Here is a 72,089-nt window from a genome sequence, read left to right as displayed (position 1 = left end):
TTATATCTATATTTTAAAAATAGATAACTAAAGACTACGACCCGTTGGAATATGCCTCAGAAAAAAAAATCTCCATCCCTTGTCCTGCTGTACATATAACTCATTTGATCCTCTCGCCTTATATTTTTTAACTAACAACCTAATATTAAAAAAAACATAGCTAAATGGCTTATAATTTCTAAAATTATATTTGATTTTTAATTTGTTTTAACTATTGTTTTATTTACAGTTAATTAAATAATTCAATATCCATTATAGTTGTATTTTACTATATAGAAATTAAAATACTCCTATGCAGGGCAACTGAAAGAAAATGAAAAATTATAACAGAATGAAAACATGTATTATTTCATATTAAACAATCTACGCAATGAAAACCAATTAAACACCTTTAGAGCACACTTAAGTCACCATATGTCACATTTTAAAATTATAAAATATTTCAATTAAATCGATGGACCCATTATTTTCAACCATTAGATTTAATTTACGAAAAATCTTACGCTGCCACGTGTCATGTCCTGAAAATCATAAATAATCTTAGAAATTTTGAGAAAAGATTAAACGTATCATCATTGGTTTTAAGTTACATTATTTGGAGAAGTTATAAAAATAAATCGCATCTACCTCCTCGCCCCCTTCACATGCACGCAGACCACTGCCAATCCCATCCCTATTTTTGGGTAGGAGTAAACTAAAAGAGAAATAATCAATATGTTAAAACAACCATAGTTTTTAAGCTACATGTCTGATTTCTAATATAATTGTTGCTCTATTTATAATTAAACTAGGAATTTAAGATCCGTATCCTTATATTTTCCTATATACAAAATATGGCATTCGACCACATTGTTGACGACGAACCCAAAAGTAAGATTTAGGACCTGCACTGGAGTTAAGCAGATCTACCAGGCCATTGTGTGTTTTTCACATCAACACACATTCAGCCCGTGTGCTTTGCATACCATCCAAATATGATTCAAATACCTTAAACAAGTTGGGTGCACATATTACATCACTATACATAATTCTGCAAACATGTATAGCTAAATTAAATCAATAGTTATCCAAACAAAAATTACAAAGTGAACTATGAAACATTTTTTTTATTAAGGAAGAACACCCTGCCCTTTTACGTGCCATTTGAATTGCTGTAAAAGAATTACGAAATAATCCAATACAGGTTGCATCATCATACGTTGTTTGTCAAACATGCATATAGCTAAATTAGATGGCAACATATCCTATGCACACATGCCCTCACATGTACACACGTGCACACCAACTAAAAAATGTCACCAAAAAATCTAGAAAAAATCATACACATACTTTCAATTGTATTACACCTAGGGTTAAAATCTTAACGTCAAATTCATTATATTTTAGCCGTAACAAAAAAAACAAAAAATCTGACAGTTTTAAGGTTGCAATTTTGTCAGAATTTTATCTTTTTTGTTATTCTCTATGTAGAATGAATTTGAAGATGCGACTTTGCACGTAGATGTAATACTATTGAAAGTACATGTATGAATTTTCCTAGAATTTTTTGTGATAATTTTTAGTTGGTGTACATGGTGTGTACACGCGAGGGCCTGTGTGCATAGGATACGCTCCCAAATTAGATATACACTGTCTAAGCAAATACAACTAACTAAAATATGAAGTCCAAACCACCAATGCATAGAAAATCCAATGGCTTTAGTTAGAGAAAATCCGATTACTTCATGATTTTTTTTAAAATATGTGCTAAAATAATCCAAGCAAGCTAAATGATCTTCCGTGTATTTGCTTTAAACTATGTTACCATCTAATTGACTTTAGATGGTGCTTAATGCACTTTTAGTATACCATTGATATATGTTCAAGCGTGTTGTTTTGGCCTTCTAAGCATTTCGGGTAACTCCGTTTATTTTCTTTGTGCACAGACCATTCAAAAGGTGAATCATCCCTATATATGAACATTAATCGTCTGCAAATATATTTTGTTGTATATATATATATATACTTAAATGATTAACTTTGGAGTCCATTTAGATTTTACGATATAACAAGACATGGAAATAGGAGTAACTAAGCTTGACCAAAAATGTGATCACAACTGCGATGAATCACAAGGCAACCTCCGTAGGTGCAATGATCACATCTCAACACGGTGACTAGGAGCTGCATAAAACCGTATGGCGGGAGAAAAGGAACAATGAATTTAGCTAGGTCTTACATTTTCATCAACAGGGCCCAAAGCATTCAACAAAAAAAGAAAAAAAACTACCTTGCTTTTAATTTAATAAACATGTTTTCTAAACAAACTAGGCCTAACTCCTTTTTAGATGATGATGAAGATTATATATAATTGCTTATAAATATTAATTAAATACTATATAGTATATAGCATAGAGAAATTATCGAAGTGATGCAACAAAGAATATTTTATGAGGAAATACACTTCCAAAACATGGCGAAGGCTATCTGATAAATATGATCTGTTTTCAAATACAGTGCACGATACATGCCTGCGCGAATGCGCGGGCTACCTTCCTAGTTGTATTAATAAAGGAGCGTCATAAGTGGGTTACATGAACGGTACACACCATTTGTGACAAAATTATCTATTGATTTTTGACGCCATTTTTAATTTCGTCATGGAGTTTCAGTGTCTACCTCTGCCACTAGTGATTCCTGACGAAACAGTAAATTTTGTCATAGATATGCTTTTTTCGAAATTGTACAACATCATGAGGCAAACGTCATAGATGGGCGATTTCCTACTTCCGTCGGTACCACCTTGTCAACATCTCAAAAGTCAAAACAGCACCTAGGATCCACCCATGGCTCGCGCCACCATTGCTGCTACACCTTGAGCCCACAACCTGCTCCGACCTCCGATTGATCGCCAACAATCTGGTCGCTAGCCGAAGCCGACAAATTATCATGCCGCTTTCACAGCCACCGAACGACCTGAGTGCCACATCTAGTCATCTCCCAGTCGAACGCAGCTCACCAAAAGGTGCCTAGGCCACACCACCCGGAGTGCTCGATTCCACCGACCGAGAATGCCGATCGCCACCAGCTTCGATCATCCTGAGCGTGCGGCCGCACATCTCCCTATTGAAAATAGCTCATGGAAAGTTTGAGCTAGCCGCCCGAACTATGCAACTCCACTGATTGGACCACCAATCGCTTCCACCACCATCAACCCGAGCACCACGTCTAGTAGTCTCCCTGTAGAAAGCAACCATCGAACGGTTCTGGCTACCGCCTGAAGTGTTCGATCCCCTAATCAAATTTCGTTGAACGCCGCTGTGCTCCCCCTTGCGCCAATGTCTCTCCCTGCACATTACTAGCAAGCTATGTGGTGTGAGAGCACGTCCATCGCGCCTCTATACATGGACCTCCCTCAGGTTCTGATACCACTTGTTATAAAACTAGCCCGAAAAAACCATCGGAAATCAAACGCGACCATATGAGTTCCAAACAAGACGACGACACTAGGGGCACGATATTTGTTAATGAGATTCAGCAGAAACCTACATCCCTGAGGCATTGATTATGGACACTCTCCCCGATCCAGCATATTGCAACGTATTAGAGTTACCACGACTCACGGCCGATTGCCGCCGGCAGCCGATCCCTCTCGCTATGCTAAGTCGTATGCATGTGGTTATAACAGATCTGCTGCTCTATTTAAGGGAGATTCTAGGATAGAGTCCGACTCTTACACTACTACAAAAACCCTCATAGGGATCGGCTCATAGGTGCCGGTTTATTTAAAACCGGTACCTATAGACGATTCCACACCACTTGTGATGGAAAAATATAAAACCGACACCTTTAAACACTATAGGTGTCGGTTCTAGCAAAAAACGGAACATATACTATAAGTGTCGGTTTTTAAAAGAACCGGGACCTATAATATATTATAGGTGCCGGTTAATTAAAAAATCGACACCTATAATATATTATAGGTGCCGTTTTTTGAAAGAACTGGCACCTATAGCTTAAGCCGAGCCGACGAGCCGAGCCATCAGCAGCTCCGCAGCACCACACGGTCCACACCCACCGAACGTCCTTATCTAGTCGTCCACACCACACGGTCCTTATCTACACATCGATCCCATCCCTTCTTGCGTCGCTCCCCTCCCATGGCCGGGCGCTGGCTGGCAGAGGTGGTGGCGGCGGGCTCCCCTCCCATGGCCGGTGGCTGGCTGGCAGAGGTGGTGGCGACGGCGGCGGCCGCACCCTCTCCTCCGCCAGATCCGACGGGAGGGGAGGCGGCGAGCTCCCCTCCACTAGATCCGGCGCCAGGGGAGCTAGTGGGGGGGGGGGGGGGCGGCGACGGCGCGACTTGGCGGCGGCAACAGCCGCACCCTCCCCATGCGGCGACGACGGCGAGCGTGGAGGACGGCGGTGGCGCGGGCAATGTGGCGGCCGGTGGCATGTGCTCTTTTTTGAAACCCCTGTGGCAAGTGATCTTGAGTTTCTCTTTTTGATTTCTTGTTGAGTTCTAGTCCCAAACATGAGTTCTTAATGATTTGTACTATTCACTAGTTCTTGGTGAGCTAGTTCTTGATGAATATACTAGTTCATTGTTGAGAGGCGATGATGAAGGGGAGTAGGGATGGGCTCGAGGGAGGAACGACGGTGGGGTGTGGATGGTGAGTTCGGCTCGATTCGAGCTGGCTCGCTCTTTTGTTTTTTTTGCCTCGAGCAAAGCTAAAGGTGTCGGTTCTATTTTGGCATGGGTGTCGGTTTTTCTTATTTGTGCTGACCAATAGCTGCCGGTTAGAAAACCGGCACCTATAGCCCATTTCCAACCGGCACCTATGGCGGTTTCTGTACTAGTGTTACTATATTTCTGACACTTAGTACAACTCCATGTCCTAAACTATAACGGACTCTGTGTACATATTTAACCCAAACTACATTGGTTAAATCAGCCTTCATCTATCACCGATAGAATCGTCTTTCACTAAGTGAAGGCCCTATCATTGATATGACAGTGTAAGACATAAAGCTTGATAACCGAGGAGATTTGTTCTCGATCGGTCCCTTTCATTGATACTCCATAAATAATAAGAACAAGCAAGCTGGTAAAAAAAAATTCGCTAGATATTGTGGTACACAAATACTACGGAATAACATTAAAGGAAATTATTCACCGTCACTTTTTTAAAAGGAATTATTCACCGTGCAAACCAGATCACTGCTAGATGATATATATGTCGGATCACTTCTTAAGAGTGTCGATGAACCTTTCCCCTTGGCCAAGTACTTCTGCTGTATGGCCCTTGAAATACTCCGACTTGCCGATGGCACGATATCGTGGTGTCTCGCCGAGCTCTGGTAGTGGCTTAACCAATCCATTGATGCAAGCGTCCTGAAACACCACGACTGTAACCCGGCCTCTCTCGGCGTCGATGGCCACCCTGTGGAACACGCTTTTATAGCGGCCATTGGTGAGAACCTCGAGGATCTCGCCGACGTTGACTATGAAGGCACCCGGCAGCGGCCGCACAGGGTGCCATCGGCCATCCTTGCTGACTTGCAGGCCCAGCGTGTCATTGACTTGGAGCAGCAGAGTTAGCCCGAAGCCGTCGGAGTGCGGCGAGATGCCGATTACCTTCTCCGGGTGGCGGCAGGGAGGGTAGCGGTGCAGGCCAAAGGTCTGCCGCTTCCCATGGAAGGCGGCAAGCAGCGTTTCTTGCTCGACTCCTAGGTCGCTGGCCATGAACCTTAGCAGTCGCGTCGTCAGATTCCACATCTCCATTGCGTACTTGTCAATTGAATCCCTGCATAATCCATGTTCAAATGGGGAACTGATGAACTGATGAAATAGAATTATTCAAGCTGGATGAATTAGGCAAGGATGGAAGAGGGACCTAAATGTGGGTGGTTTACTAGGCCAAAATTCGAGATTTCTCTGCTGGAATGGCTGCGTTTCAACGATCAAGTTCTCCGCCCAGTCCAATTTGCCAGCTGATGATCTGAAGTGATGGCCGAATCCTTCTATGCCGCCAGGACGGACAGCCACCGTGTTCTTGTCCTCCAGGGGTAGCTCGAAGAATTGAACCGTGTTATCTTTCATTTTCTGTATCACTGCTTCATCAACTCCATGGTTTATGAGCTGTAGAAAAGCAGGATTTGTTCCAAGAAGTTTGTTTAAATCGGATTTAAAATTCAGGGAAAAATGTGTTCTATAACTTTAAATTTTGCGAAAGTATAAAGATGTTGTAAACATCAAAACCATATCCACCTTTTAATCTTGACACAAATTTAGGGTGCTTTTGTGCCGGTGTTGACAGGGTGATATGGCTCAACGCTGAAATAAATTATGAATTTTCAAAAACATAAAAGAAAATATTAAATTGACTTAATTAAGGGGACAAACTTTTCGAAAATATTTTCAACTTGTTAAACGAAGTTGTACAATAGGAAATTCTCCACCATATTGAATTTATGCACACATCTTTATTTAAATTTCTTTCCCAAAAATAAATCCAAGACCAAATTTAAGAAAATCTTAAATCAATGGAGAAAAAAAAACCTTTATTACACTCTTTAATTTGGTGCACCCCTTGAAGCCAAAATGAACAAACCAAACGTCGGGAAATTTCCAAAATAGGCAAAATGAAGTACCCTCAATTTCCCTAAATGTGTAGTTGGGTTAGCTAACCTGGAAGAAGCCCCAGCTCCGACACGCAGAGCCAAGCAAAGCGACCTCGGCCTCCCGGTGCTCGGGGTCGAGCAGCCTCGCCATGTCCACCACCGGCAGCTCGAGGCTCTCGCCGTCGCCGACGACGACGACGCCACCGCCGCCGGCGGCGCGGATGTACCTGTCCGGGATCTGCAGGTGGGGATCCGCGAACGCCATGGCCGCGGCCTCCGTGATGATGTCCCGGTTGCTGTCGTCGTTGATGCCTTCCATTGATCTGTCCAAGCGACCAATGGCACTTGACTGGTAACTGGACTCGCACCTAGCTAAGCTTATAGCTTGTTCTGATCAATCCTGTGCTAATATTTGTACATTGGCGAAAGCCTCGTGGTCTCATATTAATTAATTAGCGCGTCTTGCATATAGGGTTAGTGCAACCGAACGCGCCAGGCCAACAACTCAATTCTTTATATACAGGTATGTCATAATAAGTACATATAGACGGGTTCTTTTAATGATTAAATACAAGCTGTATACGACGCCCACACATCGCCGCACATAATGCACGGAAACTTCCGTGAAAATTAACGTTTTTATAACAGTTATTAAATTAGAACTAGATGACCAATGACAAATCTATAAATAGTAGTATCATTTAACTGGCATGACAAGCGTAACTGTGTGAGTAATTATAGGAAATGGATTTAAACCTTGATTAACAGAGTCATCATGTATTTTTGGCTATCCTACGGTCACATCTCTATTGCTTTTCCTTACCATGTCGATCATATTAACAAAGAATAATATAAATATGTTCTATAAGACCTTATTTTCTTTTTTTAATACCAGTAACGCTAGCTGAAATAATTATAAAATCTTTGCTCACAAAATACGATCACAAAGATGCGCAGGGTAAAGGAGGTCTTCTATCTACCACTCCCTCCATCCAAAACTTATTTCATTTTATATTTTTTTTTTCAAATAAGATGGGTATATTTGTAATGTCCATGCGTCTAAGACTTAATCTTTTCATTTTACGGTGCTAAATTAAAATATTTGATCAAAACCCTAGCAGCTATCTTAATACTCATTGATTATATATATGTATATATATTTTTGTTGTTGTTTATTATATATGAGATGAGTTGATTTTTTCTTAGTGTTGGGAAAAAAATGTCTTAGACTTTTGAATGTAGACAGGGGCAGTTCCAAGGGGTGTTCCAGGTGGTCCGTAAATCACCCTTAATTTTAGCCCAGAAGAAACCCTCTTCTAAATTCGGCCCAAATCAATTTCATACAGGCATGGCACATAAAACTATTTATGTTGTATTTTTTAACTTTTAGAGTCACAAATGCTGATTTTAGTAAATTGATAATGTTATAAGATATTATTGCTATATTTCTAACATACTTTGAGCAAATTTTGTATGCACGTATTAAATTTTCGGCGTTATAAAATTTTGAAGCATGGAGTAGGAATGTAGGATCACCCCAAAAAAATTTTTCTGGAACCGTCATTAATTGTAGGTAGTATTACAGTATTAATACCGGTGATTTTGACACAACTTGGAACAGTTGAGGTGTGTAATTAAAGAGCTAGGGACGAGCTCAGGTGGCACTTGACAGACAGGGCGACTAGTGTACTCAATTAAATCAGTGCACACCGACATGTGAACAATGCCTGTGAACGATGCGAGGCTGCTCCCATTGATAGGAATCCAACAACAAGAAGGTGGAGGTTGGAGCCATGAGATTCAATGGATGGCTCTTGCAATCCATGGACTTCTTTTTCTGGGCACGACAAGATCGATGGAGAATGACTAGCGTACGTCGAGGAAATGGCACATCCCAAATTATTGAGCCGCCTGCGCCTGCAACTCGAGGCCTCTCAATTTATTTCTGTGAACTACTTGACTCTACGTTTCTCACTCTCTCTCTCTCTCTTTCTGTTTTTTTTAGGGGCTTCGTTTCTCATTCCCTGCATAACAACCCCCTACCATGGCTGCTGTTACTAAGGCCCTTTATACATCCCCCGGTAAAATTTTACACCCATCACATTTAATATTTGGACACATGTATATAGTATTAAATAGCGATAAAAAAATAACTAATTACACAGTTTACGTGTAAATTACGAGACGAATCTTTTAAGTCTAATCGCGCCATGATTCGATAATGTGGTGCTACAGTAAACATTTGCTAATGACGGATTAATTAGGCTTAATAAATTCATCACGCGGTTTACAGGTGGATTTTATAATTTGTTTTGTTATTAGACTACGTTTAACATTTCAAATGTGTGTCCATATATCCGATGTGACACACCAAAACTTTACACACCTAGATCTAAACACAGAGTTAACAACCTGACAAAAAAGGAACCACAAGAAGTGGAAGACGTAGCAATATCTTACAGGAACTTCCCCAATTCCAATTGATACGATCATATATACGAACAAAATCAGTTCCCAGATTTTTGGAAAAAAATCCGTACATGTTGATCATAACACTACATAAACGTAAAAAAAAACCGACGCAATATAATATATTATAGATACTAGGTTTTCTTATAAATAAAATTGTCACTATAAAAACCGAGTCGAGCCGAGCGGGAACACTTCCACTCGCGAGCAAAGATAAGGAGAGGGAGGGGCGGAGTGGGCATCCTCATCCACTCGATTAAAGCATTTTGTGAAAGGGCGTCTTCTATTCACATCCTATCTTACTATAAAGTTATAACCCACTAACTCCTAAAACTTAACATGCAAAGATGTCACATCATCATCCACTAACAAATTAACACATCGTCATCCACTAACAATCAATATATTTAATATCATGCAAACATGCTATATTATCTATAATTTAAAATTTATTACATTTTAGAGCTCTTAAAATAAAAGCATGTTAAATCATCGTCCTTCATAATTCACATAATACTTCAATATATGTATTCATTATTTTTTAATAATATCTTATGTACTTATCTAGTTCATTCTCACTTGGTTAATGTTATTTATCTCTTCTCTAATTAAGCCATATCAGATCAATTGTTTTTACTTATTATGTAAGTTTATATTGTTTAGCTATCCTATATATTATTTTTTACTTATTATTATCCTACTGAAATCCCACAGCAACGCGCGGGGTTTCACTTAGTTAGTAGTAAGATGGATTCCGGTGTGAAACAATAATACTTACTAGATGGGTACCCCGCACGTTATTGTGGAATTTAATTAATTTATTAGCGTTTTCTCTAATAAGCAGACTAATTTAGCTCATCTAATGCAACGACTTAATTGAAACTAATGTGCAAATCAAGCCGTGCAAGCATGCAGGAAATAGCATAACATAAACATAAAGATGTGGAGATAGAAATATTGATCATTTGTATAAAAATCAAAAGTACGTAGAAAAGCTCGTTTACCTGTACAGATTAGTACGTACGTGATGTGTATGTTTACACATATATGCTGGATTGCCCTCTGGATGGGATGAATCATGATGCGGCCAGCTAGTTACTTGATCGCTGACTGCATGGTTCCCTGCATAATCAAGGATGAAGAGGATACTTTTCTTTACGGACGATTTTCACATGAGAGGGCTCGCGGCCAGGCGGCTATCTAATACTGGATATTGTTGATAAATCTCGATGATGATATTTACGCGTCAACGAAGAGAATTTAGGGATGCTTCTAGTATTTGAAACTAACTCACGCTTTTTTTATACTGAAACTCAGGCTTATCTAGGGACGTACGTACACCATATCTCAAACTAACTCTAGTAATTTACGGTAAATTAAATCAATTAATGTATCTACGGTCATAAAGACACGATTTATTTAATCGACGGTGAGATCTTTCTATTTCACGTGAGACCTCGTAGAAAGTGTCAAATATAATTAGTATAGGGATAGATAGATAGATAGATAGAGCCACGGATGCAGCTGGCGATTTCGCTCGTTAGTTCGTTAAAAGGAAAAAGTACCGAACTATCGCGGTCGTCCGAATTACCCCCTGAACCACAAAACCGGACATTCTTCACCCCCAACTATGCAAACCGGATGAATTACCCCCTCGACCTAATCCGCGGTGGTTTTGGTCTATATAGCGTACGCGTGGTAGCTAAGTCAACATTCTATTTATTAAAAAAATACGGGACCTACATGTCATACTCTTCCTCTCTCTCCCTCTTTCTCTCTCTCTCACAGGTGGGAGGCAGGGGACACAGAGCTGCGGCGGCGGCGGCGGCTGGCGGCTGACGCTGAGGTGGCCGCGGTGGGGGATGAGGGTAACACGGAGGGGGCAGCGGTAGCGCGATCTTGCCGGAGTCGGACATCGCTGCGGCGGAGTGTGGTGTGGGCCTCGGCGAGGAGCTGCTTGAGCGCTAGGAGCGCCTCGCGGAAGCACCCGTGCGCTCGAGAGAGGGAGGGGGGAAGCCACACCGAGCGGCCACCTCCTCATCCCCCGCGCAACGGCTAGGGTAGCGGAGGGGGACCGAGGACGATGACGGTTGGGTGCGGACCAGTTGGGGGCGACAGTGTCGCACGCCGCACGGGGAGGCACATGGCGGCGTCGCTTTCTTCTTGCGCTCCAGGCCTAGCGGCGCCGCTCGCACGAGGGGGAAGGCTGGGCCGGCGAGCTTGTTCGCGTAGGACCAGCGACGGACAGTGGCGGAGGCCACGCGGATCTGGAAGGACGATGCGGGACCCCGACGGCCCCAGCGCACCGCCGTCCGCCGCCCGCCCCCACGTGCTGCCGTCGTCCACGGTGCCGGGCCGCCGAGCGCACTTGTGCCGCCCTTACTCACTGCCGTCCACCGCCCGCCCCCACGCGCTGCCGTCCGCCGCGCGCCCCCACACGCCACCGTCATTCGCGGCTCCGCGCCACCGTGCGCACTTGCACCGCCCCCACTCGCCGCCGTCCGCCACCCGCTCCTAAGCGCCGCCGTCGTCCGCCCGCCGCTCCGCACTTGTGCCCGCGCGCACGAGTGAGAGAGAACGGAGAGAGAAATTAGGAAGAGGTGAAGTGGAGGCATGACAGGCGGACCATACCAATTTTTTTTAAAAAAAAGTGCTGACTGGACTGCCATGCCTACGCCACGTATGATAAAACCGCTCTGAATTGGGTCAAGGGGGGTAATTTGTCCGGTATTAAAAGTTCAGGGTGAAGAATGTTCGGTTTTGTGGTTCAGGGGGTAATTCGGACGACCGCGATAGTTCGGTGGGGTAATTCGTACTTTTTCCTTCGTTAAAATAGCAGCAAAGATTAGTGCTAATGAAAAATAAACCGTGCGTCCTGCTGGCATCCGGCCGGCGAAGCAATACCGTAGCAGTCCTCTCGCTCTCGGGGAATTACTCCCACGGTTTGGCTGCTCGGTCGCGTGAGACACCGCCGTTCTAGCCGCCCCACGAGACCGCGACGCTCTCGCAAAGGAGCAGCGCGAGAGCGGTACAATGCCCAAGCCCACGTACGCGGTCTCGCGTATCTGCCGCCCGAGATAGCAGCACATACTCGCTGAACCAACAAAGAGCGATGGCGCTCTCGTTTTCGCTCCTCCATCAAGTGATATCGCTAGCTTCCTTATTGAAACAGTGACGACGGTATTATTTCCACAGATCTATCCCAAACCAGTATTTTTCTTACGAATTCCATAAAAAACATACTCCCTCCGTTTTTTAATAGATGACGCCATTGACTTTTTCTCACATATTTGAATATTCGTCTTATTCAAAAATTTTATGTAAATGTATAAGATATAAATCACACTTAAAGTAATATGAGTGATAAAACAACTCATAACAAAATAAATTATAATTACGTAAATTTTTTGAATAAGACTAATGGTCAAACATGTGAGAAAAAGTCAACAGCATCATCTATTAAAAAACGGAGGTAGCATATTTTTAATCTTATTATTGTTATATGGTTTAGTTACTGTACAAATTCGCTTGGATATATAATATTTTTGAAAAGAATCAGAGCTGCAGCAGTTAGGAGTCCGACCGTACAAGTTAGCATGCGTTTTTTTAAAAGAGATTTCTTATACGACTGCGTTTTTTTAAAAGAGATTTCTTATACGACTCCTTATGTAGTTCCAAAAGCGAACAAATTAAAAACCTTCTCAAATACGGATATATATTTCTAAAAGAGAACGACATCAAAAACCGACTCATACACGGATGACATACGAAAAAACCGGTAAAAAACATCTTTAATTTTTATAATAGTAGAGATATACGGGATTACGGGTCTCTTGTTTTTTAGGCATCTTAAATTTGGTCATGTCTTATATGATACTTCACCATGGGGTCATCACTCATAAGACCTCATCATGGATCCTTACACTTTTCACAGCCTTCATGTGGTTGAATGACGATAACTGTTAAGTCATTTCTTTTCTTAGCTTTAGGTAGTGAGCTGTAAGTAGGGGTGGACAAAAAGCTCGAAACTCATGGCTCGGATCGGCTCGTAGCAAGCTCAGCTCAGATCGATTCGAACTCGTAGTCTTAATGAGTCGAGTCGAGCTAGCCTTTTAGCTTGTTAGTACAAAATATCACCATATCTTCATGAACTTAGGGCTTAGTCTTTTAATTACATTAAAACTATTCATATTTAGTGAGTATTATATTAGTTAGTGTTTATTATTGTGTTAATACATAATAAAATGTTAGGGCAATTGCGCATTTGACCCTCTTTTAAAAGCTAACTACCAATTTGACCCTCTTTTTCAACTTTGCCTATTTGACCCTTATTTTCAAAATTGAAGATACGGTATGACCCTATTATGTTAAGGGATTCTAACGGTGTTAACTGAAGCACAAAAGATCCCTTTTGCCCTTACTCATTTGACCCTATTACATGTGGGACCCACCCGTCAGTTCTCTCTTCTCCTCTCCTCCTCTCTTCTCTCTTCTTCTTTTGACGCCGCCTCCTTCATTCCTCTGCGTCGCTTCTTCCCTTCGGCGCCGACTGCCGTCGCCAACCTCCCTCCCTTCTTCGCACGCCAACCTCCGCCTCCCTCCCCCCTACGCGTGCAGACGCCGACGCCACCGTCGCCGCCTCCGCAGACGCCGACGCCACCGAGCGCCGCCGCCGCAAGGCCCGACTCCCCTCCCTCCCTTTGCCTGCGCCGGTCTCCGCCTCCCTCCCCGCGTGCCGATGCAGAAGCTGCCGCTGCCGCCAGGCCTGGCTCCCTCCCTCCCTTCGCCGGCGCCGGACTCCGCCTCCCTCCCCGCGTGTCGATGCAGATGCCGCTGCCGGCCGCCAAGCCCGGCTTAATTACCTCCCTCCCTTCACCGGCGCCGGTCTATGCCTCCCTCCCCACGCACCGATGCAGATGCCGCCGCTGCCGTCTCAGTCGCCAGGCCCGGCTCCCCTCCCTCCCTTCGCCGGCACCGGCCTCCGCCTCCCTCCCCGCGCATCGATGCAGATGCTGCCACCAAGCCCGGCTCCCCTTCCTCCCCGCGCTATGCGCCGGCCTCTGCCTCCCTCCCCGCTCCACGCGTCGACGCCGCCACCGAGTGCCGCCGCCGCAACTCGGTGGCAGGAGAGAGGAGAGACATGTGGATAGGGTTAAAGATGGGTATGGTTTCCTCAAGGGTATTTTGGGCATTATTAAATATAATTATATTTCGTTCTTTTTTTTAAATTAAATCTTAACGGTGTAGTGAAAACAGGGTCAGACGGAAAGTTAGTTTTTGAAAAGCAGGGTCAAATCAGCAAACTTAAAAAAGTAGGGTCAAAATTGATAGTTAGACTTTAAAATATGGTCAAATAAGCAATTGTCCCTAAATTGTTAAATTTGAAATTATTAATATGATATTAATGAGATATAGCTCGTTAACGAGCCAGCTCACGAGCCGAGCCGAGCTAGCCTTTTAGCTCGTTAACATTAACGAGCCGAGCCGAGCTGGCTCGTTAAGGTAATGAGCTCAAACAAGCCAAGCTGGCTCGTTATCCACCCCTAACTGTAAGCTAAGATCAGGCTGTGAAAAGCACGGAGGTGGGGTGGGGAAGAATCTTCTTTCGCTGAGCCATAAATATTAAGCCCCGCATGCACCTCTACACTCATCCAAACTTGTGAAATCAAAATTTTCTTCCATGCTTACCCAAGCTGCAAATTTCCTCCATTGATTTGATATATTTTGTTTTCACTAATGAGATCCACTCATGCATGGCAATTGCTTATGCTTATTTTTTTCCTTTATTTGTCTCAAAACAGTTCAAGTTTCTCCATGTGTTACAGCCTTATAGGTTCCGATAAAACTGACTTGGTTCCCAAGTACTTTGCTAAGAGCTGGGATAGTGTGAAGTGCAGGGAACTAGGGAGGTTGTCGCTTACTAATGCCCTACAATGGAGATTTCTGTTGATTGTCAAGAATGCTGATATGTACGTTCAACTCGGCGCTTAAATTGTACATTGGCATGGCTTTGAACCAGAGATTATATAGTAATCAAGACTCGACTGTGAATAGATATGTTTGGATATGATAAGAGAGTAATTTTTGTCCCGTTTTCACATGGTTTTATCCGCTCTTGAGTTTTTTTTTCCAAATCTTTAGAATGAGGAAACCGTGTACTATTACATGCTCATAACATTGTTTATTATTCGCGTGACATTTGGCTCACAACTATGTTGATTATATAGTTTTTTATTTGGTGCGACATCAATTTAACGTGTTACACTTACGATGTAGTAAAAATGTTTTTTAATTGAATATCTTGTCCATCTATTATGAACTATGGAATAATAATTTCAATCATGAAACATGTCATGGTTGTCCTGATGTGCCTTGCAAGTGCATTCTTTTGTCGTTTGATTTGCATTTCTGAATGTCACAGTAGCATAGCACGAGAAAATTATGAGTATATAATTCACAGTCCAACTACTGATTCAATCAGTCTCATTAGTGATGTTGTACGGAGTATATGTTTAACATTGAGCATATATTGCATTGGTTCAATCAGTCTATATCGATCTATCACTGATAGGATGGACTTTCACTATGTCAGCTCATCGATATGCTAAGACGACTAGTGTCAGTGCAACACACAAAGCTTGATAATCGAGGAGATTTATCAATCGGTCCATTTCATTGTTACCATTCGTAATAACAAGCAAACTGGCACAAATTTTTTTTTATCGCTGGAAGTTATTCACCATTACTTTTAAGAAATACTACCGAATAACATTAAAAGAAATTATTGAATAATCACTTCCTAAAATAAATTATTCACCATGCAGACAAGATTAGTTATGTCGGATCACTTCTTAAGGGTGTCGACGAACCGTTCCCCTCGGCTAAATATTTCTGTTGCGTGGCCCTTGGAATACTCCAACCTGTCGATCGCATGATATCGTGCCTCGCCGAGCTCCGGTAGTGGCTTGACCACTCCATTGATACATGCGTCCTGGAACACCACAATGGTATCCCGACCCCTCTCGGTGTCGACGACCACTCTGTGGAACACGCTCTTATAGTGACCATTGGTGAGAACCTCTAGGATCTCACCGATATTGATCACGAAGGCACCTGTCTGTGGCCGCACGGGGTGCCACCGGCCATCCTTGCTAATCTGCAGGCCAGGCGTATCATTGACTTGCAACAACAGCGTCAGTCCGAAGCCGTCAGAGTGCGGCGCGATGCCGATCACCTTCTCCGGGTGGTGGCAGGGAGGGTAGTGGTGTAGGGTCATGCTCTGCCGCTTCCCGCGGAAGGCGGCAAGCAGAGTTTCTTGCTCAACTCCCAGGTCACTGGCCATGAACCCTAGCAGTCGCGTTGCTAGATTCCACATCTCCATGGCGTATTTGTCAATCGAATCCCTGAATAATTGATGGTAACAAAGAACTAATGAATTTATGAAACTAAATTAATCAAGCTGAAAGATACTTCCTACATACTTCCTCCGTTTCACAATGTAAGTCATTCTAGCATTTTCATATGAATCTAGATAGATATATATGTCTAGATTCATTAATATCAATATGAATGTGGAAAATCCTAGAATGACTTACATTGTGAAACGGAGGAAGTATCATATTATAAGATGTTTCGGATTTCAATAAATTGATACATGGTGTATACTTCATATATATGAGTGTCCAAATTCATATGAATTTAAGTGAATTTAGACGAGAGATGAAGAGGACGAAATGTAGAATGGCGAGAGTATTAAACAAGAGTGGAGGAGGGACCTAAATGTGGGTGGGTTACTTGGCCAAAATTCGAGTTTCCTTCTCTCAATTGGCTGCGTTTCAACGATCAAGTTCTCTGCCCAGTCCAATTTATCAGCTGATGTTCTGAAGTGGTGGCCAAATCCTTCAATGCCGCCATCTGGACAGACAGCCACAGCGTTCTTGTCCTCCAGCGGTAGCTCGAAGAAATGTACAGTGTTATCTTTCATTTTCTGTATCACTGCTTCATCAACTCCATGGTTTATGAGCTGAAGAAAAGTTGCAGGATTTGATGTAATAAGTACGTTTAGATCGTGTTTAGAATTCAGGAATATCTGTTTTTCTTTACAACTTAAAATTTTGCTGAAGTCTAAAAGCGTGTAAACATCAAAACCACAATTAACATTATTCAACCCACAACTATTAAAACCATCCATATTTTAATTGACCCAAAATGACACTTAAGACGATGAACATTTCAAAAATATTTTTAACTTAGTTAAAAATATCATATGATGAGGACGGGTCTATTAAGTAATTAAATGAACAGAGAAATATTGAAGAAATATATATACACCTAAACAAAATTGTGTAAGTACTATATATCAAATGATTTATTTCAACAAATAAGAGAGAAATGGAGTGAAAAACTGTATAAACTAACCCTGTAGCAACCAAAATTAAAGATCTCCAATAAAACCAAAATAAAATAAAGGAAAACCTCTCCCCCTCTAACTGATCGAAGAAGAATAATAGGCGTCGTTATATTCTTTCCAGGTCAGCTCGAAATGGAAGATTTTATGTACGTGGCGAGTTCAAATTAAGGTACTGGTTCTAGCCACCAACCTCTTTGTTTGACATCAAAGTTGCTATTTTTGGTGGTATTCGCTAATGGTTACTTGATCGTGAGTATTGGTGGCACCTATAGAAAGGTGTCGGTTTATTACTATAATGTCCCAGCATCATAGGTGCTGATTTGTACTAATAATAACTGACACCTATGTATCGACGTAGGTGCCGGTTGTCTTCTTCGGTACCCAGCGGATGCGCGCTCAAACGGGAAAAGCTCTATAGATACTATATATACTGGTTTTAGAGTTTCTGGTATTTATAACGCCGTCCCTTATTTGATGGTCCGTAGTAGTACTTGTTGGATGAACTTATACATTAGGAAATGCATCACCATATATATTAATGGAACTTTTAGTTGTATTTATATATCTCCACTTATTATAAAAGTTGAAGATGTTTTTGTTTGTACTTTGGTACATCATCCGCGTATGAGTCGATTTTTAAGTTCACTTTTGGAAATACATATCTGTATTTGAGTTGGTTGGTTTTTAAGTTCGTTCGCTTTTGGAAATACAGAATTCGTCATATAAGAAATCTCATTATAAAAAACTCACATGCTCCTAACTACAGCTCATGATTTTCTAAAAAAATTATATATCTAAGTGAATTTCCACAGTAAATTTCACCTTAACTAAAATGTATAAAAATAATAAGATTAAAATAACCTTCACCAGTTGCAACGCACGGGCATCTTTTCTAGTCTTTATTTAAAAACTAAAATTTCAGACAAAATTTAGGAAAATCTCAAAATCAAAGGGAGACAACCTTTACACTCTTTTGGTGCACACCTTATTAAGTCAAAACGAGGAAACTAATTAAACGCTGGGAAAATTTCCAAAATAGGCAAAATTGATGTTCCCTTCAACACTTTTGACATGAAATTTTCCTTAATTAATTAATCGGTGTGGTAAGGGTTATTAGCTAACCTGGAAGAAACCCCAGCTCCGACAAGCAGAGCCGAGCCAAGCGACCTCGGCCTCCCAGTGCTCAGGGTCGAGTAGCCTCGCCATGTCCACCACCGGCAGCTCGTAGCTCTCGTCGTCACCGCCGCCGACGACTACGCCGGCCGGGACCTCGCCGGAGCGGTCGTACCTGTCCGGGATCTCCAGGTTGGGATCCGCGAACGCCATGGCTGCCGCCTCGGTGATGATGTCCCTGTTGATGATCACCTTGGAGCCTTCCATTATTGATCCGTCTAGCGAACCAATCGCTTGACTTTTCGATCGTCTCCGGCCGCTACTAGCTAATTAAAGGTCCTCCAAGCACCAAGCTAGTCAGCTAGTTGTGATTTGTGAATCACAACTTGTGTTCAATGATGTGCAAATATTTATATAAATTGCGAGACCCTCGTGGTATCTCATTTTAATTCATTAATATGCCTGCCGGCAAACTAGCTAGTGCCAGCGATCGAAAGCGTCCGGAGGAACGCAACTCGATCAACTCTTTGTTTACTCTGACTCCATATTCGTTTTTATTTTAAATATCAAAATATCCATGATTTGATTTGGGTAAAAGATAATATATGATTTTGTGCCATGGACAAAATATTTTTTTTATCAAGTATTAATTACCTGTTTGCTTATTTGAATATATCGTATTTACTTAATTTAAACTATTAGACTAATATCAGAAATTATCTTCTGGAACTAATTCATATGATTACATGGAAAATTTGTATATCCTCAGACATCGCTGCAAATAAATATATTAAACATAAAAGTACATGTGTGAGTTAGAACGTTAGATGGTGACAACTTTTGTTGGTAGTAGTCACATCAATGAATGAGTTAGGCGTTGAATTTTGGTGGTACTATATAAGGCTTTATTTAGTTTGCAAAAAGAAAATTTTTTGGCCTCACAACGGAAGTTTAACCGGATGTCAGAAAGAGTTTTCGGACACGAATAAAAAAACTAATTTCATAACTCGCCTGGAAACCGTGAGATGAATTTATTAAGCCTAATTAATCTGTCATTTGCATATGTGGGTTACTGTAGCACCTATGGCTAATCATAGACTAATTAGGCTCAAAAGATTCATCTCGCGATTTTCATGCAAACTGTGCAATTAGTTTTTTTATTTTATTTATATTTAATGTTCCATGCATATGTCAAAGATTCAACGTGACGTTTTTGGGAAAAAAAAATTGAAAACTAAACGAGGCCGCATTTCTTCATGAAGATGCGTGTTGCTTAGGCTTGCTGCAGGTAACACAAATATAAGGGTAACAACTAAAACACACAAGTGGCCCTTTTACAATACCTCTCACTAAGACTATGGCCCATTTCTTTTCCCCGAGTTTTCCTACTCATCTCTCTCGTTTTCTGCGCGTATGTTTTTCAAACTACTAAACGGTGTGTGTTTTGCAAAGAGTTTCTATAGGAAAGTTGCTTTAAAAAATACACTAATCTATTTTTCAAGTTTTTTATAGCTAATACTTAATTAATCATGCGTTAATCTATTGCTACGTTTTGTGTGTGGAGGGGAGGGATTCCCAACCCCTCCAAAAGAACAGCCTATATATGTTCGGCAGTTGCACTTTAGAACTAATCTCCGGTGCACGTAAAATGGATTAGCTCATTACCATATGATTAATTAAGTAGTTGCTATTTTTTTAAAAAATAAATGATCTTGATGGCTATTTTACCATTTACCTAAGTGAGGTGGAAGGGCATTTCCCATGCTAGACTAAACGTGCTGAGTTTGTAGGATTAAACGTCTACTCTAATCGTGTGTGTGGCTGGATTGCTGACAAATGTGAATTGTTGATAACTGTGCTTACTGCCACATATACTATGTGATTCAGCTATCGTTACAAATAGGAATCACAATCCAATAATATTTGTCTCTTCCATATCCCTGTCTGTCAAAGATGGCTCTTACCACAACTGCAATATCATCCGGAAATAACATATCCTACAAATTTTACCAATATAACTTAAGCTAATCATATCATTTTAGTTCTATAAGACGTAATTGGGCACTTGACTAACCTGCTGGATGAGGAACGGGTCTCTACCTTCAAAGGTAAGCCTGCCAATGGGTTGGCATCCACCCTGAATCCAACCCAACCCAAAATGACTGTAGAAAAAGTTTCACTGCAACCTAGACCGAGAATTCTATGAGCTAAACCCACCAAACCAAACCACAAAGATCCTCGGTCCAAATTTAGCACAATCCAAGGGTTGAATCCATTGTCTAATCCATACCCAATCCATGGATTATGAAGTGGAGCAGGTCGGCAGGAAGTGGCCTGCCAATGGGCCGGGCTGGATTGAAATGGGTCCAGTGGATTGGTTTCACCTATGGATGTGCTTTGGATGGATGCAATTACCTAGGCTAAGGAGTTTAATGGGCTGGACTGGTTTGGGTGGAGGTGGAAACGGTTTGGACTGGTTTGGTTTTTTGGTTTCTGATTTTTGGATCCAAATTGGATCCAGTCAATGGATTTCTTTGGATGCGCTAGCTAGTCCAGTACTCTCAAAACCTAGTGTCGCCTCCATCTTGTCCACGGCTCCACTCCATGTGCTGCCACCGCTCCCTCCCCTTTGCTTCGGCCAAGAGTCGCGTCTTCCTCCATCTCATCTCAACACTGGCGGTTGGTTCCAGGCGGTGCCGCGGCAGCGTGGGCTGCAGCGCACAGGCCACAGGTACCTTCAGCCTATTATCGTGTCTAGATTCTTGCAGTTTGGGTGTCCCTATAGCCTGCCCCCTTCTCAATATCTATGTCCTCTCTCCCTGAGCCACATCTAGGGGTGAATCTTGGTAGATGCAGGTTTCTTTTGGTGAGGCTGCTTATGTTGATTTATACTAGGTAAAACCCCGCGCATTGCTACGGGAATTTAGTATGATAAGAATAAAAAAATAACGTGTATGATAGCTATGATAGCTAGATAACACCAGATTAAGTAAATTAATGTGGTTTATGATAAATTAAATTTAAATAGTATGTAGAAGGGTGATTCAAACGTAAAAAGTAAGGTAGTATGACTTTATAGAAGAAGAAAAATAGGGAGATATTTTGGGTGTGTGGATCGTAGATTAATCATCTAAAGGCTAAAAACAATTGATGGGATATGACTTAATTAGAGGAAAAAGGAGAAAGATAATCTGGACCATAGATTAATCATTTAAATGCTAAATAAGTAAAGATGAACTATATAAGTATATAGGATATCATAAAACATAATAAAGATGTATATTGAAACATTATGTGAATTATGTTGGATGATAATTTAACATGTTTGTATTTGAAAAGCTCTTAAATTATAAAAAACTATAAAGACATAGCATGTTTGCATGATGTTTAAATGTGATGATTGTTAATGGATGATGATGTGACATCTTCTTAATTAGTGGATTAGTGGATGATGATGTAGCATCTAGTTAGTGGATGATGATGTGGCATATTTGCATGTTAAGCTTAAGAAGTTAGTGGGGGATAACTTTATAGTAAGATAGGATTTACTATTCTTATTGGTTGGTTGGTTGATTGGTTGGCCTTCCTAGTCGGTTCCAGTGTTCCACCTTCTGTCTATTGATTAGTACATATTTAATTTGTGTGTAATTCATTTCCTTAAATAGCACTGACTATATTTAAGATTTTGTGAACCAAGTAATCTCTTATAATCAGTTGCTATCACGATCCTCTTCACCTATATTTGCAGTAACTTTTACATCCAGAAATTTTAGGAAAAGATATTTTTTTCTTTGATGTCCACCTAAGTCTTCTAATGTTGCTGAGTGTAATTTGTAGCATGCCCAACAGTCCAATTTCTGCCTAATTCAGGCCAGACGCGGCTCAGGGATCAATGAGAGCATAGAGATTGAGAAGGGGCCAGGCTGCAGGCACACCCAAATCTCAAGAATCTGGGCACCATGGCACACTGAAGGTTTGGACAGTACTCGACAAGCTGGCGCATCCAAAAAAAATCCATGGGCTGGATCCAATTTGGATCAAAAATCAGAAACCAAAAACCAAACTAGTCCAAACCGTTTCCACCTCCACCCAAACCAGTCCAGCCCATTAAACTCAAATCCTCAGTCCAATTCCATCCATCCAAAGCACATCGAGAGGTGAAACCAATCCATTGGACCTATTTCAATTCAGCCCATTGGCATGTCTACTTGGAAGGATTCTTGTCCATGAGATGGAGAAACTTGTATGTATCCATTCTCATATCCTTCATGATTCGCAGATCTTCATGCATTGTATTTTGCAAGTCCCTCTAGTAGTTAATGGTTAAAAAAAAAGTCCTTTTGGATATGTCTTAACAACCTAACACGAATAGTCATAGCTAGTGTAATTTTAGTTACAACCCTTGCGAAAAATCAAATAGAAAGCCATGTAGAACTTGATGAGAATGTATAATATATCAGCCAAATCCCCGTATATCGATTAATAATGACAAACTCTATATCCCTTGTAGAGATGGTATCATGGGGAATCAGAATCTACATCCCCGTTGCTTCTGTCACCGATCTTATCTGCCAAATCAGAGAATTGTCAATCTAAAAATAATGTCTCATTTATTACATTAATCACGTGCTCAAGTTACCCGTGATTTCTACCCTGTCCTATAGACTATTCACTATACGTACATCCTAGGTAAGACAAGAATTAATATCAACGGACTTCTTCGTAAACAGCGTACAGGAAATAACATCTGGACAAAGAGCAATTCGAGACAAGATGGTGATTGGCTGATTGCTACATGATTGGATTAACTTGGTCAAGATACTCGCTGAGCTATCATAGGAAGAGTAAATCTTTCTAACAACAAAGCTACTCCCTCCATTCCAAAATATAAGGCACAACCACCCTTAACCCAAAACCAAGAAAAAATTATTATCATCTTGTAGTTTGGATCATCCTAATAAATATAATGCATGCATCCAATAGAGTTAGAAAATATGAGAGTGAAGGATTTAAAAAAATACTCCCTCCGTATTTTAATGTATGTCGCCTTTGACTTTTCGAACAATGTTTGACCATTCGCTTTATTTAAAATTTGTGTGCAAATATAAAAATATTTATGTCATGCTTAAACAACATTTGATGACGAATCAAGTCATAATAAAATAAATGATAATTATATAAATTTTTTGAATAAGACGAATGATCAAACGTTGAACAAAAAATCAACGACGTCATACATTAAAATATAGAGGTAGTAGTAATTTAATGGAGAATATGTCATAGTTAATGGCATACATGCATCCATGCCTTATACTATTATGGAATATTAGAAAAAGTGGTTGTGCCTTATATTATGGAATTAAGGGAGTATAATCATTATTGGCAAAACATAGGATGGTCTAGCTGGATAAAAAAACTCACCAACATGGAGAACCATATGTTAGACTCATTGGTCATATTTCAGACAATACGTACACATGAAAGAAGCCCCCGGTTGGATGGGTGAAATGCTAACGCAAATGGGGCATTTATTGCTTTGAACAGGTAAGGTGTAGTTGGTGTGGTACTGTGAGATTTAGAAGGGCTTCTTAATCAGTGGAGCACGACAATTTCTACCGTCAACTGGGGATGCTTGTACCTTTTGCCGAGCTAATAGCGTGCAAGATGGCGATTGAACTAGCCAAGGAAGATGTGTCTCGGCTGATCCTAGAGACAGATAATGCTGATGTTATTGACGTGCAATCCCCTTTTGTGCGTTTGTGATAAAAATAATGCTAGCGAGAATGCTGCAGGAGATCGAAGACACTTGGCAGATCAATATACGGAGTTGTAGTACAAGCAGGGTTTGTACTTTCGATTTCACTAACACCGAAATTTACGAAATTCCGTGATTTCCAGCACTTAATAGACCTTTTTTTTTGTAATTTTAAGAAATTTTAACTTAGTTTGAATAAACTTTGACTAAATTCAACAAAAAATTTAAAAAACCCAAAAATTTCGATTGAGATGATGACTTGTTGGGGGGGGGGGGGGGTGTGTCTGAAATTTCAGAAATTTCCAAATTTTGAAATAAAATTGCAATCACCAAGAACAAGTTCTCAAAGAAACTTCCCTCTCTAGGAAGCGAAGGTTGGATGGGTCGGACGAACGGTGAAACATGTCACTTCCTATCTTTCGTTTAAAATTTGATTTGAGACGCGTCTTACTAAGACAAATTGAATCGCTCCTTAATCGGCACATATTTGACTCCTCCAAGAACGTGTTCACTTCCTATTTTCTGATTTAAATTTCATATGATCTAATCCATGACCATATATATCATCACCAAATAGATAAATCGAACTCACCGGACTTTATGAATAAGAACGATTTCTTCTTTTTCGTCTTATAAACTGAATTAACAAAGACAACATGCACGATTTTCACGTCGTCCTTAGACTGAGCTTGTAGTATTTCTAGAAATTCACCGTTATTTTGAATCACTCAAAGAAATTACCATCGTAGCACTTGTTTCTTCATTTCAGTGACGAAAGTTTACATATATCTCCATCATATGGCCCCACCTAGACAATAGCACAATGTGAATCCATGGATAATCATGCGTGTCCTCCTGTGCATGGATGTGGATCCACATATATTGATTGACAAGCACTAATCACCTACTAATAACCATCCAACACCATCATCAGAACAATTTGCACGCAGCCTAGGCACCTTGGTCAACAACCACATTGACTCGATCAGCCTCCAAGAGCCCGAAGTTCGTCGCCCGCAAATAAACGCCACCCACGAAAACCACGAGAAAACCGAACATTTTCTCGCTCAATTTGGTCGTGGTTTGCAATATTGCAAGCTTTTGATTCATGCAATCCCGTGGATAACCTTAATTTCGTGCTGATTCCATTGGGGACGGTTGCGTCCGATCTCGAGCCAAAATTAATCGGAGTCGCATCGCTGTCCTTGTTGCTTGACTCGGCCTCGTACACGTGACCGGCTTAGTCCCGACCTTGCCGGAGCATCACGTGCAGTCAATAACCTCCTATGTCACCGTGGTTCAACACAAAGTTTCCGTGATCCATCCGACTCAATTTAATTTATGGATTTGACGATGACACGGAGACATGATATTTGATAATAGTGTTTAGTCATAGCCCACTTCTCGAGAAAACTAATTACGGGTGCTACTCCTGGTGCGCAACACAGTTATAACGTATAAGGGTATCTTTGACACTCATCTAGCTAGGGCGTCAACTAGTCCTCCTTACCTATACTACAGGTGCCATGCATTAACAATAGGGAAATTACTTCCCGTCGGACGCTCGAACGATCGGGCTCCCTCGCACTGCATCCCACTACATGTGGCCATACAGTTCATGAGCTTCTTCCTTTATTTCTATTCCTCTCCCATGCTTGGACTACTTTATTATTATTTTTACTATTTTTTTCTCATAAACTAATTGTCCGATCTACGCTATGATCACACTGTTGTATTCGTTCTAATTAAATCTTTCAAACAAGAAATCAAATGATTATATTCAGATGAAAGAAAAAGATATGTTTCAAACCGTTATCAGTATTTCATATACTATAGTGACATGTTTCAGCGTGTGTTTTCACTGTATTTCACAAACTTTAAGCAACTAACTGTCCATACTCTCTCTCTCTCTCTCCTGACATACTACTTGCTCTCTCTCCCCACTTCATCCATCCATGCATGCATATCGTGAATTTCAAAATAACTCATAAACTACTTATCGGATCTACGATCACACCATTGTATTTGTAGCAATATCACATGATTATATTGTAATGAAAAGAAATATATATGTTTCAAACTGTTAAAACTCATTATTTCATACGTGAAAGTGGCATGTTTCAACATGTATTTTTACTGTGTTCTATAAATTCTTTTATGTTTCAATTGCTAATTGTTTTTATTTCACTATGTATAACTTAATGTTTCACCTGATGGTCAACTGAAATATTTGACCGCCTGATTTTTCGGAGGGAATTGAGTATCCGATTTGTAGTTCCCTGCTAACAATGGACGTGCCTCCATTTAAGAGAGTGTCTAGAATAAGAGTAATTATACTTCCTAACACCCAGTACAACTTTAAGTTCTAAATTGTAACCAACTTTATAGACATATTCGACACATAGGTGTGGTTGTTGGATCCAACCTCTAGAGAGCCTCAGCCTTTAGCCCTTTACCATGCCTCCTCACCAATGATGCGCCGAGGAGCCCGCACAGCCGCACCGAGTTGAGGTGGAGGGGATTGGGGGGGTGGCGGTGCGGCGAGGAGGAGATCAAGGCGGGACAGGTGGAGGTTCGTGGCAGCAATATGGCTGGGAAGAAGAGAAACCAGGCGGTGCCAAGGGAAGGGAAGAAGAGATTGAGCACTTCTGTAGAAAAACCCTTCAAACTTCGTATGTTACAAAAAGATCCACACACTAGTGATCACTCACCATCGATGTGTGATACAACAGCTGCATGCAAGGGACCAAACACTGGAATCGGGCCGTGCCACGTGGTGGACCTCTCCGTGTGCCCAAGAACGAGCCCTAAATTCATTTATAGAGATATGTTTCATCTATCTATAGTCTACTGAACTCTCGTGCCATACAAGTTGTCGTCACTATGTCGGTCATCATCCCAGTGAAAACATTTACCATATCATGTACTCCCTCCATCCACATTATAAGATGTTTTGATCTCTTCATTACTCGTCTAGATTTACTAACATACATATGAATTTGGACATATATATAATAAAGCACGTGCAAGGATCTATTCAAAACTCAAAATATTTTATAATGCGTAACGTACATAGAACGTAGCTATCATTACACATTTGCAAGTTTGCTATATAGGTAGACAGACACCCGGAGAGCTAGCTAGCTAGCTTAGCTAGCCATTCCACCACCGGTTGCAATGGCACGCTTGATCCTCTTCGCTGCACTCATGTTAGCCTCACTATCCGGAGCAGCGGCTGACGATGGGATCGGCGGCCAGTCAGGTTTCGCTTTCTTTTTCTCTCTTCTTTGTCGGTTTCAGCCTATGTACCGATCAGTAGCATCGATCCATACTTTCATGACTTGTAACATCTGATCCTGTGAAATTGTGCTTAAACATTGCTCACTCTTCAGTTTCTTCATGTGTAGGTTTTGTGAGCATCGACTGCGGCAGGGAGGCCAACTACAGCGACTACAAGGACCCCAAGACCGGCATCGTCTACGTCTCCGACGAGCCGTACATCGACGCCGGCGCAGGGGAGAATCACCGGATCTCCGCCACTGCCACGGCCACCGCCGCCGACAGCTACCTCCTCCAGACGCTCCGGAGCTTCCCCTCCGGCCCGCGCAACTGCTACGCGCTCCCCACCGTCGCCGGGACCAAGTACCTGGTCCGGCTGGGGTTCCTATACGGCAACTACGACGGCGAGAACAGCTCCTCGTCGTCGGCGTCGTCGCTGCGGTTCGATCTGCATCTCGGTGCGCAACGCTGGGCCACCGTGGACGACGTGGTTGTGCAGACCGGCGGGATTAGCCGGATGTACGAGGTGGTGTTCATGGGGTGGGCGAGGTGGGCGCCGGCATGCCTGGTGAACGTCGGCGGCGGCACGCCGTTCGTGTCGTCGGTGGAGCTGAGGCCGATCGACGACGAGCTTTACCCGTCCGTCAAGACCAGCGAGTCGCTGTCTTTGTTTAAACGGTCGGATATGGGGGCGGACACTTCTACTCTTACCCGGTATGTGTTAATTTCTCTCCTCTCGATCTCATCCTCTGTTTTTTGTTTAAATAATGGATAGAAATTCAGAATTAGTGGATATACAAAGCCAATATCCAATCCTTTCCTTTGGGCAAATTGCCATTAGAGTTTGCATTATATTTATTGGCCTATGATTGTGTTTTTTTTTTTCGAACCGGATATCCATGACCTCCCAACATTTCAAACAGTCTAATGTGCCCCTAGTGGAATTTAGGGTGGCTTTTTTGCAATTAGGCAAAATCCAGTAGCATTTTGATGATTGAAATATGCACGAATTTCAAGCATACAATTGTTTTACATTTTAAGCTAAACTCGAAGATTTTCACATACAATTTTGCAAGCCGCAGGATTCAAAATTAGATTTAACATATAACTCTTTATTTTCTTTAACTAAATACAATTGTATTTTGTATATTATAAAAATGTATAGATCAATTTATTAAAACCATTATAATTGTAACCATGCTTGGTAATGGGCCAATGCCCATGAATTTTTTTTAACCTTTTAATTTTATATTTTAAAAATAAAACCTTCCAAAACTTATTCTCAAGATCACAGCTAGTCTTACTAACATGATAACGTTATTTGGCCACGCCGCTTTCGTTGGCGTGACAACATAAAACTGTCACGTTCACCATAGGTGACATGTCAGTGTTATTTTGCCACACCAAGCAAGCTAGCATGGCCACAAGAATCAGATTTTGGAAATAAGTTTTGAAAGAGTTTATTGAAAAATTAGAAATTAAAAAGGTTAACAAATAAAAAAATTCAATGTCCAGCCCAACCCCATAAGTATGGAGGTGGGCCTTACCACCGTATGAAAGAGGTAGGAACAATTTAGGCAATAACTGCAATTTCGGTTCGAAATTCGGTAATTTTGGAACCACCCCCACCCCCACCCAATCAGCCATGAAGTGATTATCTCTGCCGTAAATTTTGATTTTTCTGTAATTTTTTACAAATTTGGTCAAAATTTAGTCAAATTATGTTAAAATTAAAAAAAATTGGTCCAAAAAGTGCCAAAAATACTGAAATTTCGGGAAATTCGGTAGAACCTAAATGGCCAAAATTTTGGCCGAAATAGAAATTGAAAACGCTGATTTTAGGTAAGTTAAGTTATATTTCCCTCATTACATGCAGTTCATATAGTTAAGTATATATGATCATGGTCCAATATTTGTCCTGTAATGAAAGGATTATATATTTCTCCATGCCATGTAGGTACCCTGCTGATGAGCACGACCGCATCTGGAAAGGGAGTGGAAACCCAGGTTCGACAGACATTTCCACCCAAGAAAAAATCCAGTCGGAGAACAGCTTCGAGGTGCCCCTCCCTGTTCTTCAGACAGCGATCACGACGCCCGGTGGCAACGACACGACGCTCACCGTGCCATGGCAAGACACCACGTCGTCGAGCGAATACATGGTGTTCCTGCACTTCGCCGATTTTCAGAAGAGCCAGCCCAGGCAGTTCAATGTCACACTGAACGACCTCCCGATCGGATCCAATGGCCGGTCGCTCATGTTCAGCCCTCCGCCCCTGGACTCCTCTTCAGTATACAGCTCCGATGGGTACAGAGCTGATGATGGCAATTACAGCCTCGTCCTCAGGAGAACAGCTGCCTCGGCGCTGCCTCCGATGCTCAATGCGATGGAGATCTATACTGTTATCACACATGATAGTCCAAGGACATTCCACAAAGACTGTAAGAGCACTCTCTTCATTTCTCTTTGGGTGATAATACATTATTTATTTTAGAAAATATATATTATTCATTTTTAAGACAGCTAGTAAGAAAGCCCGTGCATTCGCGCAGGTGTCTTTAATATTTTTTATGACGATCTGCACCGTAAAATAGTTCATAAATTTTCATTACTAATTATCTCGTTATAGTAGAAAAAAAGAAAGAGCTATATATGCTATCAAATAGGTCATGAACTTGATCTATCATATATCAAATAATAAGAACAATGATGTTCACTTATAAACCCAGTAGGGATTGTCTGCAGTACTGCAGCTACAGTAGTAGCCGCTGACATGTAGGACCGGGTCCACCTGTCAGCCACTGCTACTGCAAATATAGTGTTGCAGAGGATCCATTTTCTTATAAACCACGTTTGTTGCTCTAGCTATATGTAAACCCCACACCACCACTCCACTTGTCTCTCAAAAGAAATATAAGGTGTTTTCAAAGCACCATTAATTTTTTCTGTAATACATTATCAGCAATAAGAATTTAACTTTTACGTTGGGGAGAAAAATCAGATTAAGCCTATATAAATCCGAGGTTAAGACAAGCGATCTGCTTTACGCGTTTTCCGACCCAGTCAAAAGCACTTATTTTAGCGTTTCTTCTCTTCTCCTCCCTCCTGTCGGTAGCAACAGCACAGGCAGCTGCAAGAGGACAACTTGATCAGCGGCAGCAAGGGTAGCAGGGATTGCCGGCAGCAGACCAGCAGTAGCAAGAATCGGTTGGCAGCTGTTATAAAACCGGTCCAAAATTATCATCGAAAACTAAACACCAAAAACACCATAGAGGATCCAAAACTGATGAGGTTACCAGTATGATATTTGATAACCAGAGTTCAGCCGAAGCCTACATCTTCGGAGCACTGATTACGAACACTCCTCCCCGATCCAGCATATTACGGCATATCAAAGTTACAACGACCCTTGGTTGAACGCCATCGGTAGCGACTCCTCGCTATGCTAAGTCACCATATGCCATTACAATACGTATGCTCCTCTATTTAAGAGTGAACCTATGATAAAGTTTGACTCTTACAATATTTCTATAGAAAAATTTCTTGTATACCCTGAAATTTTAGCAAATCTCATCTATAAATGGCCATAAGGCTCGAGGCCCAACGGCCTGGCCCACGGCACGGCATTTTAGCCCGGCCCAAGCATGTCACGGCCTGACTTGGGGTCGGGCCCGTGCCGGCCCGGCCCGACCGCCGGGCCGTGCCGGGGCTTCCCCACCAGCACGTTGGGCCAGCACGACACGATGGCCCAGCAGGCCAGGCCCATCACACAAAGAATAGGGACTAAAAATAGAGATATTACATGTCACGGTCCAAAGAATAGGGACGTAAAATAGACTTATTTTAGCTATATATATGTCCCAACCCAAAGAGGAGGGAGGAAAATTAGACTTATTTTATAAAAGGCACGATGGGCCATAGTACCTTTGGGCTAGCACGGCACGGCCCGACTGCTGGTGGGTCGTGCCTGGGCCAGAGGTGCAGCCCATGGGCCAGCACGGCCTGGCACGAAGTGCCGACCAGGCACGACCTGGCACGAAGTGCCGACCAGGCCGTGCCTGCCCACTCACTGGTGGGCCTTGCCGGGCGGGTCTTATGGCCATCTATAATTACTTCTATGCCTCTAAATTTTGTTTACTTCCTTGTATGTAAAATTTGATTTTGATCCCATCCATGCCTCTCCCGTCAGTTGATTATCTAATTTCTATAAAAATGACAAATTTATCCTGTGGATGAACATAGAAATTTCTTATTAAATTATTGAAAATATAAAAGTTTATCGCACGAGACTATTATAGTTATGAGTTTGTTGTGCGATACATTATTTAAGACAAAATTTATTTTTAGATAATAAATAAAAATATGTATTTATTTTATTTTTTAAGTCATAAAAATAAGGAGCATTCATATAAAGATAGTACTACCAATGCTCACGATATTCTTTTATCAATGCTCCCGATAAAAAAAATTCATTGTCCTATTAAAATTTCAAATAAAAATTTTAATTTACTACATTTGTTTTATTTTCAAATTTTATGTCAAATTTTTCTGCACTAATTATTTAGCCCCATTAGTTTCATAAAATGCACATACTACGCACTCAAACAAAATTTTCAATGACATAAAAGACATTTGCAACCAAACTTAACATTGGAATATTAACAGTGGAATGGAGAAAAATATAACGGCAGGGGTATGTAAGGGATCAAGTTGAAATTTTAGGGGTATAGAAGAGATTGGGTAAATTTCAGGGGTATGAAAGGGATTGAGTGAATTTTGAAGGGTATATAGAGAATTTACTCATTCCTATACCTAATAAAACTCTAAGGGGACTGTCTAGGCATCTGTCGTGTGATTTTTGAGAAAAAATCACCCAAATTTTTTCTCCCCTCAGATCTGCATCCAACGGTAAAAAAAAAAAAACAGTACAGAGAAACCATTCAAATAGCCTGTGATTGTGCTTGTTAGTAGAGTAGTATTCAGTAAAGATTAACACAAATGTTGCATTTATAACTAAAATTACAGTGCTTTATAACTAAAGTTACATTTGTAAAAATAGTAGATATGGCATATATGTGCACTGTGTAATTTTAGTACAAGTGCACTGCAAATTTTGGTAACTAGAATATTTGTCGTTTTAGAACAAATACATTGCTTGAGAAACCGTGCAGATATCTGAAGTGTTAAATGTTGCATTTATAACTAAAATTATATTTGTAAAAACAGTAGATATGGCATGTAAGTGCACTGTAAATTTTGGTAACTAGAATATTTGTCGTTTTAGTACAAATATATTGCTTAAGAAACCGTGTAGATATCTGAAGGGTTAAATGTTGCATTTATAAGTTGTAACTAAAATTACAGTGCTTTATAACTAAAATTACATTTGTAAAAACAGTAGATATGGTATGTAAGTGTAATGTAATTTTAGTACAAGTGCACTGTAAATTTTGGTAACTAGAAAAAGAAAGAAAGAAATAGATAGAAGAAATAAATAGCTACTGACATGCGTGATGTACAGGAATCCATTGATATATACAAAGTCAGTTGACTCGGTCATGTACTCAACTAACCCGCTGTTGCACAAATCTTGGAAAACATCATGCGGCTAGAAAAACGTCAAATACTATGGAAAAAATCACCCGACAAATATTTAGCAAAATCGAAGACTTTGTACACGTATTTAATACAAACTCTAATAGCAACAATAGCTCAAACCATAAGCTATTGTTGCTTAGCTTCCAATTGTACTATCAACATAACTTAACTTGTTTGTTCTATTCCTCTGTTAGTTGACGTGATCATGGACATTAAATATGAGTATGGGATCAAGAAAAACTGGATGGGTGATCCGTGTTTCCCGTCCGAATTTATTTGGGATGGCATCAAATGCAGCACTGCAGGTGATGATAACACTTCAAGAATAATATCACTGTGAGTGTTACTAATTCTGGAGATATATTGCGTATAGCACTGTTAATATATCTATACCTTACATTAAGTCATAAGCCACTAGACACTTAAAACTCAACATACAAGCATATAAATTATTAGTTGACATTCGAGCAGACCACATTAACCCACTAAACATTAAAGGTCACCATGCATTGTACGTACAAAAACATGAATATAACTACATACATCATCTACAAATTATTATATTTTATAGTTCAACATATAATATGCTAAATCATCATTCCTCATATTATTTTCACAATATTTCTACCAAATACATCTATCATTTATACATCATTTAACATATATTCATTCATATATCCAGTAGTAAAGCTAGAAGGTTGTCTAATTAGTTGTTATACAATTTTAGTCTTGTCCTTATAACATTAATTGAAAATTTTGGTTGCCATGCAGTGATCTCTCCCAGAGCAACTTGCAAGGGGTGATATCTATTAACTTCACTTTTCTCACCGCGCTCAACTATTTGTGAGTAAACAATTTTCTTTTACTTTTGTTTGAAGGGTACGGACAGTTTTCATTCTCACCCTTCCTCTTTTAGATTAGAATCGTGGATTGGACATTCAAATGACTTCAAATAAGTTGTCAGCTACAAAATGTAGATCTCAATGTGTGCTATAATTGTCATACAAAATTTGTCTCATGTTTTTTTTTTTGCCGGAACGACCGAAGAAGGTCATTCAATATAATTAAGATAGGAAGAAAAGATTACAAGAAAAGTTTTACATCGACAGCTGGCTATCAAGGAAGGATGTGCACCAGAGCACACACCCCGATCGAACCATGTGCCAACCGCCCAAACACACGCTACAGAGAGGGAAGCCAAGCACCGAACCAGCCATCGCTATGCGAGACCGATCGCCACCGGGCCAACAACACCACCATGAAACGAAGACTCAAAAATGACGCCCCCACGAGGGTCACGACGCCGAAAGACGCCGCCGTCATCCATCCAAAGAACTGTGATTTCACCCAGAACTCCTTGCCGAGGGAGGAGGGGTACCTCAACAATGCCCTTAGGAGGGTTACCACGCCCGAAGGCATAGTCACTATTGGCCCAAAGAAATTGGGCTAAGCTTTCACTCGGAACCCTTACTGCCATGGTTCGTCGCCCAATCCTAATCCACCATCTAAATATCGGCGGCACATGGCTTCCGCCACACTCGACCAATGCCCCTTCTCTTGCCAGCTTCCAATCCAACCAACGACAAGATTGCCACCACATCGCACCGACGCCCCGCTGTCGGCCGACTTCATCGAACCACCATCCTTGAGAGCTGGCCCAAGACCCCTCCGTTCCACCACCCGCTGGCCTCCTCGCTAGATTTGGCCGAAGGAGAACCAGGAACTGGGTGGCATTGCTTCGGCATCCTGAGCTTCCCCCGCTGACAAGCTGCCATCTCAATCTGGCCTAGAAACTCCCCGCAAAGAAGGGGGGGAGCTCTAGGAAGGGTGAGGATGCCGACCGGCAACGAGGAAGACGACCCACTGCCGCCAGCTCCCTTTGCACTACCATCTGGGCCTACGTCGACACTGGAAACGCGGCCACACCGGCTCCGGCGCCATCCGCCGGCGCCCCCTTTATCCGGCCTCTTTGCCCCACCTAGTGCGCCACGCCGCCCACCTGGCCACTAGGGCACTGCGACGGCTTCCCTACTGCCGAGCGGCCAGGCAGTGTAGCAGTGCACCACCCCCAGAAGCACCACACCCACACCATGGGGTGGGCCACACCACCGGGCAGGCCATGCCCCCGAGCCGCCGCCACCGTCACAGCTCCCAACCGCCGAACCGCCACGCGGCTCAGCCGCACGCCGCCGCCACGCACCTCCAAGCCGGTCGCAAGCCTTGCCGCCGCACAAACGCTGCCGAGCCGCCACCACTGACGCGCCAGATCCAAGCGAGGATGGCCGGATCCGGCCTAGGGGACACCGTATCCGCCGCCTCCCACACCGCCCCGGCGTCACCCGTTGTCGGCCACGGAGACCAGCCGCTACCGTGCCAAAGAGGTCCGGATCTACGCCGGCAGCCCTCTAGCTCAACGTCGGCACCAGCCCACCACCACGGGCGTCGTGGTCTTCCCTCCTCACCAGACTGCATCCCTCCTCGCTGCAGGCGTCCCGACCTCGATGAGGCGCGCCAGCTCTAGCTCACCCCCTCACGGCCGTCGCCGTCCCCGGACTGGTCGTGGGTGCCGACCTCCGTGGCCTCCATGGAGAAGGGGGGGGGGGTTGGAGCCCCGCCACCGCCATCCTTGCAGACACACGGTTTCCGGCGGCTGCTCGAGCGGCGGCGAGGCGGGGGAGTAGGAGGTGGAGTGGGGTGGCGGCGAGGGAGGAATATTAATCGTCTCCCGTGTCGCCCCTTGCCCTGGAGCGACGCGGGGGCAGGAGGAAGCGCAATCCAGGAGCACTTCAAAATTTGTCTCATGTGTAAGTTTGTATAATAAAGTTACGTTCCTTTCCAAAACTAGCATTAATATGGTCGGTCGTACTGGTTTGTTGCTAGAACCGGCATAGATGAGACACTTATTAGTGTTGTTTCATAGCTAGAACCGACATTCATTATAAAAACCCTGATTCGTATTTGAAAAATATATCGCTGAAAATTGTTACTGTTGCCCGTTCTAGCCATGAACCACACACTGATAAGTATCACATCAATGACGGTTCGTACTTAATTAGAAGTAGCCTTTATAAGATCCATCGCATATGTGACACTTTGGTGTCTAAAATCGGCATTGATATTCATCATCAGTGACAGTTTTTGGCTGTCTGGAGTGCGCACGGCCGGGGCCAGACGACCGTCCGAAGTTTGACGTGAACCTTACATCAGAGGGACAAGGGCCACTCCCGATTCTAGCTATTTTGTCACCAGACCTTGCCACATTATGGCCATTATGGGATTGAATATTTGAATTAGCCAGTGTTGTTGAACGGATGGGTCGACTTGGCTCATTGGATATGTGTTGCCCCTTCTTCTGTTTAATTTTCAGGATCATATTTCTTATCAAACATAGGATAACTGAACCCAGTATAGTTGCCACAAAACCTACGTGTTGCAAAACCAACGTTTCCTTGATCTGCCAGCAGGATATGACGAACAGTTTTGATAGTTGGCTCTTTATATCTTATTCCAAGTAAAAATTGAAGCAAGTATCTTCACATTATTTAGCCTCACTTAAAATTGTGCAAATGTTTCAACAGTTCGTCTTACAGGTTGCAGCCCTCCCTTCCAAATATTTAAGTCCATGCATATATTGTTTAATGTATAATAAATTGTATTCTACTTTTGACAGAAATTTGTCAGGTAACCAACTGAATGGGCCAGTTCCAGACTCGCTCTGTAAAAATATTGCAGGATTATACATTTTCAGGTTTGATTATATTCCTGTTCAGTTTCCACAATTGATATTATCCAAATTGTGGGAATGTTATTTGTGTGATCTCTAGGCAAGTGAACACGTTGAAGGTTCTTTTTTTGCACTAACACAAATTCTGAACTAATGGTTTTGGACAATTTTAGTTACACGTCTGACGGAGATATCTGCAACAGCAGAACCTCTTCGTCTCGGTCAACAAACAGATCAACAACTATCTTAGCAATTTCAATAGTTACTCCAGTATTGGCAGTGGCTATACTTCTTGCATTTTTTCTCTGGAGAGCAAAAGGAAAGCACAACGGTGTGTAGGATCTACATATGCTCCTATAAGCTGTACATGTTCTGAAAAAAAAAATAAATCCACAGGGTTAACCTCATTCGGTATTTATTTAATTTCATATAACTGGTTTTATGCAAAAACCAGTTTCTACATTTGATCCTCCCAGAGTACCGGATCCCAAGAAAGCTCCAGGAAGTACAACAGATCACTGGAGCCATTTGCCAATAAATGGAAGTCGCCAATTCACATATGAGGAACTGAAGAATTTTACTCTTAACTTTCAACGGTTTATTGGACAAGGAGGTTTTGGACATGTGTATTATGGTTGTTTAGAAGATGGCTCTGAGGTTGCTGTCAAGATGCGATCCGAATCATCATTGCATGGGCTTGATGAGTTTTTAGCTGAGGTACCAAATTTCAGTCTCCAAAAAATTAAGGATATCATTGAATCCAAATTACGGATGACACGTGTGACTGGAATCTTATCGAGTCACATTCACACTGAGATATCTATGTATTGTACCTCTCATTACATAGGTCCAGAGCTTGACAAAGGTGCATCACAGAAATCTAGTTTCTTTGGTTGGATACTGCTGGGAAGAGCACTATTTAGCACTGGTCTATGAGTACATGCCTAGTGGCAGTCTATGTGATCATCTGAGAGGTTTGTCCATTACAAACTTAGAGAACTTATTTCGCAGTTTTGAATTTCATGAGTATAATTATGCAATATATGAATCTTATTGTTGAAACAAACTTTCAAAGTTTATGGTACTGACCTGAAAATGTCTGTATCTGAAATAGTAATTAACAACGCGTTATCGATGAATGCGTATTTCTATGAACTCATCGCATTGATACATAGCATTATATATTTTTATAAGGACAGTCATATTACTCCAATATTGACTAGTTTTGCACCCATGCAATAATTTGTGAAACTTTCTCAAAATTTACATGTGAATGAAGGGCTTGGTATATATAGTACAGTTATTCTAACTGTCAATGTGCACATTATATATATTTAGGTAAACGTGATGTTGGTGAAACCTTGAACTGGGCAAAACGTGTGCGAATCATGCTTGAAGCTGCACAAGGTATGCTGCTACAGAAGACAAATATAATCTGGAATTTGATAGTTCATGCACATCTCTTTTATTTATAGTTTTCTTGGATTGGATATTAATATTGATATACATATGCGTGTGTAGGCCTGGAATACCTACACAAGGGTTGCAATTTGCCAATAATTCACGGGGATGTGAAAACCAATAATGTTCTCTTGGGTGAAAATCTGAAAGCTAAACTAGCTGATTTTGGGCTCTCTAAAATGTATATTAGTGACTCGCAGACTCACATATCAGTCACCGCAGCTGGAACAGTGGGTTACATTGACCCAGAGTACGTCCTCTTGTTTATATACTACTATATATTTGTACATTTTTTATCTATTCTGATGAGTAACTTATTAATAGTTTAATTTAGATTTTATAACTCGTTTAGTTTCCTACGTTTGAAAAAGTAATATGGTAAATTGGTGACCAAGCTCAACTGCAAACACCTTTCATGTTAATCACTCCAAGCAAATTTTGTAGTTTCGTTAACGTGAGGCACATATTTTTAGGTACTATCAGACCGGCCGACTAACTGAGAGCAGTGATGTTTATAGCTTTGGTGTTGTTCTACTGGAGGTAGTCACTGGTGAGCTTCCGATACTAGCTGGCCATGGTCACATCGTCCAGCGTGTGGAACGTAAGGTTACCTCCGGTAGTATCGGCTTAGTTGCCGACGCACGGCTTAATGATTCCTATGACATTAGCTCTATGTGGAAGGTGGTGGATACCGCAATGCTGTGCACAACAGATGTTGCTATTCAAAGGCCAACTATGTCCACCGTTGTTTTACAGTTGAAGGAATGCCTTGCATTGGAAGAAGCTCGTGAGGATAGGAATAGGGCAGGCCCAACAAATGATGCCGTGGATGTGGTATCCACATTTGGTCCATCGGCAAGATGAACTAAGAAGCTGGATATATATGTACATAGATGTGGTATTTATTTTTTGGTTCAACATGTGTTTTGGTGAAGTGTTTGTCATATTAAGGCATGATATTTAGAGATGATATTTAGAGAAAATATACATGCAAACATAAATCCTATTATAGGATTCAGAAAAGGGCGTCTGATATTTGTCTGTGTTACCATCGGTAAAAATTTACTCCGAGAAAAATTAGACGTGGACATCCTTTTTAGATCCTATAGTAGTTTCAGGTTTGCAGTACATATTTTTCTTGATATTTATATGTTCAAGCATCCATTGCTATACACTTCTTTTTCTATGTTGAAAAACAACAATAATGTGTACGAGCTTGCATGGTCTTATGGAACAATGCAGAATTTGTAGCAAATATTAGAATGTTCCTGCCGTTTCTCCAAAGTTTTTTTCATATCTTATTTTTATGATTAGTGGTACTGTGCATATCATTTGCTTGCACAGCAAAGTTAGCGTTCAACTATTATTCTTGTTTGTTGGGAATAGTCACATATTGCTTATTCAGGGAGAGTTGAACCCAACTTAAAAGTGGGGGGACTCCCTCACCTCTTGAGCTAGCTTTTAGAGTGTAGCAAGGATTTCTCCCGGTTGGACCAACGTCTCCCGGTTTTGGTCCAACAAGTGGTATCAGAGCCAAACACACAATCTCTACTACTTGTAAACACTCAGAGTGGTGTAAGCCCAAAGCCCAGTGAACCGTGGGTGTGAGCCCCGTATGTGCCCATATGTGGGGCCGGTCAGTGGACCGCGGGTGTGAGTCCCGTATGTGTGGTCGGTCAGTGCTGAGGGGTACCAATGTGAACCAACTTAAAAGTGGGGGGGGGGTGTGAGGCCCGTATGTGCCCATGTGTGGGGCCGGTCAGTGGACCGCGGGTGTGAGTCCCGTATGTGGGGTCGGTCAGTGCTGAGGGGTACCAATGTGAACCAATTTAAAAGTGGGGAGGGGGGTGTGAGGCCCGTATGTGCCCATGTGTGGGGCCGGTTAGTGGACCGCAGGTGTGAGTCCCGTATGTGGGGTCGGTCAGTGCTGACGGGTACCAATGTGAACCAACTTAAAAGTGGGGGGAGTCCCGCACCTCTTGAGTTAGCTTTTGTGGTGTGGCAAAGATTTCGCCCTGTTGGGCCAACGTCTCCCGGTTTTGCGCCAACATTCTTGGCCATAAAAGAATTGTTTATCTTTTTGGAAAAACTCTTGAGTTAGCTTTTGTGGTGTGGCAAGGATTTCACCCTGTTGGGCCAATGTCTCCCAGTTTTGGGCCAACATTCTTGGCCATAAAAGAACCGTTTATCTTTTTGGAAAAAGTACGAATTACCCCTCTCAACTATTGCGATGGTATGAATTACCCCCCCAAACCACAAAACTAGACATATTAAAAATCGAACTATTGATACCGGACGAATTACCCTCCTGACTCAGTCCAAAGTGGTTTTTATCCTACATGGCGTACACGTGGCGCCGACGTGGAAATCCAATCAGCAAAAAGAAAAAAAAAGAAAATATAGGGCCCACATGTCATATTAAGCCACCCCTTTCTCTCTCTATGCTTGGAGGCGAACGGACGTGAGAGCGACAGTGTGACTCCGGCCGACAGCGAGCGGACGTGGACGCGGCAGTGTGACTCCGGGTGACAGCGAGCGGACGCGGGGAGAGGGGACCAGTCAGTGGCGAGCGCAGCGGGAGTGGGAAGCGCGTGACAACACCGGCTGACCCGTGCACACGCTCGCCATGAAGTCCTCTTTCTCTTTGTGCTTGGAGGCGTGCAGACGTGGATGCAGCTATGTGACTGTGGACCCCCGTTTTTATAACAGGAATCAATCGTGTAAACAGTACCATTTCCCTGTATCAAGTAGTCTGGTACACATGAATTCATAGCTGAAATACCAAGTGCACATACACGAGAGTCTAGTACGAATTATTACATCATAAGCCAGCAGGCGCAGTCTTAAATCATCGGACCGAGCGGTCCGGAATACATTCCAAAAACAGAAGTAGGTAAGGCAGCGGAGTTAAGGCAGCGGCACGCCATTGCCACAGGCAACGACCGTAACTAAGGCCTACAGAGCGCCATCGTCTTCATCACCCTCCTGGTAATAGGCATAGGGATCCTCCGAAGCTTCATCTCCAGCCTCTGATTAAGTTTATATTTGCAAGGTGAGTACCAACCGTACTCAACAAGCCACCACAGCAACAATGCACATGACAGGGGTATTCAAAGGATGGCTATGGTTCTTTTGCGCAAAGCAAGTTTTATAATTCTTTTCACAACCCTAAGACCTAGCACAGACTGATCAAATTTTAGTACCAGTGTTCATATTAAACAATGACGGTTCTGTCCACCATCCATTGTGATCCAAGGATAGCTTCCCGTTGTTGTGTCGTCATGGTTTTCTGAGGACGTCCACCTTCCCGCCTCTCAGGAAGTGGCTCCATCAGCATAGAAATCATTATGCAATATCCCATCCGACACAAGTTAAGAATTTAGAGTCTAGCCAAGTGTAATACATGTCCCGGTGCTCAATAACCGCGAGCATGGCTATTCGAATAGATTTGGTTTACTCACACCGTAGTGGATGTACACTTTACCCGCACTCCGCGACTGCCCAACACATGAGCCTCGTCCCAACACATGAGACGCGTCACGGCAAAGCCTTTTGATAACCTCGCATTGGCAGTACCTGCTCCATGAACTTTAGTCCTCATGCACTCTAGGCGTCATACGTTTCTAGCAGTGAGAGGAGTTCTGGCGCTCCTAGGAAGGGAAAAACACACACTCCTACGTTGCTTCTTGTCGTTGAACCCAGTCCATCATGATTGTTCTCTTATGGGTATCCTCATGTAGTATTGCCAAGCCAGCCTCTGACCATCCGGAACGGGCATCCACCATCCACCTGGCCATCCGAACCGGGCATCCACCAGCAGACTGCTTGCCACATCACACACCTAAAAGAAGACCACTACGCATGGATACTGCCTCCGCTCAGCTATCTACTCCGCTAGGTCTATACCCATACGAGAAGTGCGGTTGTACGGGGGTCGTTTCATGCTTAACTTCATGGCTCGGTCCTTAATTGACCGGGGACGGCACTAGCCTTTTCCGGACACCACCCAAATCCTCCAGCCGCCCCAGTCGAAAACAGTTGTTTAGTTTTTATTTCTCCTTTCACAAATCATGTCATCAACATCATGGCAATGTGGCGCTCATGTCTCCACATGCCGCATCTCAATTACCTTCCCAAAGGTAATTGCCCAAGCATATAACATTTGATAAATATGAGTATGCATGATTCTAAAATAGCATTTCTAAGCAATTGTCATAATTGACTAGGGACTCATACGTAAACATGGTTACAAGGATTTTACGGGTAAACAATAATCAAGGCATGGCATAATCACAAGTAGGATGTTTATCATTGCATGCAATTTTATTTGTAAACAAAATAATTTCGCAATTGGGATCAACATGTTCGAGGAATAGTGATGACTTGCCTTGCTCAAAGTCTTGCGGGTCTTGGCCTTCACTTGGATCCGCAACTCCCTCGGGCTCTATAGTTACGTGCGAAAATTGATTTGAATTCGGTTAGAATTCAAATAAAAATCCAAATAAATCCAAATGGAAGTCGAATGCGAAAGTCGATTCCTTTTTATTAACATTACTATTCGCGAACTAGGGCAAACGCAATTTCGATTTATACATCCTAAACTATTTTTGCGGGTATAAATATTTTGTTACCATAAGTTTTTAATTTAATCTACCCGAGCATTATATCCATATAATAGGTTAGAAATTTCTATCGCGAGCTAAATATCGGACAAAATCCTAAAATTATCTTATAATATTGTACGATTTAATTTAGTCTATGACTAAACGATTAAATATAATACACGGCTAAAATTCCTAGTAATTAAATCCGAATTCCTACCGTGAATCGATGACTTGTAGAGATTACCGAAAATAATCTATAAGAATTCATCTAATTGTTTAGTTATTAATTACATCTAAATTACTACCAATTTTAATCTAATCCGATCAAGAAATATATTCCTATAATTAACCCGGAATTTCGATCGAAATACTATTACACTCTAGGAATTTCCAAAAATAATCTATGACTAACCCCGACTATTTTTATTTCCTAAATCCTCCTAATCTCTCCCCCAATTTCCCTTCTATTTTCTCCTTTTCTTCTTTTCTATTTTCCTCTCTTTCTCTTTCTCTCTTTTCTTTTCTCTTTCTTTCTCTTTCTCTCTTTTCTTTTCTTTTTCCTTCTCTTTCTCTCCCTCCCGGCTTCTTCTCCTTCTTTCTTTCTTCTTTCCCTCCCTCGGCTTCTCCCTTCCTCTCTCTCTCTCCGTACCCAAGGCGGCGGCGGCGACAGCGCGCACGGAGGGGGGGGGGGGGGCGGCGGCTTACCGACGGCGGCTAGGCATTCCTTCACCTCTCGGATTTCCTTGTTGTCCTTCTGGGCTTCTTCTATTTGGGTTCTCAAAAGAGGTTGAATGTCCAAGGTGTTTATCTGTCCATGAGGTACTATATGTAGGTTTAGTTGGGCCATTTCCTCCTTAAGCTCAGGAGCCATTCCTTCCGTCCTAAGATGATTGCAATGGCTCTTCCGACTCAAAGCGTTGGCCAAAACGTTTGCCTTGCCGGGGTGATAGTGAACCTCTAAGTCATAATCCTTGATTAATTCCAGCCATCGCCTTTCCCTCAAGTTGAGATCTGACTGGGTGAAAATATACTTCAGACTCTTGTGGTCAGTGTAGATATCGCAATGGTTTCCAATCAAATAGTGTCTCCAAATCTTTAGCGCATGAACCACAGCTGCGAGTTCTAGGTCATGGGTAGGGTAGTTTTCCTCATGTGGTCGCAATTGTCGCGACGCATAGGCCACAACCTTTCCGTCCTGCATCAGTACTCCTCCTAGTCCTTGCCTTGATGCATCACAATATATAACAAAGTCTTTCCTGATGTCAGGAAGAACTAAAATAGGCGCCGAGGTCAGCTTTTCTTTGGGCTGCTCAAAGCTTTCCTGACACTGTTCTGACCACACAAACTTCTTTTCCTTCTTGAGTAGTTGTGTCATTGGTCGGGCTATCTTAGAGAACCCCTCAATGAACCTTCGGTAGTATCCGGCCAAGCCTAGAAAACTCCAAATTTCATTCACAGATTTGGGTGCTTTCCATTCCGTAACAGCCTTACTCCACCGACTGAGATTACGTGGCCTAGAAAAGCGACTTCTTTTAACCAGAACTCGCACTTGCTGAATTTTGCATATAACTTATGCTTCCGAAGTTTCTCGAGTACCAATCGCAAATGTTCCGCATGTTCTTCCTCGTCTTTGGAGTAAATTAAAATATCATCGATGAATACTACCACAAATTTGTCCAAGTAATCCATGAACACTTTGTTCATGAGATTCATAAAGTATGCCAGGGCGTTGGTTCAACCAAACGACATTACGGTGAACTCATACAATCCATAGCGTGTTGAGAACGCGGTTTTGGGTATATCCCCGGTCCTAATTTTCAATTGGTGGTATCCTGATCGAAGGTCAATCTTAGAGAACACCTTAGCTCCTTTGAGTTAATCAAAAAGATCATCAATCTGTGGTAGTGGATACTTGTTTTTGATAGTTACTTCGTTCAGTGAGCGGTAGTCCACACACATTCTCATGCTACCATCTTTCTTCTTGACGAATAGCACTGGGGCTCCCTAAGGTGACGAACTGGGGCGTACAAATCCCTTTTCTTGCAACTCTCTGATTTGCTTTTTAAGTTCCTCCAACTCATTAACTGGCATCCGATAAGGTCTCTTGGATATGGGAGCAGTTCCGGGTATCAGATCAATAATGAACTCTATGTCACGATCTGGTGGCATCCCAGCTAAATCTTCTGGAAACACATCGGGAAATCGTTGCACTACAGGCATTCCTTTCAGGGGTAGCATGGTAAATATGCCTCCGGCACGTTCGGTTACTCTAGGATCTTGATCCATAGTTGCTCTCATATCCGATCCCCAGGGTGTGGTCATGGTAACTTCCCTACGTCTACAGTCGATCACCCCTCTGTTCTTTGTTAACCAATCCATACCCAATATGACATCTAGGGTCTGGGGTACCAAAACCATAAGGTTGGAGGGAAACACCACATCCCTAAGACGAATAGGTACGTCTATGCAAGCATGACTCACAGTTATCTCGCCCCCAGGTGAGTGTACTATCATAGGCTTTCTAAGTCCCACTGGGGTTAAGCTGTGCTTTTGACTAGCCTTCAGAGATATGAATGAATGCGATGCACCAGAATCGAAGAGAACTTTAACCGGGGTAGAATTGATAGAGAACATACCCATTAGTACGCCCTGATCTTCCTGGGCCTCTTCAGCTCGAACATGGTTCACTTGTCCGCGTCCAAATCCGGTAGCGGTCCTGTTAGTTTGCGGAGTCTTGAATAGACCTCGTCCGGCAGCAGGGGTAGTAGTTCCACGAACAGTCATTGCATTAGCGCCAGTACGGACAGGAGTTTTGCGTAGATGAGGGCAGTTGTTGGCATAGTGCCCATACTCCCCGCAGTTGAAGCAGTCCACATTCTTCTTAGCTCCAGGGGCAGCCAGAGTTGGTGTAGGGGTGCGGTTCTGAATCGCAACTGGCCTGTTAAAATTACTAGGCGCGGCGGGACGGTTGGTTGCCACAATAGGGGGCTTCCACCCAGACGAAGTGGCTCCCTTGAGTCGCTGAGGCACTCCCTGAGGTGGGCGATTCATAGCAAGCCTCCTCTTGCGGTTTTGCTCTACAGTCCTTTGATCGTTCTCCAGCCTAACGACCTTGTTGATTAGGCTCTGGAAACTCTCATGATCTTGCCCAATCATAGGTCCACACAACTCATCATTCAGCCCTTCTATGAACTTGTCGATCTTTTCTTCTTCATCTGCGAGGTCTCCAATTGCATAGCGGGCCAACTGAGTGAATCAGTTCAGATATTCCTGCACTGTTGTGTTCCCTTGTCATAGCCTTCTAAACTCGTTCTTCTTCATACGCATTACCACAGCAGGCACGAAGTTCTCGTGAAATGCTGCAGTGAACTCTTCCCAAGTGGGTTCTCCAGCATCCTCTTCCCGAGCTTCCTTGTAAGTATCCCACCAATCACCAGCGGGTCCCTCCAGTTGGTTTACTGCGAAGATCACTTTGTCGGCTTCGCGTACCCGGACAAGGGTCAGTTTCTTCTCTATGATACGTAGCCAATCTTCTGCCTCCATAGGCTCGTCTGCCGTAGCGAACGTGGGTGGCTTGGTCCTCATAAACTCCCCAAAGCTCGATCCGCCGCGGTTGCCTTGGTTATTCGCAATGGCTTGCAGAAGTTGGGTTTTAGTGGCCATAACTCCGGCCAGGGTGGTTAGGTCAGGTGTCTGAGTTTCTTCATTGCTGGTTGACGCCCGACGTCGGCTTGCCATCTGTGTAGGCCGATTAAGTAAGTATCCTAATTTTCTAACTAGCTCTTATGGTTTTATCCTATTAAGGGAGTTGTTTTGATGTGAGCTTTGTTTTGCAAGCATGGTGGAATAAACTCATTTATAACATAACAGCAATAATATCATAAACATCACAGAGTTCCACAAATAGTACATAAATCATGATGCAACCGACTGCACACATACGCAGTCCAAATAAGGTTCATCCAAAAGATACATCGAACTAACCATCAAGTTACTCGTCAATCTAGGTAAGGGGGGTGTGTCTCGCACACTATCCAAAAACCATCTGAAGCGAGATCGAAGCTGCAATAATCCTCCAGTCTAGTCATCCAACCATCCACAGGATCCTGGGGCAGGTAGAGGGTGGTCGCTGGCACGGGCAAACCTGAGTCCCCACGGCTCGGAAGTAGTGGCCTCTGGATCTGGCTTGGGCTTCTTGTCCGGGGGTCGGGTGCTCTTGCGGGCAGTGCTGAGGGTGCGAGGGCCTCCGAGGAAGGTGATGCGGGGAACAGGGGTCTCATCCTCTGAAGGATCAGTGATGTCTGGCTCGATCTCTGGCTCAGTGTCGGTCCCCTCTATCTCGGAGTCGACCTGGATCGGAGTCTCTAAACTGGAACTCAGCTACGGAGAAGGTGTAGAGATCAGTGGAGTGTGCACAATCTCCGGGGCAGGTGGCTGTGTCACTGTCAGGTCCACCAAGTAAGGTGCTGACTCAGTAGCCAGCATACCAACCTCTCCCAAAAGAGCGTGGAACGCTGGTGGGTACGGCGGGGTGAGGAAAAAGTAGCGGTCACGCCCTACTGCTGTGGAAGTAGAAGCCCCTGTGGTGCTGACCGTGGTTGCTCGAAGCTGCTCCTCCAGCTAGCTGACGTGCTCCTGACTCTCTCTCAGCTGCTCCTCAAGTGTATCCATCATCCCGCGGCGATCGTTGTACTGGTCAGATAACTGCTGGAACTGGTCGCCGTGGACCTGGAGCTGTGCCTTCAGTGAGTCTATCTCACTGCCCCAAGCTTGGTGCTCCTCCTCCAGCTGAAGCTGCTGCGCTGTGAGGTCAGTCACCTCGGTCTCTAACTCTCCCACACGCCTCTGTTGGTCGTCGATCTCTAACAGAGCCTCCTCGTAATAGTCGTCTACTGCCTCAGCCCATCGTGACAATCGGGTCATTATCGGGTTGTAGCAGCAAGGTGTGTCCTGAACTGTGCAGACGGAGTTGCTCTCCTCACGAAACGGGTGGTGAGCAAACTCAGTACTCGCCAACTCAGCTCAGTGGATAGAGCTAAGTTGGAGGAAGGCCTCCCGTGCTGCATCCTGCATCGCGGTCTCCGGTAAGTCGCGACGGTGGCGTGTCGGGAAGCTGTAGTCTAACTCTGAAGGAACTCGCGTGTGAACCTCGACCCGAGCCTCCCAAACAGATCCACACTGTCTCACTCGGTAGATCGGAAAATCTGGGGTATCGCAGACGCCTCATCAGCCGATGTAGCTCAATGACGTATCCCTCTAAGCGGGGTACGCCCATCTCCCAGGTAGCGGGTGAATCCTGATCTACCATCTAATTTTAAGAAAAACCCAAGGTCAGCTGAGAGTAAAACTTGTTTTGTGAAGAAAATAGTTAAGAGTAAGATGAAAATCGTACCGAGTTTTGTAAACATAGCGTTTTTATTTTTAAAAGTATTACTAAATGGGAATTTCTCCCTTGGCCAACTTAGAAAATGGGTGGGGCGCCTTTTAGTCTTTTCCTACAGCCGTATGGCTCTGATACCAGCTCTGTGGACCCCCGTTTTTATAACAGGAATCAATCGTGTAAACAGTACCATTTCCCTGGATCAAGTAGTCTGGTACACACGAATTCATAGCTGAAATACCAAGTGCACATACACGAGAGTCTAGTACGAATTATTACATCATAAGCCCGCAAGCGCAGTCTTAAATCATCGGACCGAGCGGTCCGGAATACATTCCAAAAACAGAAGTAGGTAAGGCAGCGAAGTTAAGGCAGCGGCACGCCATTGCCACAAGCAACGACCGTAACTAAGACCTACTAAGCGCCATCGTCTTCATCACTGTCGCGACCGAGAAAATTTGCATTTTCCCGAACGCTAGTGTATTAATCCCCGTCCCAGGAAAAGCCGGGGTACACCACACAAACATGATACAAAAGGCATATCTTTATTATATCGATAATATTTACATTATTACAAAGGCACTTAAGGCCTGACAATCAAAAATAAACAGCAGCGGACTAGCGGGCCTACGGCTCCATCTTCACAGGCGCTCAACTGGGGTATAAGCCAGCACTCCACCTAAGACTTCTTCTCCAAAGCTTCTCTTACTGAAGGGGGGGAAAGATTGAGCAAGAATGAGTATAACCACAGTACTCAGCAAGCCACACCGGCAGATGCATGATTAATGCAAGGGGTTACAAGGGGTAATAATATAGGGGTTAAGTTTTGCAGTAAACAGCATTTAAAAGTCACTTAGTTTCCCAAAGCTATTTTGTAAACACGATCCTAGAGCTATACAATATTATTAATCAAGGCCGTGAACCCTCACGAACCTGCCTTAACCCAAGGCCTACGATGATTCAGACCGAACTGGCAACCCGACCCTGGGTCCCAGCTCGTCCCAAGCCAACCCAGGCCAACCATTCCATATTTTAGTTGTTAAGCAGGTTTTAAGAATTAAAACACTAACTTGGGTACATTGCTAGGCTTGCCCATAACCGAGGGCGCGGCTATTCGAATAGATTATACTCTGATCAGAGGTGTACATCTTTACCCACAAGACACATCTTCCTCATGTGTAACCACGTGCCACATACCACCATGGCATACGGACGGAAGACGTGACATAGTTCCCAACCCATCCTAGCCATAAACAAGAGTACCGACCCAGCCCCACCTACGGCTGGAACCTCCGGGACAGGCAGGCAGGATTGATCCCTAGCAGCAGGACACCAGCCCTGTGCCCGGTAGTCCGCAGCTCGTGTAGCCTTCATTTGTCCTAGAGATGTCCATCGACCCCCGACTTCGTCCATCTCCATCCATGTACTTTTGTTTATAACCAGACTGAGCCACAAACTAAGCCTTACCCACTAGACATGTGGAAGTACGGTAGTGCTTTGCAACAGAGGCCCGAGCTTAATCCTTATATTGGCCGGGGTGCTACTTCCCACAACTGGCATGCACCCAAACCCCACCGAAAAACAGGTTTTAGGGGTTTTGAAAGAGGAAGAGAGGTGTATGTCCAATTCCACATAAGCCAGCCATTCCATACTGTCCAAATGATATGAGAATTCCCAAAGTCTAAAGTTATAAAACCACCTAATGTTGCATAATTAAGCAGCGAAGCATCTACCTAAGTTCATACTAGTGGAACCATGAATAGAGTATCCACTAGTTGGGGTTTTATTTTCCTAGGGTGAACAAGGTAATAATAACAATAGCAATAATAATAAGGTCATAACAAAGATAAATAGGCATGGCTAAATAAAACAATGATAACGCGGGAATTTAAATAAAGCGATAATGCATTAATTTAAATCAAAATAATTTTATAAACTGGGATTCAATATGTTCAAGGATGATGTGACTTGCCTTGCTCAGAGAGAACGGCCTTCCGAACCTTCGGCGACGACCGCAAACCACGCTTCGGGAACCTCCAGAACGACAAAAGCTATGCGAAGCACACAAGCAAAGCTACAAGCCTATAAAGAAGCAATAACAATACATAAAAATAAAGCACACGGTTCTTTAGGTTATAACAAACATTAGGAGACTTGAACGGATCGATTCGGAGCTCGTATGACCAATGCATGGTCATCCGAAGTTTAATGCTGTTATATGGAGATTTGGGGATTATTATAATTAGGTTTTGCAACTATAAAACATGTGTAAGCGCTAGCCTGGAAAAGACAGGAAGGCTGCGCCGTTGACATGCGGACCCCACATGTGAACCTAAGGGACCGTGGTAGACCGAGTGCACAGAGACGGTCCACGGGTTGACGGAAGCGGACCCCGTGTGTCAACCAAGGCGAGTGGCCGACAAACGGACTCCACTAGACACCACGCGGGCTGCACACGTGAAACCACGCGGCTACCGAGCGGGCACACTAACACGGTCACCACACGCACAAGCGAACGACTACCGACACCGGTACACGGGTACCGGGGTCGACAACCGCACAACGGGTACTGGGCGACACAAAAAGAACGAGGACGGGGCAGCGAAGGAGAGATCCTTACCACCACGCGACGAGGCGAGGGAATGACAACGACGAACGGGCGCGGCGGAGGCGGCCGGGAACGACGGAGACGAACGGCGAGGGGACGACTTCGACGGCGATCCTTGGATGAAGGCGAGACGCGGCTGGCACAAGGCTTGACGACACGGAGGTGAGGACGAAGATGACGACGGGGCTGCAGCAGCACACTTGACGGACGCGGACAACGGACGAGAACGGCTTGACGGAGGGATGAACGCCACGACGACCGGGAACGACGGGAGGACGACGACGACGACGACCGGGGCCGGCGAGGAGGCGACGTGGGCAGCCGGCGGCAGCTGCACGGAGACGAGGACGGCGTGGAACACGCTGCTACGAATCCGACGACGGAGGCGGCGCAACGAGACAATGAGCCGGCGAGGAGGAACGATGACGACGACGACGAACACCGGCGTGGTTTGGTCGAAGGGGAGGCGAGGCCGAGGGCGACCTTGCCGCTGCGATGCCGGAGGTGGTGGTGGCGCAGCGAGCCGACGAGCCGGGAAGGAGGGAGGGGCGGCCGAAGGGACGCCGGCGACGAAGAGGATGGAGAGGCCGGCGCAGGCGACGGCGGTCTCCGGACGAATCAGAGGGTAGGCCGGGGTGGAGGTCGACGCGGCGACGCCGAGGGAGGAGACGGCGCGGCCGGAGCGGCTGGAGGCAGTGGGTGACGGCAATGCCACCGGTTGCCGGCGGGGACGCGCCTTCGGTGGTTTCCCCGCGAAACGGAGGGCTGACCGGGGGAGAGGAGGCGGCTGCGAGGCCGAGGGCGGCGACGGCGCGACCGGACGACGCTACGGCGAGGAGGGAGAGGCGGCTGGAGGCCGGCCGGCGCCGGAGAGAGAGAAGGAGAAGGCGGGGAGAGGTGGTGAGGCCACGGGAGAGCGTGGGAGGGGGCTAAAACGATAGAACGGAGCGAGGAGATTCCGTTTTATAGGGGAGGAGAGGGAGCCGGCCACGGGAGAGGCGGGGAACGGCGGCGGAATTTGTGGCCGGCGGCCATGGAAGGTGCCCGGGGTTGGCGCGGGCGTTCCGGGTGATTGGGGGCACGAATCAAGGGGGAAATTAGGGGGAATTGATGAGGAAGGAATGGGGATTAATTCCCCCTAATTAATTTTGAAATCCAACACTTAAATCGCGCAGATTCGAGGGAGGAACGAACTAGGGTTTGCACGGGAGACAGAAGAGGCCGTGCGGGAGGAAGGAGACAACCGGGGGTGGGACCCACACGGGGCGCGCGTCGTCAGCGCACGCACGTGCGCGGCACGGGAGGGAGGGTGCCGCTCGGCTTGGGCCCGGAGGCGGCCCAGGAGGAGAGGAGGGAGAGGCAGCCCGGGAGGGAGAGGGAGGAGGAGGGAGCTGGGCCGAGGGGAAGGAGGGAGGGCGGCCCAAGAGAGAGAGAGGGAAGGAAAAAGAGAGGGAGGAGGGAAGGACTTTGGCCGCGGGCCGAGAGAGAGAGAGGGGGAGGCTTGGGCCAGACTTGGCCCAAAGGAGGAAGGAGGATTTATTTTTAGTTTTCTTTTTAATAAACTTTGATAAAGGTTGTTGTTGCTTAATAAATAATTCCGTTGCTCTAAAAATTCAAGTAAAATTTGAGGGCTCCTTTTAGACCAAGGAGAATTTAACAAAAATTCTCCGGACCACATTTGAATTTTTCTTGTACGCATTTTAATGTTTGCCAATTTCTTTTCGAATTTTAATTAATTCTATTATTCCTTTTAGAAAATGATTTTTATTTTGGGATGAATTTATTAGGACGTGACAATCACCCTCCTGGTAATAGGCATAGGGATCCTCCGAAGCTTCATCTCCGGCCTCTGATTAAGTTTATATTTGCAAGGGTGAGTACCAACCGTACTCAACAAGCCACCACAGCAACAATGCACATGACAGGGGTATTCAAAGGATGGCTATGGTTCTTTTGCGCAAAGCAAGTTTTATAATTCTTTTCACAACCCTAAGACCTAGCACAGACTGATCAAATTTTAGTACCAGTATTCATATTAAACAATGACGGTTCTGTCCACCATCCATTGTGATCCAAGGATAGCCTCCCGTGCTGCATCCTGCATCGCGGTCTCCGGTAAGTCACGACGGTGGCGTGTCGGGAAGCTGTAGTCTAACTCTGAAGGAACTCGCGTGTGAACCTCGACCCGAGCCTCCCAAACAGATCCACACTGTCTCACTCAGTAGATCGGAAATCTGGGGTATCGCAGACGCCTCATCAGCCGGTGTAGCTCAATGACGTATCCCTCTGAGCGGGGTACGCCCATCTCCCAGGTAGCAGGTGAATCTTGATCTGCCATCTAATTTTAAGAAAAACCCAAGGTCAGCTGAGAGTAAAACTTGTTTTGTGAAGAAAATAGTTAAGAGTAAGATGAAAATCGTACCGAGTTTTGTAAACATAGCGTTTTTATTTTTGAAAGTATTACTAAATGGGAATTTCTCCCTTGGCCAACTTAGAAAAGGGGTGGGGCGCCTTTTGGTCTTTTCCTACAGTCGTATGGCTCTGATACCAGCTCTGTGGACCCCCGTTTTTATAACAGGAATCAATCGTGTAAACAGTACCATTTCCCTGGATCAAGTAGTCTGGTACACACGAATTCATAGCTGAAATACCAAGTGCACATACACGAGAGTCTAGTACGAATTATTACATCATAAGCCCGCAGGCGCAGTCTTAAATCATCGGACCGAGCGGTCCGGAATACATTCCAAAAACAGAAGTAGGTAAGGCAGCGGAGTTAAGGCAGCGGCACGCCATTGCCACAGGCAACGACCGTAACTAAGACCTACTGAGCGCCATCATCCTCATCACCCTCCTGGTAATAGGCATAGGGATCCTCCGAAGCTTCATCTCCGGCCTCTGATTAAGTTTATATTTGCAAGGGTGAGTACCAACCGTACTCAACAAGCCACCACAGCAACAATGCACATGACAGGGGTATTGAAAGGATGGCTATGGTTCCTTTGCGCAAAGAAAGTTTTATAATTCTTTTCACAACCCTAAGACCTAGCACAGACTGATCAAATTTTAGTACCAGTGTTTATATTAAACAATGACGGTTTTGTCCACCATCTATTGTGATCCAAGGATAGCTTCCCGCCGTTGTGTCGTCATGGTTTTCTGAGGACGTCCACCTTCCCGCCTCTCAGGAAGTGGCTCCATCAGCATAGAAATCATTATGCAATATCCCATCCGACACAAGTTAAGAATTTAGAGTCTAGCCAAGTGTAATACATGTCCCGGTGCTCAATAACCGCGAGCACGGCTATTCGAATAGATTTGGTTTACTCACACTACAGTGGATGTACACTTTACCCGCACTCCGCGACTGCCCAACACATGAGCCTAGTCCCAACACATGAGACGCGTCACGGGAAAGCCTTTTGATAACCTCGCATTGGCAGTACCCGCTCCATGAACTTTAGTCCTCATGCACTCTAGGCGTCATACGTTTCTAGCAGTGAGAGGAGTTCTAGCGCTCCCGGGAAGGGAAAAACACACACTCCTACGTTGCTTCTTGTCGTTGAATCCAGTCCATCATGATTGTTCTATTATGGGTATCCTCATGTAGTATTGCCAAGCCAGCCTCTGACCATCCGGAACGGGCTTCCGCCATCCACCTGGCCATCCGAACCGGGCATCCGCCAGCAGACTGCTTGCCACATCACACACCTAAAAGAAGACCACTACGCATGGATACTGCCTCCGCTCAGCTATCTAGTCCGCTAGGTCTATACCCATATGAGAAGTGTGGTTGTACGGGGGTCATTTCATGCTTAACTTCATGGCTCGGTCCTTAATTGACCGAGGACGGCACTAGCCTTTTCCGGACACCACCCAAATCCTCCAGCCGCCCCAGTCGAAAACAGTTGTTTAGTTTTTATTTCTCCTTTCACAAATCATGTCATCAACATCATGGCAATGTGGCGCTCATGTCTCCACATGCCGCATCTCAATTACTTCCCCAAGCATATAACATTTGATAAATATGAGTATGCATGATTCTAAAATAGCATTTCTACGCAATTGTCATAATTGAGTAGGGACTCATACGTAAACTTGGTTACAAGGATTTTAAGGGTAAACAATAATCAAGGCATGGCATAATCACAAGTAGGATGTTTATCATTGCATGCAATTTTATTTGTAAACAAAATAATTTCGCAATTGGGATCAACATGTTCAAGGAATAGTGATGACTTGCCTTGCTCAAAGTCTTGCGGGTCTTGGCCTTCACTTGGATCCGCAACTCCCTCAGGCTCTATAGTTACGTGCAAAAATTGATTTGAATTCGGTTAGAATTCAAATAAAAATCCAAATAAATCCAAATGGAAGTCGAATGCGAAAGTCGATTCTTTTTTATTAACTTTACTATTCGCGAACTAGGGCAAACCCAATTTCGATTTATACATCCTAAACTATTTTTGCGGGTATAAATATTTTATTACCATAAGTTTTTAATTTAATCTACCCGAGCATTATATCCATATAATAGGTTAGAAATTTCTATCGCGAGCTAAATATCGGACAAAATCCTAAAATTATCTTATAATATTGTACGATTTAATTTAGTCTATGACTAAACGATTAAATATAATACACGGCTAAAATTCCTAGTAATTAAATCCGAATTCCTACCGTGAATCGATGACTTATAGAGATTACCGAAAATAATCTATAAGAATTCATCTAATTGTTTAGTTATTAATTACATCTAAATTACTACCAATTTTAATCTAATCCGATCAAGAAATATATTCCTATAATTAACCCGGAATTTCGATCGAAATACTATTACACTCTAGGAATTTCCAAAAATATTCTATGATTAACCCCGACCATTTTTATTTCCTAAATCCTCCTAATCTCTCCCCCAATTTCCCTTCTATTTTCTCCATTTCTTCTTTTCTATTTTCCTCTCTTTCTCTTTCTCTCTTTTCTTTTCTCTTTCTTTCTCTTTCTCTCTTTTCTTTTCTTTTTCCTTCTCTTTCTCTCCCTCCCGGCTTCTTCTCCTTCTTTCTTTCTTCTTTCTCTCCCTCGGCTTCTCCCTTCCTCTCTCTCTCGGCTCTCTCTCTCCCTACCCAAGGCGGCGGCGGCGACAGCGCGCACGGAGGGGGGGCGGCGGCTTACCGACGGTGACGGCGGCGCAAGGCGGCGACGCACGGCGCGGCGGCGCGGCGGCACGACGACGGCAGCGCGTGGAGAAGGGGGAGAGGGAGAGGAAGAGGGAGATGGTGTGGGGGAAATGGAGAGGAGGGGTGGAGTATTTATAGGGGAGAGGGGGAAGAAAGAGAGGGGGAGGGGTGGCCGTCCTGACGCGACGGCGGCGCGGGGCTCGGGGCGGCGCGGGGCTTGGCGCGCGGTGATGGCGACGGGCGACACGACGGCGACGGGCGACGCGACGGCGATGGGCGACGCGACGGCGACGGCGGAGCGTCGACGGGACGGCGACACGGTGACGGGATGGCGCGGCGCGGCGCGGGGCTCGGCGCGCGGCGATGGCGACGGGGCGGCGCGGGGCTCGAGGGCGACGGCGACGGGGCGGCGACGGCTCGAGCTCGAGGCGCGGGCGACGGCGCGCAGCGCGGCAGCGGCGATGGGATGGCGACGGCGTCATCGGCGCGGCGACAGTGGCGCCGCAGGGGCGCGACAGGGGCGCGGCAGGGCTAGGGGACGCACTTGAGCACCTAGCGGGCAATGAACAGTGTTTTTTCCTATTTTTCCCATTTTAGTCTATTTCTTATATAAATTTGATTCCACAATTCCTAATTTTTGCATATATGCATTTTACTCAATATTTGTGTTATCTCAACTAATGAGTTCACCCTAGATTAATATTACTCATATTTTATTTATATAATTTATTAGAATTTTTAATTAGGGTTAATTCTTATTCCATCGCATTTAAATTTAATTGATACAAATATGGTCGCGATAATATTTTATTTATTTCTATCCACACCTAATCTTTATTTTTTATATTTTAATTATTTATTTAGCCAATTTGATTTTTAGGGTTTATTCCTAGTTAGTTATTCATTAATCGTGATTAATAAATTCCGAGATCAAAATCCAATGAAATAGGCGAATAAAATCGGCATGATGCAATTTATTTAAAAAGTTTTTGAAAATCCGTATTTTTAGAGTTTTGATTTTATCGGTCGAATTTTCAGGGCGTTACAGTGACTCCGGCCGACGGTGAGCGGCGGCGAATGAGGTAGGGAGGGGGAACTAGTCAGCGGCGAGCAGCGAGCGGGCGCTGCGGCTGGGTGGCTCCGTCTACGGCGGGCGCGGATGGGAGGGAGAAGCACACGACGGAGGACATCGCCGTGCAGGAGACAATGGTGGGGGATAAGCACGGCGACCGTTCACGGTGCCGGTGAGAGAGAGTCGGGGGTGGACCTCCACCGCCGGCCACACAGAAGAGGGAAGAAGGAGGGTTGCCGAGAGAGCTTGAGACGGCAGCGGGCTCGTCGATTACTTCCCGTGAGCTCCATCGTGGGCTGCGCCACACGCCCTCAACACCGCCGCCACACTCGCCACCGGCCTCGGGGTCCACTCTCCCGACAGCGCCACACAGAGAGAGAGAGAACGAGGTAGAGAGAGAGAGATGCATGTTGTCTCCAATGTCCTCAGTGCTGCCCGCCTTGCCCTTCCTACCACGTGCGCCGCGCCCTCCCCGACGACCTCGACGGTGCCCGCCGCCCGCCTAAGCCGAGGACTCGTCGCCGTTGACGCGGAGCTCGAGAGGGCGGCGGAATCGTGGGCGTAGCCCGCCCCTCCAACGCCCTCCTCGGCACCGCCCACCACCCGCCGTGCCATCCCTGTGCTTTGCCGCTGCTCCCCGCATGCCGCAGTGCCCCATCCCGGATGCGTCGCTCGCCTAGCCGTGCCCACAACTACCACCGCAGCTGCCTCTGCTTGCCCAACCTCGCCCCCAGCCGCGCCCGACGACGCCCGAGAGAGAGAGAATGAGGGGACGGAAGAGGAGAAAGCCACGCCACCGCCGGCTCTATGTCCCACGTCGCCGCCGCCTCCGCATCCCACGATGAGGAGAGAGAGAGGGGTGGGGGAAGAGGAGGAAGATGAGGGGAGAAAAGAACAAACAGGGGAAGATGAGAAGAAAACAATTTCAGGTTTAGGGGCAGGGAAGCGCGGGGCGGGGTATGTGTGGAGTGTATGGACTCAAGGTATGTACATGCCTAGGGTGTGGTGTTGAAAAACAGAACAAAGATGATGAACCAACAACATTGGTCCACATCTATCATCAGTCATCCCTGTTCCTAACCAACACATACTACTACAGAACCCTTCATCCGTAACAGGTCAGGTAGAACCGTTTGCACAACTGACGAATCCTTGACAATGGTTAGGAAGGTAAACAACCAATCTCAAGCTCTGTCCATGCAATCAACTTTTCAGGGATATGAAAAGAAAAGAATGTGTTTTTTTGTAGGGAGAGGGCTCTCACCGGCAAAGCAGTATAGTTGGTAGTGATCGATGTGGTCAACAATGATAGTTCTGTTGGAAATAAACACGTCATGGTGTGTTCCTGACGTGGTTGAGTCAGTGTGTGTGTGTGTCGCGCTGTGCGCGTCGTGTCGAGTCTAGGTTCAGGTGCAGGGTGTGCGTAAGGTTGTTGCGTGGCCGTTGCTGTTTGATCGAGTCATCAGAGTGCGTGGTGTGCGTGGCGTCGATTCTTGCGGAGGAAGCTGCCATGACCAGGTCAAGCAGTGGCTCACGGAATGGCTGAGCGGGTTCTGCGGAACGTGGCTCAACGGCCGGCATGGAGGCTAGCTCCTGGTGTGTCCCCAGTCTATAAGAGGCCCCTGTACTCCTTCATGTTTCAGCAGCTAAGCCCAGTGAAAGCTAAGCCCAGTGAAACAACAGTGCCAAGATACAGGAACATTTGGCTTCACGGTGTTCGTCGCCGGAAAAATTCTCGTGTGCTTCATCTCCCTCATCGGTGTTTGCGTTCGTGAGTGTGAGTGAGTTCTTGGGCAAAGCCAACAAGCTCATGGTGCTTTCTCTGTGTACCTCGGGACCTCCTCAGCACCAGCAGTCCACCACTTGACGATTTCCCATGCCTTGACCTCGGAATCGCCCTTCTTCCTACTAGATCCGGGCAGTAGAAGATTTACTGGGCAGGGAGTGGTCACCGTGGAGACTCATGCAGGGTTGGGGGAGAGCTTGCGGTAGCAATGCATATAGGAGCCATATAGCTGGTAGAGTGATGCGGGTGTGGGGATTGGTATTTCATTATATTGCATGGTTTCTGATTCCAGTTCATCATATCTAAACCAAATAGATGTAAGCCTGGCGTTGCCAACTGGTCGCAAGGCATTAATGGCGAGGCCTGCTAGGCCAGCCACCCCCTCTTTCTTCCTCCCTATCTGGCGGCGACGTCATCTTTTCCCTGTCTCGGGCGGATTCGCTATCACTGACCACCGCCTACTGACTTAATGGCCTCCCTTGCCCCTTTCGCCAACCCCGCCCACTACCGGCTTCCATCCCCGCAACTCCGATGGCACCCTGGCTGCCCATCTCGTTGTTTGTCCACCAGCCACCCAGGGCCATCTCTCTAAGGGGAAACCACCCCTTCCCTCTCCCCAACTCTCACCACTACCTCTAACACCCACGCAAAACCTTAACCCTAATCTGTACTCCCTCTGCCCCAAAAAAATAAACTCTAGGTATAAATCTGGACACATGTGTGTCCACATTCATCTCTAAAGTTTGATTCTTTTTGGGTTAGAAGAGTAGGTACTCTAGCTACCGAAGTAAGGCATCGTTGGTGATGTCGAAGATGAAGGGATCACTGAGGAGCTCGTCATCGTCATAACTGTTGCCGGTAGGCCTAGCTGCCACCTTTCCTTCTATTCTTGCCTTCCATGTGTTCCCATGGCTAGAGGTTGAAGACGACTCCTTGACCGTTGTATTGAGTTAACTGAGATCTGGACATATGTGGGAACGAACTTCTTATTTGTGTTATACTTAAAGCAAATATTGTATATGTATATTGAGTTTACGACATTATAAAAATTTAGAGCTTAGAGGACTATCCAACAAAATTTTCTGAAGATTATAAGACTGAATAAACCCAAACAAGAGTGTTCTTGTTCACGATCACGACACAAACGTCGCAGTTGATCTTCTCGATGCACCCCTGAATGATATGTATCATTTGCATATTTGCATCTCCACCAAGCTCCAGCTACGGCTGCTTTCACCCTCTTAGCATGCGCTGGGGGCACACGCTCGTTGGATCGATGGGCCGGGTCGGATTCCATGTAGTATGGCAGTTTTGTCGTTGGGCTAGATGGTAGCAGAGGCTGAGACTGGCGAGAGAGGGCCGCGTCATGCGGAACACAGCACCACACGAGCCGGCCCAACACAAGATAGGATGATCCAAACAGCCGCACGCACCCGTGCCTCATCCGTGCCGCGGCCGCGTGCACGCAGTCATCGCCGACCGCGGCTTCCTCCACCGATTCCGCGACCAGCATCGTCGGACGACCAGCACCGAGGCCTACGCCATCGTCAGCTAGCTACCGCGTCGCCGACAACCCCTTCCTTCTACCAGTGGCCACGCCGGCGCCATGACGTCGTGCACCAGCGTTGACAGCCGGCACTTCTTCCTCGATCGACTTCCTACCCGACGGCGGCGCCCGGTCGTGGAAGCTCGTCGACGGCGTGGATAGCATCGTCCTCCTCGCCAAGAGGAGGATCGGGTGGAAGCCTGTCTGCCACCGCGTGGTCCCGCCGTTGCCGGAGATGAGGTTCCACCGCTGCATCGGCGCGTTCCTGAAGCACGAACGCGCGCGACATGGACTACCCACCTAGTCCGCGTCGGCATGTCGACGTTCACCGTCATCTGCGCGCTCTACGAGGCCGTTCTCCGGCGTGTCCGACGACGTGGGGCACCGCCGTGGGCCGCGTCTTCCTACTGGTCCGACTGGCGGCGCCCCTGGAGAATCAAGAAGAGATCAGAGCGCACAGCAGCCTCCGTCTCGACGGCGGCGCCGAGTCCCTGCGCATCGCCGGCAGCGCGAGGCGGTCGATGTGTACTGGGCGATCAAGAACAGGGATGCTAGACCTTGACCCCGCCGCGTACAACAACGGTAGCTTCTCTCTCTCCTCGCCCTCCCGGCCGGCCTCCGCTGGTCGCCGTCATCGTCGTCGTCGTCGAAGCACGACGGACCACCACCGTTTCCATGTCGTCGATCCCGGAGGCGGAGCCTTCCGCTGTTCGACGGCCGCCTCTCGTCGCGCTTCACCGGCTTGTTCCCCGACGAGCTCACCTCAGGGTGTTCTCGCGCTGGCAGATCGATGACTGGTGGGAGCTCCTGCACGCATCGCGTCGGCCTGACGGAAAATCACCCGTGCACGGTGCACCACCGCACGCTGACGACTGGAAGAACGACGACTCTGGCGACGGCGGCGACATCGCCATCCTCTCGTGAGGTCTCAGGCAAGTACGTCGTGTTGTGGCCGGCGCACGAGAGGTGGTTGTTCACCGTCGAGCTCGACACTATAGAGGTCGTGGAACGCAAGCGCGCCACGGACGAACACGTAAGTGGTGTGTCTTACAAACACCAGCTGCCATGGCCACCTGTATTGAATGCTTGCTTAGATGCGTAGTTCGTTGTAAGAACAACATTGTATATATAGGTCGGTGTTCATATTTGTACTTGCAAAATACTCTCACTTTGCCATAAGTGGCAAATTAAACAAATTTAGTAGCCGTCTAGTCAGTAGTTGTAGTAGTAATCGAGATAATTATAAGCAATTTTCGGCTTCAGATTGTCACAAGTAGCAGTAGTTTTAATTTATTGCACCCTCTTTTTCATATTATAAGATCATTTTAACTTTTTTTTCAAAATCAAACTTCTTCAAATTTAGGTAATTTAATAGAAAAGCATATCAAAATTTCCAATACAAAATAAACATGCTATCAAAATATATTCAATATTAGATTTAACGAAACTAATTTAGTGTTCTTAAATCATTCTATAAAATTTGGTAAACTTTAAATAAAATAAAACGAAGGGAGTGCACGTCAACAACCATGCTGACATCTTCGCACATCTCTCTATCTCAACCTCTCTATCTCTATCTACGCAGATTCCTTTCGTCATTCAATTTCTTCATCCATCAAGTCCAAGTCCTATGCCTCGTACGTCACTTTCCTCTATCATTGCGCCAGATAGTTTTCTGATTTTGTGGATTTGCTAGCGGCAAGTTGGACTCTATGAAGATGCGAACGAGTGTAGACGCGGTTTCACAGTCTCTACTATAGTTTTTAAAGTAGTAAAATAAAAAGAATAAAAGATAAAGATAAGCATGCCCTCATAGCCTCTGATTGCAAAATATTTCTATTTGTGTTATATTTGGCTATGAGGACTCTCAAGCACAGAGAGGCGTGTTCTTAAAGAAAAGCGCTAGCCCTGCCTCGCAAAGCATTGCTAAATTAAAAGGTTGCAGATCCCTATATTCAGTTTTGGCAATACCTCCCATCATATCCCATTGTATTTTCTCTTGTTGTCTTGTTGGAAGCTTGCAGATCCCTATATTCGGAGGACATCAAAGATGACTAAATAGGCACATTTAGCGGTTTTCAAACATGCCATTCCATTCCATTCGCAAATAGCGTTTTGAAAACTATTTGGAAACCGCGTTACTCACCAAACAGTTTTCAAAACCTGCTTTGACGGCCTAATGCGGTTCAACTTCATAGTGTATTGTTGCTTTATTTTACTTTATTAACATCTGAAACAAAAGTATGGGTATCTCAATATGGTGGAATGCTAATGCTCCACCATGAAACTTGTAGCCTCCTCCAGCTATTGCATGGATGTACTAGTCAATCTTAACTGATAACTTTGATTTAATAAAGAAAAGGTAGCATTACATCTGCTGTTGGCATTTGCATCATGGATGCACACAAACCAAATAAACTCAAGTTGGATGCAAACAAGTGACAAAATAGAAATATAACTCATAATGATTTGACCCCTCAATAGTATACTAAATATTGCACTCAATTGTTTTAGTTACTCTATAGTATTTGGAAAGGTACAGAGAGGTACAAAGTTAATCTTGGTACCTTTTAGTACCTCCCAAGGATGACAACAGATCTCTTAAAATTTATCCTCCAAACATATTGAAGCTTGATTCCCTCCCTTGATGCTCCTCTCAGAGGTAACCTAGAGACAGAGATCTAGGTCCATGGTGCATGCCCGACCCAAGGTGAGAGACACCATGTCCTCATGCTCAGGCATCATGTACTCACAATGAAGACTAGAAGCAGATGAGCTCGATGTGGTAGGAGGCGGTGCACACTGCTCTCTGTGAATGGGCTGCATCGGCATCATGTTCAGCATTGATGGGGTGGTGCTGGTGATATCTACCAAAGAAGCAGATGAGCTCAACATGATTGGAGATAGTATACGCTGCTCTCTGTGGATAGTCGGCATCTGCATCACGCTCAATGTTGGCAGCACGGTGGTGCCAGTGATACTTGTTGAAGAGAGCGCCATCGCAACATGTTGGCCACCTGTAGGTGATGGAACACCAATCTGCATGTTTCCTATTTGGGATGACCAAATAAGATCAGTTATTGCTTGTCTGGGCATGTGCAGCATGGTGAGAATAAAATGGTGCGGACTCGAGCACATCGCCGTGGTTAGAGAGGCATATCTTGCTGGTGGCAGTGGCAACCGCAACGGTGGTGGGCCGATGGGTTCAGAGTAGGAGAACCCAAGAGAAGAGAGGAGCCCCGGGATTTCCCACAACCTGAGGGCAAATACCCTAGCACAACAAATGCATGCAAGGGGATTACCATTAGCATGGGCAGCCACCGGTGAAACGACATCCCAGAGCCCCCAGGTAGCCAGTGTTGCCCCCATAAAATGCACGGTGCCATGATTGATGATCCTTTGATCGGCAACCGGTGCCACAGTGGCCGGAATGGTGTTCTGCACAATAGGCGTCTGGGGGGACACCGGTATTGTTGCCATCATGGGATGTATGCCGGCGTTAGGGTAAAGGAGCCCCTGTTGGCGCCTGGTTGTGGTCATAAGGAAGGTATTGACAACCAAGCCATTAGCACAAACCTGGTTCACCGGCATCGACGCCATAGGCACCGCAGTGCCGCCGTTGACTTGCCGTCGCTGTTGTGGTGGAGCCATCGGCGTGACACGATGCTGGCCACTTGATGTTTGTGGAAGCCGCTGTGGTGGCACTGCACCAAGCCCAAGGATTGTCTGTAGACCTGATAGCGCCCTCCGTGGCTGGTGTGCAGGCACTGGCACCAGCGCCGCTGCCGAAAACCTGAAAAACCCAGAGTCACCGCCCTCCATAGATGTCTCTTGCTACCTACCTACCTAGTTATAGTGATCAAGGGCAAGATGCCAAGATCTTTGCTACAACTTGATTTGTGTTGTGGTGGTGATTCACCTTGCTCTGGTAGGGTGATATATATAGAAGAAGCCAGCAAAGAGTAACGCAAGTTTGACTTCTTTCTATGCACACTAGACAAAATAAGAAGCTGTAGTGATATCACCTACTTAATTTTTGCCAACAGTATGCATGCATGTATGAATGCATTTCTGGTAAGTTGAACATTTATTGCTTGATGGATGTGGTATGCATCCACAAACTCGTTTCACAACTAAATATGAGTTTCTTGTGTTTGGAGAAAAATAACTTTCACAAAAAAGCCAACACAACAGTCATCAATGTTTTTGAATTTACAAGTGGATGGACACATCGCGTGCACGTTCCCACGCAAACACTAGGAACAAAATCGGATGGCACTAGGCCTGCTACATGTGGTTCAGCTTAGCATGCATGTGTTATTGTTTGCAATGTGTTTCCAGTAGCATTATGTTATTTTGCTTTTTTCCTTCTCGAGCTTCTTGTGGATTGATTGGGCTCAAGCATTTCTCCAGCCAGTTAATCCGTTGCAGCCACCTGATAACCTAGCAACCATGTATGCCTCTATTCGCAACTAAATATGCATTCCAGTGTTGATTTGAAGAAAAGTATTTGCCAGAAAGAAGCTTACACAATAGTCATCAATTTTTTTAGCGTACAAGTAGTGGATGGAGATGTCTCCCATGCGTGTCCCTGTCACACACACTTAGGAACAAAATCGCACAGGACTAGGCTTCTAGGGACTGCTACATGTCGTCCTTCTTCAAGTGCACATGTTGTTTGTAATAAAGTTTCCTTCCTAGCCTTCATACATTTCAATTGGGCCATGCCAAAATTGCTAGGCTAAGCATTTCTTGGGCCGACTTATTCATTGCACGCACCTACCCAATAACTGAGTGACCATGCACATATTTTTTTATTTAAATATGTATTTTTAGTGTTATTTTGGAGAAAAGCAACCACACAGAAAAAGTCAACACAATCGTCATAAATGTTTTTCAAAGGAGCAAGTGGACAGATCACACACATATGAGTCCGTGCATGTCCAGTTATACCGGCCGCACAGGAAAACAAAATTTCAAAAAAAAATATATAAATCGCGAAAAAAATCGTCGCCGTCGCCGTAGCTCGTCGTCGTCATCGCCGCCCCTCCGCCGTAGCTCGTCTCATCATCGCCCCTCCGCCGTAGCTCGTCTCGTCGTCGACGTCACCGTAGCTCATCGTCGTCACCGCCGTCACCGCAGCTCGTTGTCATCGTTGCCGTCACCGCCGCCGAAGCTCGTTGTCGCCGTCGTCGCCGCAGCCAAATCCACGTGGGTGAGAGGCGCCGGCGCGGCCGCGCTGCCGCCGTCCGCCTCTGCTCCCGGCCACCTTCTCATCGTCTTCGTCGTCGTTCGCCTCTGAAGCTCGTCGTCGTTGTCTGCCTCCACCTCCGAAGCTCGTAGTCGTCGTCCGCCTCTGAATCTTCTGTTTGATTGGTTACTGTACCTTAAAATTGATCAAAGACGCATGAGCAGGAGGAACGAGATGGCTGCAGAGGATGAGCCCGTGCGTGTGAAGCATCTAGGCATTTTGGTAATTAATGACAAGCGCTAATTGTGGACTAACTATTCTCTTAAGTTATACATCTTGAGATCGGTCCATATGATGTGTATGCCATGGATGACTATCAAGGGTTAAAATCGATGGCACAAAGCAAAAGGAATGAAGACTGTAAAACTAGTGACTAGTTTTATTTTAATTGATCGTGGAGTTTGGGCGATCAAATTTGCTAGATTTGTTTATAGTTTTGCCGTACTACCAAGAGGGGGTAATGACTTAAACAAAGAGATGATAAAAAATGCCACATTAGGCCATTTGCTTTAAGACTTGTTTCCTTTTACATGGATCTGTTTCTCTGACCAGGGCCGGTTTGACCGAGGCTGATATGCTAGTCTAACCGGCGGGTATCGGCCGGTCTGACCAATGAGACAATGCTGGTCTGACTGGCCCCATGGAAGTTGGCGGCTGCACTCTGGGGAGGAAAACCCAAGCTGCCAGAGCCGTAGCCGGTCAGACTGAGCCGATGGCGGTCTGACCGGCCGCCCTATGGCAGTCTGACCGGCCCTCGTGTGTCAGTGCATTTAATGCACTGCAACGGCTAGTTTTCTAGCCGTTGTAATGTAGTCCGGTCTGACCGGCAACACTATGGCGGTCTGACCAGCAGTGCATTGAGTTGGGGGATTTCGACCCCCAACGGCTAGTTTTTGTGGGTAGGAGTATAAATACTCCCCCACCAGTAGCAAGGGGACTCTCTTGGCACTTGCTTCACTTGCATACACCCCTTGCATAATCTCTCAGACTCTCTAGTGCTTGTGTTCATCCATTAGGTCTGATTAAGGGTTTATTAGCCAAGAGTCAAGTGCATTTGCTTTATTGTAGAGCTGGTGTGACACTTGATCATCTCCGAGCCGGGTCATCGCTTGTTACTCTTGGAGGTTGCTGCCTCCAAGACGGCTTGTGGAGGTGTTGCCCTGTGACCTCTCCAAGGAAATTGTGGAGAAGGCCTAGCGTCGGTTGTGAGTGGTTTAGAGTTCCCCACCTTCGAAGTGAAGGAATAACTACCCCTAGTGATCTAGGCTTGGGTAATCCACTTCGTGGGCCAGCTCCCACCTTGCCCACCCCTTGACGAAGGGGGCTTGCGGTGGCTTCATGGTTTTGAGCGGTGAAGTTGGGCTTGCCACAACGGGGATTAGGAAACCGGTGAGTTTCCGAACCTCGGGTGAAAAATTCCTTATCTCTTGTCTCATTTACTTGTTCCATTCACATTTGTGCCATTTACTTTTATAGAGACATACTTGAGCACATATCACCCTACGATTGCAAAACTTAACTTAGGTGTGCTATTTACTTTCATAGTGATATACTTGAGCCTATATCACCCTACGTTTACAAAACATAACTTAGTTGCTTAGTTTACATTGCCCCTCACCAAGCCTAGCAACTTAGGTTAGTTTTGATTAGGTGTCATCTAGTTTAAATCGCCTATTCACCCCACCCCCTCTAGTTGACATCTTGATCCTACAGCGTGCAGGACATGCGGCAGCGGTGGCGCAGCTGCGGGCATGCGGCGCAGTGCTCACCAGAAAGACCAGCATGCACGAGCTCAGCGCCAGCACCAGCGGGAGGAGAGGAGAGTAGAGGAGAGAAAGTGAGAGATAGTGGGTGAGTGAGGATAAGAATAAGGAGATGAGAGAGTTGGAGGGAGGATAAGTACAAAATTTTTGAACTATTGAGAGGGAAAAAAAGGACGGAGGGTATTTTCCTATACAGTGCTCTTAAGAGGCCCGCACGGGAAAATGCATTATCCGTGCTGGCGGGTTAAGACGCTCGCACGGGATAATGCATTTTCCCGTGCGGGCGCCGGCCTGGCGCCGGTCGCCCGGTTTTTCAAGGCGGTGCCACTTACGGTACGCCTGGAATATACTGGGGCCAGCGTCCAGGAAAGTCTTTTGTATGCTAGTGTTTCTGGGTGAAGCAAACCTGAATCTGTATTCCTTTTTTTTTCGTGTACAATAATACTTAAAAAAATATTACCGATGATTTGAAGCCCTTGAGCAAGGTAGCTTGACATACATACTCTCTCCGTCATAAAATATAGCAACCTAATAATGGATCGAGACATATGCTATGTGTAGATTTGTACTAATAGGTTGTACTATTTTTGGATGGATGTAGTATTAAATATAACTAAATTGGAACCCTGCGGCAACTGTTGCCGCGGGGGAATTGCATGACAAAATGTTAGATATAAGTTGTAAGATTTATTTACTTATTTCAGAAAATTATGCAAGGATTATAAATGATTAGGATGCATAGAATTTTTTTTAAAACAAAAAGGTACCATTTAGCAGTATGAGAAGTATGCGTGTAGAATCGAGCATTCAAAGTTGGAAACTTGCCTTGCCGAAAGAACCCTAAGTTTTCTTCCGTCTATTACTCAATTCGATCAGAACTCACCGAGCTTATCGAGCGACACCGGCTGTAATCTCGTGGTGTTTTAATAGAACGAGCTACTCAGAGACTAAACCTTTTAAACTGGTCCGAGAAAAAAAAAATCAGTTTTGTGTATTGTACTGATCACATGCACATATACCATAGCCTCCGAGGCTCCGACTGTTTGCTGGGGAAATCAAGTTATCCACTAGGCAATTTAAAAACACCACTCCTTCCATCCCATCCCAGAATATAACAACATAGAATCTGATGAGATGATTGAAAAACACTACTCCTTCCATTCCAAAATATAACAACCTAAAACTGGATGGGACGTATCCTAGTAATTCGAATCCAGACATGGGGTATATCCAAATTCGTAGCACTAGGATATATTCCATCCGATTCTTGGTTGCTATATTCTGGGACGACCGTTCATAGCAAATGTCTATCACCTGAGCAGTCATTAGGGTCCTGTTTGGAGGAGTCACTGAGAATCTGGAAACTCTAGGATTTTCGTCTTATGGCTTTTATTTAATTTCTAGATTCTATTCCATAATCTAGGTGAAAATATATATCAAATTTGCTCTTCCTAGAGAGACTTATTTGCTAGTCTACGGGGACAAACAAAAGTACACTTATATTGTTATATATGTAAAACCTTATAGATGTGTCGATCTTTTCATATATAAAAGTTATGTAGATTTTTAATGTTCCAAATGTTGAGGGAGAGAGAGAAGAGGAAGAATGAAGGACTGACATGTGGGCCCCACATGGTCAGAGTGGTCCATATTTTTAAATTCTAATGCACATAAGCGCCACGTCAACTCCATGTGAAATGAAGACCGAGTAAACACTATCACGTATACGCCACGTCAGCGAAACCACCCTCCAAAACCACCGAAGGAATTAAACTGCACCGTTTTAATAGTTGGAACGAATCAAGGGAGTCGAGGTGAACTTGTTCCTATAGTTGAGGGGAATAAGTTCATCTAAGGTCCCTTCATTTTTACACCGAATCCGATTTTCATCTTTGAACCCCAAAACCAGATACAACCGGTCACTGAACTATCAAAACCGATATAAACAAGGTCCCTCGACGGTTTTGAAGGCAGTTTTGGTTGACGTGGTGTCTAGGTGGCTGGTTTGACTAGGTCTCCAACCCACGTGGCATTTACATGGCAATTATATCTCGAAAACCGTGGACCCACATGTCAGCTACACAAAAAAATAATTTAAAAATGGTTGGGCCCACGTGAGCCCCACATGTCATTCCCTCTCCCCTCTCAGCTCTCCCTCTTCTTCCTTATCGTGCCGTCTTCGGGCGCTTCTCGTGCTTTCTTTGGGCGCTTCTCGTGCCGTGTCGCTGCCTCACAGCCGTCGCCGCCGCCGTCGCTATCGTCGTCGTCCCAGTCCCCGCCGCCTCTTCCACCTTCCGCCTCGCCTTCCGGCTTCCGCTCCACGCCGCGTCACCACGCCGGTGAGTCCAAACTCCACACCGCCGCCGCTGCCCCGCGTCGTCGCGAGAGAGAGAGAAAGAGATCCCCTGCCCCAGCCACGTTGGCGGTCGGCATCGCGCTGCTACTCGACCTCGCCTCCAGCCTCCGCCGAGCGTGACCAGCTCGAGGGCTGCTTCGTGCATGGCTAGGAGGTCATCGCCAACGAGGAGGTCATCTCGCACCGGTTCACCCCTGTGGACCCCCGTTTCTATAACAGGAATCATTCGTGTAAACAGTACCATTTCCCTGGATCAAGTAGTCTGGTACACACGAGTTCATAGCTGAAATACCAAAAGCACATACACGAGAGTCTAGTGCTGATTATTACATCATAAGCCCGCAGGCATTCTCTTAAATCATCGAACCGAGCGGTCCGGAATACATCCAAAAGCAGAAATAGATGAGGCAGCGGAATTCAGGCAGCGGCATGCCATTGCCACAGGCAACGACCGTAACTAAGACCTACTGAGCGCCATCGTCTTCATCTCCCTCCTGGTAGTAGGCATAGGGATCCTCCGAAGCTTCATCTCCCACTTCTGATTAATTTTATATTTGCAAGGGTGAGTACCAACCGTACTCAGCAAGCCACCACAGCAAGAAATGCACATGATAGGGGTATTCAAAGGATAGCTATGGTTCCATTGCGCAAAGCCAGTTTTGTAATTCTTTTCGCAAGCCTAAGACCTAGCACAGACTAACCAAATTTTAGTACCAGCGTTCATATTAAACAATGACGGTTCTGTCCACCATCCATTGTGATCCCAAGGATAGCTTCCCGCCATCGAGTCGTTATGGTTTTCTGAGGACGTCCACATTCCCACCTCTCAGGAAGTGGCTCCATCAGCATAAAAATCATCATGCAATATCCCATCCCACACAGGTTAAGAATTTAGAGTCTAGCCAAGTGTAATACATGTCCCGGTGCTCAATAACCGTGAGCACGGCTATTCGAATAGATTTGGTTTACTCACACTGCAGTGGATGTACACTTTACCCGCACTCCGCAACTGCCCAACACATGAGCCTCGTCCCAACAGATGAGACGCGTCACGGCAAAGCTTTTCGATAACCTCGCATTGGCAGTACCCGCTCCATGAACTTAAATCCTCATGCACTCTAGGTGTCCATGTTTCTAGCAGTGAGAGGAGTTCTGGCGCTCCCGGGAAAGAGAAGTCTCACACACATATTAAATTATAGTTCAAGTTAAGTTCTCTCTCTCACACACTCATGGCAGTCCTACCAATGGCGACACCGATGTAGGGCACGCCTCTCAGCCCTACCTCAACGGCTGTCCCATCGTAGCGCACCTGCCTCACTCAGGGGTGAACCATCTATGCAGGGATACTGCCTCCGCTCGGCTATCTAATCCGCTAGGTCTATACCCATTCGAGAAGTACGGTTGTACGGGGGTCGTTTCATGCTTAACTTCATGGCTCGGTCCTTAATTGACCGGGGACGGTACTAGCCTTTTCCAGATACCACCCAAATCCTCCGTCCGCCCCAGTCGAAAATAGTTGTTTAGTTTTATTTTTTTTTCCTTTCACAAATCATGTCATCAATATCATGGCAATGTGGCGCTCATGTCTCCACATGCCGCATCTCAATTACCTTCCCAAAGGTAATTGCCCAAGCATATAGCATTTGATAAATATGAGTATGCATAATCCTAGAATAGCATTCCTAAGCAATTGTCATAATTGACTAGGGACTCATACGTAAACATGGTTACGAAGGAATAAGGGGTAAACAATAATCAAGGCATGGCATAATCACAAGTAGGATGTTCATCATTGCATGCAATTTTATTTGTAAACAAAATAATTTCGCAATTGGGATCAACATGTTCAAAGAATAGTGATGACTTGCCTTGCTCAATGTCTTGCGGGTCTTGACCTTCGCTTGGATCCGCAACTCCCTCGGGCTCTATAGTTACGTGCGAAAATTGATTTGAATTCGGTTAGAATTCAAATTAAAATCCAAATAAATCCAAATAAAGGTCGAATGCGAAAGTCGATTTCTTTATATTAACTTTATTATTCGCGAACTAAGGCAAACCCAATTTCGATTCAAACTATTTTGCGGGTATAAATATTTTGTTGTCATAAGTTTTTAATTTAATCTAACCGAGCATTAT

The 72,089-nt window shown here is 44.7% G+C and overlaps 3 protein-coding genes across 3 annotated transcripts; 1 reads left to right on the top strand and 2 right to left on the bottom strand.

Annotated features, from left to right (window-relative positions):
• Positions 1-5,041: 5,041 nt before the first annotated feature.
• Positions 5,042-7,014, bottom strand: LOC127784942 (2-oxoglutarate-dependent dioxygenase 11-like). Its single transcript, XM_052312370.1, has 3 exons — positions 6,671-7,014; positions 5,877-6,121; positions 5,042-5,786 (listed from the first exon to the last, which is right to left on the bottom strand). The coding sequence occupies exons 1-3, from the start codon at positions 6,920-6,922 to the stop codon at positions 5,225-5,227; spliced, it is 1,059 nt and encodes a 352-aa protein (XP_052168330.1). The 5' UTR covers positions 6,923-7,014; the 3' UTR covers positions 5,042-5,224.
• An 8,734-nt stretch (positions 7,015-15,748) lies between these two features.
• LOC127784941 (S-norcoclaurine synthase 1-like) lies at positions 15,749-18,936 on the bottom strand. Its single transcript, XM_052312369.1, has 3 exons — positions 18,605-18,936; positions 16,848-17,095; positions 15,749-16,475 (listed from the first exon to the last, which is right to left on the bottom strand). Exons 1-3 carry the CDS (start codon positions 18,860-18,862, stop codon positions 15,917-15,919), a joined length of 1,065 nt encoding a protein of 354 aa, XP_052168329.1. The 5' UTR covers positions 18,863-18,936; the 3' UTR covers positions 15,749-15,916.
• An 8,588-nt stretch (positions 18,937-27,524) lies between these two features.
• LOC127785018 (probable LRR receptor-like serine/threonine-protein kinase At1g51860) lies at positions 27,525-39,460 on the top strand. Its single transcript, XM_052312443.1, has 12 exons — positions 27,525-27,612; positions 27,758-28,343; positions 29,587-30,071; positions 33,423-33,564; positions 34,000-34,071; positions 36,899-36,976; positions 37,126-37,283; positions 37,407-37,669; positions 37,800-37,926; positions 38,291-38,359; positions 38,474-38,663; positions 38,887-39,460. The coding sequence occupies exons 1-12, from the start codon at positions 27,528-27,530 to the stop codon at positions 39,275-39,277; spliced, it is 2,646 nt and encodes an 881-aa protein (XP_052168403.1). The 5' UTR covers positions 27,525-27,527; the 3' UTR covers positions 39,278-39,460.
• Positions 39,461-72,089: the final 32,629 nt, after the last annotated feature.

This window comes from Oryza glaberrima, chromosome 9 (genome assembly GCF_000147395.1).
Source record: "Oryza glaberrima chromosome 9, OglaRS2, whole genome shotgun sequence".
Taxonomy (NCBI): Eukaryota; Viridiplantae; Streptophyta; class Magnoliopsida; order Poales; family Poaceae; genus Oryza; species Oryza glaberrima.
Note: the sequence above shows the minus strand (reverse complement) of the source record. Positions and strands in the feature narration are given on the sequence as shown.

What these genes read in the sequence shown, in the direction of transcription:
- LOC127784942 (XM_052312370.1), bottom strand. Translation starts at nt 6,922, where the DNA reads ATGGAAGGCATCAACGACGACAGCAACCGGGACATCATCACGGAGGCC. An exon ending in GGAGCTGGGGCTTCTTCCAG is followed by an intron (nt 6,122 to 6,670) that starts GTTAGCTAACCC and finishes GCTTTTCTACAG; the next exon opens with CTCATAAACCATGGAGTTGA. An exon ending in AGTAAACCACCCACATTTAG is followed by an intron (nt 5,787 to 5,876) that starts GTCCCTCTTCCA and finishes TGGATTATGCAG; the next exon opens with GGATTCAATTGACAAGTACG.
- LOC127784941 (XM_052312369.1), bottom strand. Translation starts at nt 18,862, where the DNA reads ATGGAAGGCTCCAAGGTGATCATCAACAGGGACATCATCACCGAGGCG. An exon ending in GGAGCTGGGGTTTCTTCCAG is followed by an intron (nt 17,096 to 18,604) that starts GTTAGCTAATAA and finishes ACTTTTCTTCAG; the next exon opens with CTCATAAACCATGGAGTTGA. An exon ending in AGTAACCCACCCACATTTAG is followed by an intron (nt 16,476 to 16,847) that starts GTCCCTCCTCCA and finishes TCAATTATTCAG; the next exon opens with GGATTCGATTGACAAATACG.
- LOC127785018 (XM_052312443.1), top strand. Translation starts at nt 27,528, where the DNA reads ATGGCACGCTTGATCCTCTTCGCTGCACTCATGTTAGCCTCACTATCC. An exon ending in GCAGGATTATACATTTTCAG is followed by an intron (nt 36,977 to 37,125) that starts GTTTGATTATAT and finishes GGACAATTTTAG; the next exon opens with TTACACGTCTGACGGAGATA. An exon ending in TTGATGAGTTTTTAGCTGAG is followed by an intron (nt 37,670 to 37,799) that starts GTACCAAATTTC and finishes CTCATTACATAG; the next exon opens with GTCCAGAGCTTGACAAAGGT.